At 32.1% G+C, this 72,089-nt stretch overlaps 2 protein-coding genes and 1 long non-coding RNA gene across 4 annotated transcripts in view; 1 reads left to right on the top strand and 2 right to left on the bottom strand.

The window, feature by feature from the left end:
• LOC139517713 (protein SPEC3-like) overlaps positions 1-124 on the bottom strand; it is a 10,023-nt gene extending 9,899 nt beyond the window's left edge. Inside the window, exon 1 of the mRNA XM_071309073.1 lies at positions 1-124. This exon is cut by the window's left edge and continues 29 nt beyond it. The gene's annotated coding sequence lies outside the window, so the exon portion shown is untranslated.
• Positions 125-33,820: 33,696 nt separating this feature from the next.
• Positions 33,821-42,326, top strand: LOC139514619 (uncharacterized). Its single transcript, XR_011662644.1, has 4 exons — positions 33,821-33,958; positions 36,160-36,253; positions 40,622-40,672; positions 41,398-42,326. It is a non-coding gene; the product is annotated as an uncharacterized lncRNA (long non-coding RNA).
• A 495-nt stretch (positions 42,327-42,821) lies between these two features.
• On the bottom strand, positions 42,822-67,135 carry LOC139514618 (proline-rich protein HaeIII subfamily 1-like). Of its 2 annotated transcripts, XM_071304040.1 has the most exons (7): positions 67,025-67,071; positions 62,836-62,942; positions 58,504-58,519; positions 57,068-57,336; positions 55,535-55,628; positions 54,916-54,953; positions 42,822-43,145 (listed from the first exon to the last, which is right to left on the bottom strand). In XM_071304040.1, the coding sequence occupies exons 3-7, from the start codon at positions 58,510-58,512 to the stop codon at positions 43,142-43,144; spliced, it is 414 nt and encodes a 137-aa protein (XP_071160141.1). In that variant the 5' UTR covers positions 58,513-58,519; positions 62,836-62,942; positions 67,025-67,071; the 3' UTR covers positions 42,822-43,141. The 2 variants fall into 2 exon arrangements, with proteins under 2 accessions (XP_071160141.1, XP_071160142.1); XM_071304041.1 differs by lacking the exon at positions 62,836-62,942 and having other exon boundaries at positions 67,025-67,135.
• Between the last annotated feature and the right edge of the window lie 4,954 nt (positions 67,136-72,089).

Here is a 72,089-nt window from a genome sequence, read left to right as displayed (position 1 = left end):
CCAATATCCTGTTCATCAATGAAATTGCAATTTAATAGGAGTAGATAATGAAAAAATACACTAAATAAATCTCTCCTTTACATGAATGATACTATTTATAGAAAAGAACCAATGTCACGTTTAACGTATAGTTTTAAAGTTCTTACTTAGTCCACCTTTGTAGTGCAACCACGGATATAACCAATACAAATAATAAATCCTATTGAATTTAAATGAAAATTGTTCAATTATTTAGACTAAGATTTAACCTCATACATGTAAATATATATACATGTAGTGACTGTCACTGATATTTGACCCTTTAGATAATATATGTTTTAAAAGTTTTAAAGCTATTTTTTTTAGTTATATGTATCAACTTTACTATATGTATACATCAATGGAGTCTGATGCAACGGTTTGAGTAATAAAAAAATACGATATGTAGTGAACTACTTTTGTTTCGCATAGCGCTTATATGATATTCATACAATGCTTCCACTCTAAATGAAATTATTATTTTTTTGAAAGTAAGTCAGCGTATATATTATAATTATGATGCCTGTTTTTACGTATACGACTTTATTATGCATGGAAAATAAACTTAAGTTTGAGTAACGCTGTTTATAGCCTTAATGATCATGAATCATCACTTGGTGAATCTATCCTTTACTGCATACAGAGTAGATATTTTTCTACTAATTTAGCTAGAGTTACGATTTCTTTTCTTCTTTTTTTAATCTACCAAATATGTATGTGTATAAATGATCGATTGCAATATCGTTTTTTAGTTTCATAATTTCTCTATTTGTCGATTCTACTGTTACATAAAAGATGCAAATGTAAACTATCATAACAATAAAAAAAAAAATATCAGGTACAATGTAGCAAAATATATTTGATTTTTTTTAAACTAGATCAAAGGGAAGCAACTTGTGTTTATTTGATTTTCAATTTATTTTTCATGGTTTGTTTTTTTTGATGATCTGGCTCGACCCATAATGACAGTGTACTATTGTCGTCATTTGTCTTTATTGTCTTTTAACTTTAATATTAAATTGTTATGATTTTTTTTTATAAAATCAGGGATGATACTAAGAGAGAAATAAAACATAAACCCAAGAGAGACAACCAACGTCAGGACCCCCCCCCCCCCCCCCCCCCCCAAAAAAAAAAATTAAGACTAGAAGACAAAAGTCAATATTTACCACATATAAAAGTAAAGATTGAGTGAAACACGAAACTCAATAAAAACAAGAGGCCATATTATCCAATGTACCAGTGTGTCATTAAGTATTTGCTTCATTAGTGGCACCCTACATGGTAAGCATTCTTCAACATACATTGTAATTAACGGAAGGAGATTGTTGTTTCGGCAAATGCATATTCCTTGTTATCATTGCTTCCGTCCGACAGTAAAACCCTTGCAAATTGGATTTCGTTTGGCTGCGCAAAAGGAACAAGTTCGCAGCCACATCCGGTCAGAATGGGGACGTTAAATCCGATGCTTCGTTTAAAGAGAGTTTAACGATTATTTGTACGTTACGAACCCTTCCAACAACTCTGAGAGGGGTCTGTAGTTACCCTGTTTAAAAAAAAATCTGTTTTTATTTAATATACTCTGACTTTCCAGTTTCTTTTATAATTTCCCCGAACTTCATCCCGGATGGCCTCTTTCAACCGCCTTTTTATTGCATGTATTGTGAATTTGTTCTCGCGAAATATTTTATATTTCGACGTAAAGTAAACAAAAATTAATCAATCAATCGATGAAATCTAAACAGTAAACGCAACGATTGGAATATTTGTATTCATTTGAAAGAAAGAAAGATATAAAATCTCATATATTCACTATTAAACGAAAATCATTGTTATTCCTGCTCATGTTTTTATTCTCAATGGTCAAATATTTTTTGAAACTTAAAGAAATTAAGATTGGTACAGTTTTTAAGCGTATATTGTTGATGAGTTTGTATGAATGAAAGCTATTGTATTCTACAACGATTAACTTCGTATATGTGAGTGTTCTTCATTTAAAAAAAATATATTCAAATTGCATCAGACGCAAAAAATATTGTTGTATATGTTTAATTGCCTAATTCCGATAAGAATGAATTTTGAAACAATTAAATTCAAACCTTTACTAAACCAGTGAAATTTATACATTTGATGTTATTGATATCAAAATTACTGAAACAAAACAAGTCACAAGGAAAAAAAGTGTTAAAATTAATTATAATCTACATCTTTAGCTTAAATGCATATACACAAACTAAGATTCTGAATCCGCGGTTTTACCGGATTAGTATTTATTTACATCCAACGATTTTTTTTTTTGGAAAAGGAACCCCGGGCCTCCATCAAAGTCATTTCACTGCTCTAAACGAGATAATGTTTTTCACGAAACAAAAACAACATCGAAGACTACGACGATTAAATATTCCTTAGGATTTAAATTTTATTTGTCGGACTGAAATTTAATTTGTAAGGTTTAAATCATTACCCATTTCGCAATTTAATAAATAACTTCTTTTTTGCCGGAGAGACAGGAAATCGTGCCTTTTTTATCAAGTCACTGATTTTTCTTCATACCTGTGTAATAAATGAAGAACACTCAATGAAGTCAATAGCTTATGACAATTTTGGTTATTTATACACTGCGTTCAGATGTACCAGCTATCCACGTTTAATTTGGGGATTATTACATGCCCAATACCCCATTACTTCTGGATTTGCATGAAAAGACTAAGATTTTTTCATTAAAATGTACTGTTATAAACATTATAAAATCATCTTGAATTAAGGAATGGATCACTAATATGCATTTTAAATAGCACTGCTTCCTTCGGTTTTTCGTGTGCCGTTTACGGTTATATCAGGTCTTTAAAGTTTGCACTAGGTTTTGGATTTTCACATATATAATTTTGTTTTGCCTTAAGGAGGCTCGAAGGTATAAAAATTTCAGAAAAAAATCATACATTTGTTTTTCATTACAAATTTTATTTTTTTCCTTTTGTAGTTGTTACTTTATCATATGGTACAAAAATCATTCAAAACAATCAATTCGTGTCGGCCCCAGATGACTTTCAAAATGTATACATCATTGAAAAAGTTCCAAATTATCTCCCTTTGGTGGAAAAATGCCATTTTTTGGCTCTAAAATTGAAATATCTTTTTCAACTCATCGGTGACCTATCTTTTTTAATATAATTTCCATATAAGCTGTACTTAAACTAAATTATTGTAAAATTTTAGCGATTTTTGTAATAAATTTCTTTTTTTTATTTCGATATTGCCTTTATTTCTCCTATTACTTCAACAGAAAAAAACCACCTTTACAAAAATGTATGCTTCTTTCGAAGGCAGACTGTGAGCGCAAATGAACGGTGACCCCATTTTTTTTTATAATACTTGATATTTTTTGGTGTCTTGTACTTCATAATCAGCGCCTAATGAATCTTAAAAAAAATGTTCTATTGAATTACCGATATTCTTATAGTTTGGTCACGGCCGACACTCGGCTAACCGAGAGATCGGTCGGTTAATCTATATTGAGTATGCGGCTATATGGAAAATTGGTCTGTTAATCGGGTTGGTTATACGTCTGTTAAGAGTAAAACTCACAATTTAATGTTAAACTGTATCAAATATACAGATTTTTGGCATATTATAAGAACCAAATCAAAAAAAGAAAAGTGTCTGACAAAATGATATCTATCATAGAACATTTTCCACTTGTAAAAACATTTCATAGTCTACGCAGTTTTCAGTAAAATTAAAAGGCGTCGCGCAAGTATGTAGTATTTATGCTTATACGCATAGGAATTTTTTGATAAAAGTCGAAACAAACAATTTTATATATCATATAAAGGACACAAAATAGTACTTTGGGTCTAAAAAAATAAATTTGCATTGGTGAATATTTCATAATTGTAATATAACGTGAATATTACCACGTTTTAGTGAAAATTATGGGAATAAAGTCTGTTAATGGGTTGGACAATTGAAATTGTGTCAGTTAAGAGTTATTTAGCCACAGTTATTTTTGCTACCTTTATATTTTCCCATAGAAAAAGTTAAGAATGAGATGTTCCTAAGTAATAAAAAAAACATGATAATACGGTGCAACAGTATCCTACGGAAGCGAATTAGCACCACACAGTTTTTTTTTTTTTATTTTTCTTCCTATATTTGCGTTATAACGCAAACCTCAAATATCTTGATTGCAATTGTTCATTAAGTTTTGTAAAAAATGTCCGTCTGTCATTCATTTCGGTTTTGATTTACTAGTAAGAGCATTTTTATTTTGACTTTCTTTGCATTTTATTGAAGGGTGTCACTTCAATATAGCGTGATATAAATTGGCCGCCGGAATATGCATGAATTTATTATTAATGTTTTCAATCAGCCTCAATTTTTGTGTCTGTTCAAAGTAGGACGTTCTCAAATCCGACTGAAAGTGTCTTTCTATTATACAACACAGGGTACCGGTAAAATAAATATAAACTGTACATCTGTCCAGTGCATATAACGTGTTGTCATTCTCATATGCACATGATATTTGTCACTGGACGAAAAACCCTAATTCGTAAGCATCCTCCAATTGGTTCTTTATTTCTATTACTTAATCATATGTTGTTTACAAAAAAAAAAGTAAAATCACAAAAATACTGAACTTAGAGGAAAATCAATTCGGAAAGTCCATAATCACATATGGCAAAATCAAATAACAAAACGTATCAAAAACGAATGGACAAGAACTGTCATATTCCTGACTTGGTACAGGCATTTTCAAATGTAGAAAATGGTGGATTAAACCTGGTCCTATAGTGCTAACCCTCTCACTTTAATGACAGTTTCATAAAATTCCGTTATATTTACATTGATGGCGTTAAATAAACAGACACAATGAATAAAATAGTCAAAATATGGGTACATCAGTCATCATCGTATAACAATTTTAAAAGGAACAATTTAACAGAACACAAAAACATCTATCTACGAACACATTCATTGATTTGAGTGTCTGACATTAGAAAATTTTATACGTCACATAAATTTGTCGTTCAATGCATGTGCATACAAACGATTTTAAAATTTTACATAGGCAATGTTAGTCATTCTCAAGAAGTAAATGGAAAGGAGCGAATGCAGCTACATTTGGTCATCTTAAGTTTTAATACATTTTATTCCGTTTAGTTCCTTTCTTCATAAGTGTAGAGGAGAACGGCAGTTGTCCGCATGTAAACTTCTAGCATTTGTCACCAATATGAGTACATCGCAATCCGTTGCTGTTTCAACACCCAGGGGTGTTTCATGTGTGTATTCTTAAACAATTATTATTTTTTCTCTCTTTTTTAGCAATGCATCACTCTCTTCTGTCCTTATCTATTATTCTATATTCTGCTACTCCATCCAGATTATCGTGTATATCATGAGGGTTCGGATTGGGGGTGTTGTTTATTTCTGTATTCTTTAAATTGTTATGTCACGTTTCTTCTGTGACGTTTTTTCCTTTTACCTTTTAAATATCTTACTCATTATTCTTTCTCTATTCTTTATATTTTTAGCATCCCAATATATTTTACTTACTGATGTTTAGTTACATTACGACGTTTATCTCTGATTTATATACTGGTTACCAATGTAGATGACAAGTTGGTGTCATGCATGACAATTAAACAGAATCCACATGACATATGCGACCATTCTTGGATGAAATTAACATTACTTTAATATTACACTTGTTGAAACCGTTTTTATCAATTTTCTATTTCCATTGTTTAAATTGTTCATTGTTCACAGTGGCGGATCCAGCCATTTTAAAAGGGGGGGGGGGTCCCAACCCAAAGTAAAAAGGGGGGTTCTAACTATATGCTCCCATTCAAATGCATTGATCGGCAAAAAAAAGGGGGGTTCCAACCCCCGGAACACCCCCCCCCCCCTGGATCCCTCACTGGTTCATGTGTTGTTTCCGTATATTTTATGTTTCATTGCTCATGTGTTGTTTCCGTATATTTTAGGTTTCATTGCTCATGTGTTGTTTCCGTATATTTTAGGCGGTCGTCTTGAGCCTACCCATTTGATCCGATAACACCCCATATAGCAATAAAATTATACTTTTATCGCATTCATAACTCTTAACAGACCAATTAACAGACCGGGTTTTATACATCCGACCCATTAACAGACCAGGTTTTAATTAAAAATTGATTTATGTCACCAAAATACAGATTTTCGTGAAGATTTTTCACACAATGATTTCAGTATGGTTAACAAACATAATGCCTGTCTTTTTTCGATGTTTAAAATATTGCATGCACGTAAATTCAACCAACGTGTCATTTTGTGTACAGTTTGTGTGTGTAAAATGTGTATAAATTTATTGATGAGTAACCCGCCTTTTCATTTTATAGATCGTACATTGAAGCTAGAAAAATAATAATTACACCACTGGATTCAGTACATTGAATTGTTTTGTTAGACATGAATATTTTTTATGATAAACATATATTTAAAAAGTTATACAGTGAAACATGCTGAACTTTCAATGATTTTCTCGATAACACCTGATTAACAGACTTTAGCCAACCCGATTAACAGACCAACCGCCGATATAGCCGCATACTCAATATAGATTAACCGACCAAACTCTCGGTTAGCCGAGTGTCGGCCGTGTTGGTTGAGCATTGCTTGGTCAAAGCCCGTGTCAATTTCTAAAGTATTTTGTTTTCATGACAAACATGATTATATATGATCATACATGTTGCATGACGGCCATCCGATATAGAATATATGTTTGTCCTACAAATGATGACTTTTAACGTTTAGTTATGGTTGGTTAAGTTGTAAGGGTAGATTATATTAGATAAGATTTAAATAAAAAGCGAATGAATTGCATTCAAGAAAATGAGAAAATGAAATAAAAGGTCGGGAATATCATATCAATTGGGAGATATATACTCCGTATGCAGGCGCTGCTGAAATGTTGCTACATTATTGTTGTTATTTGCAGAGACATATATATTATGTCTCTGTTATTTGTAACCATATAGAGAACTTTCAGTGATCAATACAAGAAACAGGTGGATGATTACAAAGGAAAACTCAAAAATATATAAATCAAGATAAACCTATAACGCCGTGTCAAAACACAAGCAATGACGAAATGTAAACACAACATAGAAATTCAGAAGCGAAGCAACATACACCCAAGAAAAAACATCAGACACGGAGAGCCTGCTCAACTACTGGTGCTGGTCATGTAAATGATGATGCTTGATGTCATAATAGAGCAAGAGAGGACAAGATTCATTATGATAATGTTAACTTATCAGTGGTCATCTGTGACACAGATTTTCCATAAAGTTTTGATTTATATTTAATATAAAACATTTTTCTTTTTCTCATAAGCGATTTCACTGCAATATATTCTGATGTGACATGCGTAATGCGTTATATATCGGCTCTGGTGCTCGTTTGATCGAACAAAGTTAACTCCTATATTTAAGTTTGCCAACCTAGTAAAAGGAATACAAGATAATTTACCCCTATCTGTCAAATTAGCTGTTTAATAAGTATATTAACAAAATGCTTGAAGACAAGTGCTCATATTCCATATCACTTAACAAACAGAAAAAGTAAATGGTTCTTTGAAAGGAAATTTACTCTGATGTGTTGGTGTAAATATTATCATATGTTGTTTTGATGACGATAATCAAAAACCTGCCCCAACAAACATGAAAACAAACAAACAAACATCAATGAATTTCAGCAAAACTATGCAATTCAAACTTTAAATAGGTACGGAACAAACCCGCAAAACGGGGAACTATTCCCCAACTGAATAACAATCTCCAAACTAAGTAATCTATAACTTGGAAGTGCTGATTATGCTATTTTCTTAGCTTTTTCTTTACTATAAAAAATGACAAAAAAATGAAGAAAAAAGAAACAATTGTGAATTTTCACAGGCTCCTAGCATTTTCGTAAATGATTGAGGACTATTCATCCTTTGTAACATTTGCTGCATTTTTATAAGTATGTGCCATGATAAGTATATTAAATTGACAAACATTTTACAACAGTAGAAAAGTATTCTTCTTTATGGGATAGTAATGCATTACGGAAATTATCCCCCTTTTGTGGGTTGTCTCCATCCTGTTGTATAAAAGATCATCAAAATCTGATATAAAATCCTTGAGATCATTAAAATATTGAAATGTTTAACGCCTGAAATGTGTAATTTCACTAGATATATTAAAATAAATAAAGTCGTGATCAATTTGTATACGGTACCGGACATGCTTTTAAATAACCTTCAACATCCATGACAAATTTTAAATTAAACTAAAAGGATATACATATATTTATATCAAAAATTATAAATAATGTTTAAGTTATCGTTTTATTTCATTGATAAGTACAGATAGATGAATACGAAACACACACACACAACACTAGCATTGAAAAAGCAAGTGATAGTCAGGTAAGCTTGAAAAGAGATACTTATATTTTGGTCAAGTATTCAATGACACATAAGTACACTCCATGGTTAACTTTGCTCTTTTAAATTTTTTCACATTCCTTCTGCTTTTTAAAGATTGCTGTTCTCTGTTAATGTTGCTTATTGTTGATAAATATATTCTTGTTTAAATCTTTGTTTTCTCATTGGTAACCATACCAAATCTCTTTATTATACATCAAACTTTAACGCACCATTCTAAACATAGGAACTATGTAAGGACCATGTTTGATTTAATACCAAACTTGACTCTAACGAAAACGTAGAAAGAAAAAAAAGAAAAGAAATATCAAATTTTATGCATTTATTTCTTTAAATAGGAAGTAAAAAGTAAAAGTGCACAAAAGCACGCGACGTTTTGCGCGGTGAATATCCTTTTTCCGCAGGTGAATATGCTTATTTATTCATAATCCCATTTATATAGAAAAACCTACTAATATTTTATCAATATGGAATAATTAAAATGATTAACACTAAGAGTGTATTTTTGAGCTCCGATAAATCTTCGATTTTCTGTTGTAAAACATTCTTGGAGCCAAATTGTTTTTGGATTTTCGTATGCATAGAGGATTTTGCTATGTGTTTCCTGTGTTTATAGACTTTTTTAGTCAGGAGATAGTGAAATTCTATTGACATTTTATCTGTGCGACATCTGATCTCAACTCACCAGTTTTTCAAAATGGCCAATATACAAAGAACACTATCGGTTCATTTCTATACTCGTGGCTTTAAGGGGATAACACACGATGAAATAATAAAAGAACTTGAAAAACAAATAGAACTAGAGAGTGTTAAATCCATCCAATTGACCGAAAAAAGCTGTGTTGTAACTTTAAGTGACATAGATGCCAAAGAAAGGTTAGTACAGTGTGATCTAACAATAAAAAACAGAACCGTCAAATTTATTGAGGTAGACAACACAATAACAAACATAACAATCAAAGACCTTCCTTATGAACTAAATGACTGCTATCTAGCAACACAAATGCTTCAGTATGGCAAAGTAGTCCCGGGTTCAGTAAAGCGGGGATATATTCGAGGAAAAAATATAGAAAATGGTTCAAGATACATTCAAATCATTAATTGTGCTCCGACAATTCCAAACAAAACAACATTTGGTAGATATGATGTCCGAATGTTTGCCGACAATGGTCGAACAGAATGTATTCATTGTAAACAAAGAAACCACCCGTCCTATGCTTGTAAAGACAAACCAGATCATAGTAAGCGCTGCTATAACTGTTCAGAAATTGGGCATTTTGCACGAGACTGTCTTAACGAATCCAAATGTTCCTTCTGCAAAAAAAGCGGTCATGTCCGTAATGATTGCGCTGATTTTAAACATCATACTATGATAAAGTCTTATGGTAATTATGCTAGCGAAATTCTCGAAGGTAGAGAAGCTCAAGAAAACGACAAAAATGAAAGTCAGTCCATCGACCCATTAGTGGCAACAAACCATCTACAAACACCTAACACATACCACACCAAATCAAAGGGAACAAATGTAATGTTAGGAGCTTCAAATTGTTTGAGAGTTGGTAAATTTGAGGACAATCTAATCAATGCCTCTATAAATGGTGCCACTCTAGAAAAAATAGATCAGTGTTTGGGTGCGGCTTTTGAAAATCATCGTGTGAAAAGCAATGGCTCAAATGTAGGCAAGGTCATCATAAGCTTAGGTACTAATGACTTGAGTAAAAACAAGCACGACAGCGATCAGGTGAATGTGTACGCAACACAGGCTATTGTCAAAGTTAAACAAGCATTTCCGAATGCAGATATTGGTGTGTGTGGTATTATTCCGAGAAAAGGTAACAGTAACCACATTCACACAGTAAATGAAACAGCTACACATGTTAATAAATTCTTGGAAAAATTGTGTCTCAAAGATGAAGTGCTGACCTATATTGATGTAGACAATATCTTCATAAAAAATGGTAACGTGGTTAAGGCGTTTTACGAAAAAACAGATGCTAGTGGAGTTCACATCACAATTGAAGGAGCCCAAACAATTCGTGTCAAACTTCGTGAATTTCTTCACCCTAAGATGTCACCAATGCAGAACACTCCTCGTCCTTGTGACACCAAGCGCAAACTGAGTGACATATCGCTGACGCCAATGTCTGCAGAGAAAGACAGTAAACAAAGTAAATCAGGTTCCCCAGATGATTATGAGTAATAATACACAAACCGAAATTTGCTATTTGCTTCTTTTTATGTAAAACAATAAAAACAAATCAATCCAAAATGTTATATGTACATATGTTTTATTCTATTGATTTGCAGCTTTTGAATTATTATTTTAGATTATTTTTCTATCTATTGTACTTCAAACTGTATCGATGTATCTGTATTGTTATTATTTTAGGTGGACAATTTGAAATGTGTTCACCAAATGTGTATTGTTATAATTGGTCAACATGGTCAATGACTCGTAAAATTGCAAGTAAACTTAAAACGGTGGCTTTGACCGTGAACTTTCAATTAAATCAACGAGGCATAGCGGTGTTAAAATGTAAATCAAATCGTGAACTTAAAAAAAAAAAACTACTAAAGAATGTCGATCCAAATCATAACTTTGAATGTAAACGGCTTACGTGATAAAAAGAAACGTAATTTAGTTTTCAATTGGTTAGCTAACAAAAAATATGATTTAATTTGTCTACAAGAAACACATTGCACAGTGAATGATATAGCCCAATGGCAAAATGAATGGAAGTTAAATGGGGGCAATAAAAGTGTTTGGAATTGCGGAACCAGTGATTCTCGTGGTGTCTCTATTTTACAAACAAAAAATTGTCCTGGCGAAATTGTTTTTGATAATAGTAACCCGCAAAACGGTCGAATATTAAAATGTAGCATCAAAACGGAAAGTGCGATTTATCATTTCAAATATATATGCCAACAATAGTGGCGTCGAGAGGAAACGGCTTTTTGAATCATTTCATAATTTTTTTGGTAATTTTACAGACGATAGTGTAGACCATTACAATATTTTGGTAGGGGATTTTAACTGTACTCTTGACAAAACAATTGATAGAAATCCCTCTCATAATCGTGATGACATTGGTACAAAGGAATTACTGTTTTTATTGTCACAATATGATCTAACAGATATTTGGAGGGACAGATATCCAAAAGATAAACGGTATACGTTTCAGAGAGGAAATTCAAAGTCTAGAATAGACTTTATCTTTTGTGATAAAAGTCTGTCAAATAAAGTTTACAATGTTGGTATCGCGCATTGTCCTTTTAGCGATCATGATCTTGTGTCATTCAAATTAAAACTTGATGAAATACAAAGAGGCCCGGGTATATGGATAATGAATATAAATACTATAAAAAGTGCAGAATTTAATAATGCATTTAAAATTTGGTGGGAAACCTGGAAAATTGAAAAAAGTAGGTTCGAAAAAATTCAAGATTGGTGGGATGTAACAAAATCACAAATAAAAAAGTTAACAATGGAAGTAAGTAAAATATTAAACAAAAATTCTCAAAAAAGTTATATTATCAACCTTGAAAAGAAATTAGAAAAGCTCAAATTAAATAGTACTACTTCTGGGGGGATTGAAAATAAGATATCAGAAATAGAATTACTAATTAAAAATTACTATGAGAACAAATCCGAGGCGTCTAAAATAAGGGCGCGTGTAAAATGGGCGGAAGAAGGGGAAAAATCGTCGAGCTACTTTTTCAACCTCGAAAAGCAAAACGGAAAAAATAAATTATGGAGTCGAATTAAAACAGATAATGGACATTTTAAATACAATATAGACGAAATACTAAATGAACAAGTTAAATTCTACTCAAATTTATTTAGCTCCGAGGGATGGAATTTGGAAAGTGCTAAAGATTTAACAAGTCACATCGAAAATAAACTAAACGATGACGACAAAAAATTACTTGACCGTGATATTACAGCGGAGGAAATAATGAAAGTTCTAAAAATTATAAAAACAAATAAATCCCCAGGGGAGGACGGGATCATATCTGAATTTTATGTATTATTTTGGAATATCATACAAGAAGAATTTTGTACGTTATTGCAAGAAATATTTAATGACAAAACATTGTCGGACTCGCAATATAAAGGAGTTTTAACATTATTATTTAAGGGCGGGGAACGGGAAAATATACGAAACTGGCGCCCTCTTACTCTACTGAATTGCGATTATAAAATTATAGCTAAAATACTAGCAGAAAGATTAAAAATAGTCCTTCCTAAGCTTATACATCCCGACCAAAAAGGGTTTGTAAAAGGCAGACATATAACGGAAGCGAATAGAATGATACAGGATATCATAAAATATATTGATGATGAAGATGAAGAGGGTATAATTGTTTTTTTAGACCAACAAAAGGCCTTTGATAGGATGGAATGGGGATGGCTAGATTTCGTTATGAAGGAATTCAATTTTGGGGATAATTTTCGTGGTTGGGTTCAAATGCTATTAAAAAGTGCAAAGACGTGTATTAAAACAAATGGCTACGTCTCAAAATATTTTTCAATTTCTAGATCAGCCAGGCAGGGGTGTCCTATAGCCCCCTTTTTATATATATTACAGGCAGAGCCCTTGGCCTGTGCAATAAGGGCAGAAAAGGAAATTCAAGGCATTATATTGCCTGGGGAAGAAAATGGGGAGCGAATAGAAACCAAATTAAATATGTTTGCAGACGACACGCAATTATTTAATAAAAATGAAAGTTCTGTCAAAAAATCTTTTGAAATATTAGACAAATATGAAAAGGCATCGGGTTCTAAAATTAATTACGAAAAGACTAAGGGAATAAATATTGGCGCAAATAAACGCAGACGACCTACTTTTAAAATGATAAGTTGGACAACAGATAACATAAAAACACTAGGTATTCACCATGGTTATAACATTGACAATGACAAAATTTGGAAATTAATATTAGAAAAAGTACAAAATTGTGTACACGTCTGGAAAAGTCGAAAATTGACTTACTCTGGAAAAGTCCTTATTATTAAAAATTTAATTATATCAGTGTGTGGATATGAGTTAGAAATAAGAGGTATACCCGAAAAATACAAAAAAGAATTGAATAAGATAATATGGAATTTTATTTGGGATGGGAAAGTGAATCAAGTAGACCGGAAGGTTTGTTGTTTAGATGTTAAAAAGGGGGGCATGGGGATGGTAAATTTAGATAGTTGGATAGAAAGTAAATATATCAAATCTTTATATTCGATATTACATAAGCCATTATCTAGTTGGAATGCAATAGGTAAATTTTGGTTAAAAAAATGTGATAAGAAATTTGAGGATGAACTTTTTCTGTGTAAATGTTCTGACCTTTCAGGTCTTGAGATAAAAAACCTACCATATTATTACAAAAGCGCTTTACAATCGTGGTCAAAATTGACAAAGATCACACAGGGTATATTTAACGAAATGGAAGTAAAGAAACAGCGATTATTTGGAAACTCAAATATTTTATTTCAGGGCAAATCTTTATTTTATTCTTCCTTTTCAAAAAGTCATATCAAAACTATTGGTGATATATGGGACGATAATACCAAAGATTTTAAATCGTGCAATGAAATATATAGACAATTAATAGATAAACGTAATTGTATTTCGGAATATTCACGAATTAAAAGTTCCATACCACAAACATTCATGCAGATTTTAAAAAATAACGATGATCAACCTGCTTTAAAAAGCAACAAAATAAAAATGTCTGAAAACCTTGAATTTTTAAATCCAGACAATAAAATTATTAAAATCAAGGATTTGACATTAAAATATGTTCAATTAAACATTAACATAACTGAGACCCCTAAGTGTCAAACAAAATGGGAAAATTTGTATAGGGAGTATATAAATTGGGAAAAAATTTGGCTAAATCTAAGTAAAATGGATATTAATAGAAAAGTTAAAGAATTTCAATGGAAATGTATACACAGGATTATATATACTGAAAACAGACTGAAAATAATGCACATGTCAAATGGAAAATGTCACTTATGTGATGAAATTAATAATATTGAAACTCTTGAGCATTTATTTTATCAATGTATCAATGTTAAACCATTAATAGAAACGGTTGTTAGAAATTTACAACTTTGTAACCTTATAAGCGACGAGGTTCTCGTTGAAAAAGATATTTTATTAGGAACTTGTACAGAGAATTCGAATAATTCCATTGTTAATGCAATAATACTTTATTTCAAATGGGCTATTTGGAAAATACGTAATAAATGCAAATTCGATAAAATTAAACTGAATGTACAGTTTATACAGGCTTTGCTAAAACTGCACATGAAAAACGAATTAAAATTTCTTCTGCTACGCTCGGATATAAAGTATATATGCAAAACGAAAATTAAACTCTTTATCGAAAATTTTTAGGAAGATGTACTTAGTTCTACTGCTCTAAACGAAAGGTGTGTTCGATTCCATATATATATATACTTATCTTATTGTATCTTGTGTATAAAGTAGTGAACAATATGTTATTATAACAGAAAGAAAAAACAATATTTTGTATTGCAATTATTATTTAAATCTATGTCTGTGCATATTAGTTACATTAGTAAATTACCATATATATTATGCTTCGTAATACATTTGTACTCACCACATGTGCTTTATCCTTTTTTTATAATCCATAAATATATATTAAAGAATACTTTCAAATTCTGTTCAATCACATCAAAATTCTTCAAGTCAAACAATAACTTATTTTCGCAATCAAATTTTAAAGTTTTTCCAGTTTAAATCAACACATGTTTGTTCAGTGAACCGGATATACGATAGTGATTTTATACAGTGATGCTTATCAGGTGTGAAAATCAATTGTATTGGTTATTTAAATATAATTATGTATGTAAAACTATTGTATAAACTCATTTGATATTTTCCCTGGTCAAGTGAGGCTGTTAAAATACAGGGGCCCCTAAGTATGCGACCTGGGCTACTTAGGTATTTATATAGCAGGAAATGATTGAATAAAATATTTGTTATCGTTAAAAAAAAAAAAAAAAATGATTAACACTTATTTGATGAAATTATAATATATTCAATTTCGTTTTAACCTAAGAAGTGTAGGTATCATGATATCATGAATGAAATGAAACCATATAAAACTATAAAAACGAGAATTTATTGTATTATTCTATGTAAATCGTTTTTTCTACCAACTGAAATAAATTGCCGTACGTAAAATACATGCTCATCCTGTTACCGGTATTGGATTAACAGTGAAGTATATAAGTTATTTTTCTTAATTCACTCTTTTCAACCGAAAATAAATTATTTATATACATGTACTGTAGGCTCCTTATTTTCTAACGACACCCTAATACCAACGACGAAAAATAATACCCATGTCTCAATTATTTGCAGTGTAATTGTTTCTGTATTAATAAAGAAAAACACCATATAGAGACTGTCAGGTGCGGTGACCATCTTCATAATTTATTAAACACATAAAACACAAGACAAATGTCTTCAAATAGTTTTTCCAACTAATGGTATCAGACAGTTCATTCAAATAATACACAATGGTATCAGTTTTAACATACGATCTGCAAAAGAAAAGCGCATAATTAAAATATGAACTCTTACTACATATATATAAGGCATGCACTGTTATACTGAAGATTAATCTTCCTATACACGTATACACTACATTTTGTACTCGTTAGATGGTCTCCACGCTTGTCGATAACTTTTCTCGTGCACGCACGACTTTAAATACTATCGGAACTTCTTACTCTATTGTTATTACAATTAGCCCGCTTCCTGAACTGGAACATTCATACGCCTGTCGTAAATAAATATATTACATGTATATCCCTGTGAATGTGGAACTATTCTTTGGTGAAGTCAAACTGAATATATCAAATCAATTTAACATTGTGGAAGGTATGGTATGTTTCTGGCATAACAAATTAGAGATTTAAACTCAATTAAGGGTTATACCAACATTCCCATAAGGACCTGGTTGAACATTTCAGTGTTGCTGCCTTTTTTGTAGATCTTTTAGAAATGAACTATGTTGATATCTAACATTTCTCAATCTTTTATAGTTGCTGAAAAAAACAACGCACCTTAAAAGGGCAATGAACCATTCTATGAGCAACACTTAACAATTTCGGTCATTCAAATTTATATGTGGATACATGCGTAGCCGGGCCATGACTGGTTATCTAAGAGTTGAACATTTCATAAGTAAACTATAATAAGAGAACATTTTAGAGTTTATTGTTCTTAATTTTCTATAAATAATGTCATACGACGGAGCCGTCTTTGTTACTATTGCTGTTCAATTAACCTTGAAATAGTGACCACCATTATAATACAAAGTTAGAAGATGGACTGAATATTCAGTTGGTGGGTGAAGGGTGTTGCGAGAGTTCCAGACTTCCAAGCACTCTTTTAATACCTTCGTTGGACATCTTAGTATACAGAGAGGTAATCTAAAACGATACAGGGATTGTTTCAGGTTCGAGAGGGTCCAGGGATTTCTTTTCTTACGACAGTGTGTAGTATTTTGAAATTAGTATTCGTCAAAATTTTAAATTTTAGATTAAAAAATATACCAGTTTAAGCGTAATAGTGTTATTCATTTTTGATGTATAGATACGCAGCCTCTACTGTAATAATTAAGCCTTGAAGGTCGTCAATATTTTGATTATGATACTTTTTTAAAAAGATCTTATCAATAAAATATCGTAAAATCATTTTTTTCCCTTGTATTCGCAATATTTCACTAAGATTTTGTTGTTTTTAAAGGTTGAAAATTAGACTAAATAAATCTTTTTCAAGCATCATTTATTTTTACAATTAGCGACATAGTAGTATTGAATATATTTAATTCGATAAAAAAGAATTTTCTATAAACTTCGAAATCTGACAGAAATCTGGAGGACCAAAATGAACATGACAGTAAGAAAACATATAGGCCCCTGTAGTTTGAACGCATAGAGAAAGACATTGCAAATAATGTTGTTGAAAATATTGCTAAAAAAAAACACTGATACAGTTGAACAATTAGTGAACATGACTGGTTAAAAGAGCCGATAAGGTTTAAATATGATGGTTAAAAAATTATTTTTAGATAACTGTATGCAGATTTTTAACAAGACACTATTTTAGAATTAGAAAATGCGTAAGATCGGCAGCATGCCGTTCACTGGTGGTAAGCGGGTAGTCGTAAAGTTAGTCAGCAGACAATGGGCGACAACTCTAGAGATACATTTACTTTTCTAATTTTCGTGTAATAAAAGGTTTATTTGAGCCAAACCGCTTGTCTCGTACACACTAATCGTGAGTGCCTTGATATAGAAATAAAATTGGATACATAAAATAATTCGAATTTTCGTAAAATAGTCATTCTTAAAACAGTTCCTGTTAAGTTTGGTGGAAAACAAGTCCGTAAAATGTCGCCTTTTTTATTTTTCATCCAGCTCAGTGTATGTAAAGTGCGGATCCTAAAATATCATTTTTACTGTATATGCCATAAATGTCTAATGTAGAATGATAAATAAACAGACGAACTTTTTTTTACCTTCGAAGAAAATTAGTTAAAATGTATATGTTCAGAAATACATAATACTAATAAAACAAAGTAAGAGATGCGAGCGGGGTTTTATCGCGCCTAAAGCCATCCAGCTTTGAAATATATACCAAAATAGGTGAATATTTATGACATTTCACGAACAGATCGTGCAGGTGCTTTATAACTAACAGGTAAGATGTTGTTGCAGTACAAAATATTCATTTTAATACAATTAATAAAGTTGTATAACGTAGAATATGTTTTGTCATTCAGTTTCTTCATATTTAACTAAATTCCACTATGATGATTTCGTAATGCTAGTCATGTTTACTGTCGAATAATGATACTAATATTCTTTCATTTTTACTGTGGAGCGAATCATTAATACTGTATATGCGGTGCATTTTCACTGTATAATTTTTTATTTATTTTTTTATCTATTACAGCTCATTTCTTTAAGCATGTAGAGCAAGACTTTAGTTGACTTGCTTGTTTTTCTTTTATTGGATAATCGTTATGATAACACCCAATTTAATTCAAATATTAAAAATACAGGTTAAACTATCATATGCCTAATCATATTGTTTAAAAATGTCAATCTTATTTACAAAGTTTGTATAAACAATTAAACAAACAAAGCAAGCAAGCCAACCAAAGTTTTGCTTTGCATGCATTATGAAATTAGCTGTAAGGCCTTAATTTAGCCGACTTGCTCAAACAATAGATAAAGTAAGAGAAAGATTTGATAAAATTTAACTTACGGAGGAAAGTTTGGTTTTAAAACACTCTAATAAATTCAATAGAAATAACATTTATTTCAAATGTATTCCATTTAGTTTCTTATAAAGCGTATAGGGATCTTTATCCTTATTTTTTTTTCCATTTCCATGACACTTCACCACTAATTACGTACATCTTGATATAGATTGAATCTTTGTTTTCCCGTTTAAAAGGTTTTACACTGGAGCCATTTATAACTTGCTGTTCGGTGTGAGCCAAGACTCCATGTTGAAGACCGTATGTTTACGTATAATGGTCTACTTTTATAAATTGTGACTCGGATGGAGAGTTGTCTCATTGTCACATACGACATCTATATATGGCTCAAAAACGAAACGAGACGGGATAAAAAGGTATAAAAAAATCCACACTACTTTTTTAATATATGTATAATGGGCTTAATATAATTCAGAATAGAGTAAAATAGTGGGTCGCATTTGGGTATAAGCGTGACGCCGGATTGCCGATTTTTTGCAAGCGTGACAGGTGAAAGTCAAATGATTGTGTTGTGAAAAACGAGAAATGAAGTCTAGCGGGACACAGGAATCTGCCAAAACAATAAGCGGAATACGGGAATCTGCCAAAACAGTAAGCGGGATCCGGAATCAGAACCCCCCCCCCCCCCCCCCCCCAATGAGACCCCTAGAATAAGATATTTGTGTATATCAATCCTATTGTTACAGTCATGCCTTCAATAACAAATGTATCCGATGCATGCATTTTTTTTATATTTTTGGTCCCTTTTTCAATTTTGAGGGGTCCAAATTTAAAGACAAAAGTCCTTTAATATAGATATTTGGGATTCGTTGACATGCTGAATCTAACCGTGTATCTAGTTTGGAGATTTTTTGTCTAGTTGCTGAAACAGCCCACATAGAGTTCCAAAGGGTCTAAAATCAACAAAAATGAATTGTAGCAATCATTTCGTGTACAATAACACAAATGTGTATGGTTTTACCTCTGCGGTAGTATCCATTCGCGGATCTAGAATTTTTCATTTTGAGAATCGCTTTTGTTACAAGTTTGAAAAGCTATATATTTGATGAAGAATGAATGAGGAGTTTGTATTTCAATTTGAAAATACATGCATCATAAATCCTAAAGTCATCAACTAAGTTTTTTCGTTTGTTGCAAGTGCATTTATCACATAATTCTACAATAAAAATTCCTCGCATCTTTGAAAATTCTACATTAATAATGACTGCACTAACAGTGATAATTCATCGCATCTATAGCTAAAATGGATCGCTTTCAATAATCGATATGCTATATTATGATGCTTTTATAACACTTATTTGAACTTTAATGCTATGTTTGTATATTATAAAGACATATCACAATGAAAATATGTTAAAACTTATCTTCAAATCACTTAACTTGATATTTTCAAAACATAAACAAATACAGTTTTCCCATGATCCTTTATTCTACAATAGACATACCCGCATATAACAGTAAAAATGAACTAGCTGGATTCGCACTTTATATACACTGCAACTGAAGACATGCGTGTTCTAATTGCTGATACTGACAATGTTGATATGAATGTTTTAATTTTGCTATATGCCGATGATATTGCGATAATCATGCCAGACGAAATTAGTCTTCAAATGATGTTAATCTGAATTTGTTCTTGGTGTATGACTTTGAAGGTCCAAAACAAAAATTATACATTTTCGTAACGTGTAGCTCCGAGAACAGATTTTATAATTTCAAATGTGGTGATATATCTATTGGCTTTGAAAATGCATACAGATATTTAAATGATTCGAGAGATAACTAAATCCACACGACGGGCGCTTTAGATAGTATACATTTTTTTAAATTCTTATCATGTGGAGGAATATCATTTACACAATAACTAGACAGAAGTTCAAACGATTGAAAACAGGGCATTATGACCCTTCATGGGATTTTCATCAAATGCGTCGAATATAGCGGTTTCAGGTGATATGGTTTTAAAACATCGAACTCAGCCTAACTTTTAGAAATGTACAGTATATATTTGAGTGTGCGATAAACCTGGCACTAGAATGGCATACACGGTACACATGCGGGGAATAAATACCGATCTTGGGACAACAAATCTTATGAGATAGTGCATACACTTGGCATAATTATGATATTAAAATAGACATACAATCTATGACATTAAAACCAATTTATATGAAATTGAAAAACAAGAATGGGCTGAAAAATTGTATGAAGATAGAAATGAACCAAATGGTAACAGTTTACGTACTGATTGACTGTTTAAAAGGAATAAGTGGCATGTCCATATTTGAAAAATGTAAATGATAATAGACATACGTATTTTGTCTAATTTTAGAAGTGTTGTCAATAGAGACAAGTCGTTACATCAAGCCAAACTCTTCACTATTACTAAAAATGTAAAATATCATACAGATGAGTGTGTAGAAAATGAAAAATACCTTGAAATGCATTGTGAATGTTATTCAGGTCTGCGAAATGATTTTTCTTGAAAGCAAGAACAATTTACTCAAACTTTCTGACATCAGACTCGGACACCTCTTTAACTGAATTTTAATGTGCGTATTGTTATGCGTTTACTTTCCTACATTGGCTAGAGGTATTTGGGGGGGGGGGGGGGGTTGATATCTCATACATCTACAGTACGTTTATTTGCAGACGACACAATAGTTTATTTGGCAATAAAATCAAACTCCGATGCATCAACATTACAAAAAGATCTTGACAAACTGGCATCGTGGGAAACTACTTGGAAAATGGCATTCCACCCAGCTGATGATAAGTGTAATGTAATTTCAGTCACCAGAAATAAAAAAACAATCACATTTAACTACACATTACACAATCATTCATTAGAACATGTAACAACAGCAAAATATCTGGGGGTCGCCATCAGTTCCAACCTTAAATGGGATGTGCATATAAACAACATATGCAAGAAAGCTAATAGCACTCTAGGCTTTCTAAGGAGGAACCTGAACATAAGTTCAACATCCATTAAAGAGCAAGAATATAAGTCCCTAGTAAGACCATCACTAGAGTATGCTTGCTCTGTTTGGGATCCATACTTACAACAAGACATAGATAGCATTGAAAAAGTTCAAAAGAGGGCTGCACAATTTGTTACCAACAAATACAGAAACACCTCAAGCGTTGGTAACATGTTACAACATCTTGAATGGCGCAGTCTCGCTGACAGAAGAAAAGACTCCAGATTTGTAATGCTTTACAAAATTGGACACGAAAAGGTTGCAATTCCTAAAAATAATAAATTAATTCCACAAAAAAGACAAACAAGACATTCTAATTCAAACAGCTTCCAAATTCCATCCTGCAAAACACAGTACAGAAAAGAATCATATTTTCCAAAAACTATTACCGACTGGAACAAACTACCGGATATCATTGTAAATTGCACTTCAGTAGACCCTTTTAAATCTTCAATCTCAAAGCATCAATATTAATTCAATTACAACATCTTACGTTTAAGACTTTATTATGTACAAAACATTTTAATTTTTAAATTTTTCGTATTTTTTTTAAAATTGTACATTTTTCAATCTATGTCTTGTTGTAAGTTTCCTCCTGTGACATAATCTTCAATCTGTTGAAGGTGGTCACTATATGGTAGAATAGAACAGAATAGAATAACATGTTTAACCCCGCCGCATTTTTGCGCCTGTCCCAATTCAAAAGCCTCAGGCCTTTGTTAGTCTTGTATCATTTTTAATTTTAGTTTCTTGTGTACAATTTGGAGTTTAGAATGGCATTCATTATTACTGAACTAGTATATATATTTGTTTAGGGGCCAGCTGAAGGACGCCTCAGGGTGCGGGAGTTTCTCGCTGCATTGAAGACCTGTTGGTGACCTTCTGCTGCTGTCTGTTCTATGGTCGGGTTCTTGGCTCTTTGACACATTCCCCATTTCCATTCTCATTTATTAACAATAAAAAATACTACGAGTCTACACCGATATCTTAGATAGACTCTTACAACAAATAACGTCTCTGGATTCATCGATTTATATTAATTTTGTTATTTTGTATATAATGTGGTACATGTTTAATTTGCTAAACTTGACTTTTAATAACGATTATTTCTTTGTAGAATTTTGTATGGAATCAAAGGAAACAAAAGCCCTGCTTGTTTGTGGATTTTTACTTATCTTTTTGTGCATGCTCAATTTGATACCATTGCTGCCTGATAAACAGAATAAGGACCATAAAGAAAGGTGTTACAACGTGATGAACAACAGTAAACAGATAATTCCACGTCATATTCATCAGATTTATTTTGATATGGAGGGAAAAGATATTCTAAATAGATACCAATTTGCACGGAAATCTTGGCTGAATTTATGTCCAGGTTTTAGATACACTCTATGGGATAAACCAATGGTGGATAAATTAGTCCGAGAAAATTTTCCTAGTCTTTATCAGTTATATTCAAGTCAGCCTGAATGGATTAGTAAAACAAACATTGGCCGGTACATCATAATATATAAATTTGGCGGAATATATGCTGACATAGATATGGAATGCATACAAAATGTTGAACCACTGCTGTCAAAAATTTATAACCAGAAAGATAACTTCCTTCTCCATAGGGGAGATAACTTCGATCGTATTGCCATTGATTTTTTCGCTGCAACTGCTAATCATCCTATGTTGGCACACGCACTTTCTGGTTTGCCTGAAGCAAGCACCTACTGGTACCTACTACCTTACCTAAAAAACATGTTCACAACTGGGACACCATTTTTCAACAATTGTTATAAGAGTTTTCAAAACAAATGCCAGTTGTTTGAAATTTCTTACAAAAATGAGTATGTGAATCACCATCGGGCATCGTCGTGGCACAGGTGGGATGGTAAAATAATAAGTACAGTTTGGTTCCAACGCGGATTTTTGCTAAAAATAGTTACTTTTGTTTTTCTTGTTTTAGCGTTCTCTGTGGTTTTCAGAAAACGAAAGTATAAGAGAATGAAGGTTCGTGTATTCCTTAGACTGATTAACCTTACAGAAAGAACTAATTATTAAAATAGAATTGAGAATAGAAAGAATATTCTACATGTTTTAATACATCCTGTTTCCACTTTCGCCATCTGCACTCAAATGCTTGATCCGCCCATGTAAATAGCAATTACTAATGCAATTATTGAAATTTGACATAGTTATATAGGTTATATTTCCACTGATTTTATTGATTTGTTAACTCGGTAGATTTATTCAAAAACGCAATCTCGGACAAATCAAACACAGCATTCAGTTTGTAGGTAAATTGTCCCGTGTTTATACATCCTGTTTGAAATTCTGTAAAAAAAAACCAAACCTGTTTCACTCATATTACTGTTATCTTCTTTAAAAATTAAAGTGACAATTACTGGCATATGCTATGTATACATGTATGTATGAGTGTGGACCATGGATACGTAAATGAGACAGGAAATAAACGCCACAGAAAAAGCACAAAGATATTTATACAGATCGATAAATTGTTGTTATAACACTTGACCCAGTGTATACACCAATATGTTCAAAAAGAAAACATGCAAAATTGTTAACTACAATCATTCAAATATGAATAGAGGTTATAAGTAGGATAAAATGGAATGGTTTTGGCGTAGTTTTCATAAATTACCTGTTTACAAAACTCTGAATTTTTCGAAATACTAAGTATTTTCTTATTACCTTAGCCGTATTTGGCACAATTTTAGGAAATTTTGGGTCCTCAATGCTCTTCATCTTTGTTCTTGTTTAGCTTTATAAATATTTTGACCTGAGCGTCACTGACAAGTCTTGTGTAGAAGAAACGCGTTTCTGGCGTATTAAAGTATAATCCTGGTACCTATAACAACAATTGATTTTACTAATATGTAAAATTCGTTTATCTCCTCAAATGGTATGAGCTACATGTATAACCATGTGTCAATCTATTGAAAAATAAAGGACTTCGAAAGAAGAAGATGATTCGTTTTTCACTAAATGCATATGAAATATAATACATCATTTTTAGTCCGCAACAAAATCGTTAGTAAATTATCAAGTAAGCACACAATGAAAACACAATTTGAACATCTATACTAAATAAACAGCTGCGCCATGAGCGCATGATACGCCCGACGTCTTGTGTGGAAGTTTTATGCAATAATCATAAATAGTTTCTGAGAAAGTTATCTTACAAATATCACTAAAATAAAAGTATACAGATCTTTAGATTAATATAACAAAGAAGTGTGTACAGTTTCAAGCAATAGTCATAAATTGTTTTTGAGATACAGCGCGACATGTAAAAAAAACACTCCCTTTTTTACAAAATACTCAATAACTCAAAAATAAAATTTTGAATCATCACCAAAAAGTATATAGATCTTTAGATTAATATAACAAAGAAGTGTGTAAAGTTTTAAGCAATAATCATAAATCATTTTTGAGATACGGCGCGACAAGTAAAAAACCCTCCCCCTTTTTTACAAAATACTTAATAACTCAAAAATGAAATTTTGAATCATCACCAAAAAGTATACAGATATTAAGATTAATATAACTAAGAAGTGTGTAAAGTTTTAAGCAATAATCAAGAATAGTTTTTGAGATACGGTGCGACATGTGAAAAAAACACACCCCTGTTTTAGTTACAAAGTGCCGTAACTCAAAAAGTTTAATTCTTATTTTTATCAAAAAGTATACAGATCATTTGACCATCATAAAAAACAACTATATTAAGTTTCATGAAATTTAGATAAGTCGTTCTCAAGTTACAGTGCGACATGTTTACGCCGGACAGACAGACGGACGGACAGACAGGCAGCCAGACAGACGGACGGACGGACGGACGGACACCGGACATTTGTATACCATAATACGTCCCGTCAAAATTTTGACGGGCGTATAAAAAGTAAACAAAAATACCGAACTCCAAGGTAAATTCAGAAAAAATGGTATATAGATATCAGAAGATGTGGTATGAGTGCCAAAGAGACATCTCTCCATCCAAGTCACACTTTTTAAAAGAAATTGTCCATAAACACTGACACAATTGAACATAAGGAGTATATAAATAATATACCGTCCATATTTCTGACTTTGAATAGGCACTTTTTAAAGACAATTTCGGGTTAAACCTGGTTTTATATTTAGCTTAACTTCACAGTTGTATGACAGTTGTTCATAGTTTCGTTATATTGACAAAATTGGATGAGCAAATAGAGAAATCAGACATAAAAGCTTAATGTGACTATGATTGGATCCAGCACCAAAATCTGTGTAAACATACATCACAGACATAATACCCAACAGACTAAAACTTAGAGATAAAACATGAATAAATATGAAAAAAACGACGCTAACAAAAACGTTGATATAGTAAATAGTAAATTCGATTAAGACGCCAATAAACAACTTTTTTGTAGTTGATGGTAGATTGACAATGACACACAATTTGGAGTTTATAGAAAAAAATGTTTATAGTCGATCTTTCGAGATTTTGGCATTGTGACAAAGTCATATTTTCCTCTGACATTTAATGACCTCTTTACACTAAATCTTTGGATGTTGGATGTGAACGGAGGTAAAATGACAAAAATACCGAAATCCGCGGAAAATTTAAAACGGAAGCTATTCAAATGACAAAATAAAAAGCTCACACAAATCAAACGAATTTATAACAGCTGTCAGATTCCTGACTTGGATTAATCCTGGTTTAATAGCTAGCTAAACCTCTCACTTCTATAACAGTGGCATTACATTTCAATATATTGACAACGATGTGTGAACAAAACAAGCAGACATAGTAAATAAAGATGCCAATAATAGGGGTACTGCAGTCAACGAACGTTGTATTATATTCTTAATCCCTATAATAAAATAAACAAATGTGTCAACATAGAAAACAAAAAGGCATTTACTTTTTCAACTGATTTTTATAGTTCGTTCTTATGTTGTACTGTTATACCAGTATACCAGGTTAGGGGGATGTGTGGGATCCCGCAAACATGTTTAACCCCGCCACATTATTTATGTATGTGCCTGTCCTAAGTCAGGAGCCTGTAATTCAGTGGTTGTCGTTTGTTTATGTGTTAAATATTTGTTTTTCGTTCATTTTTTTTACAAAAATAAGGCCGTTAGTTTTCTCGTTTGAATTGTTTTACATTGTCTTATCGCTGACTATGCGGTATGAGCTTTGCTCATTGTTAAAGGCCGTACGGTGACCTATAGTTGTTAATGTCTGTGTCATTTTGGTCTGTTGTGGATAGTTGTCTCATTGGCAATCCTACCACATCTTCTTTTTTATATATAGACACAGCAAATTTAAAACAAAATACAAAAATACAAAAATTTACCATAGCACCATAGCACAATGATACAATAACGGTATGTAAAAGTAACGAGCAAGTTCAAATGGATAATACCAATAATAATATAATTAATAGTAAAAGTAATGTTTACAGTAACATTTACGATAAATAATTATCACAATGACGGGAGTGAGTTGGGAAATGTAATCCCATATGCTGGTTAAGTCAATATATTGCTATTTAGGTGGTGGAAATGGATAATTTCAATATTAAAATCGTCTCGTTTGTCATAGATTCTGGTAATGAGATTACAGCTTATGTCGAATTCGGATTGATGATTTAGTCTTAGATAAAATTGAGAATGGAAATGGGGAATGTGTCAAAGAGACAACAACCCGACCAAATAAAAAACAACAGCAGAGGGTCACCAACAGGTCTTCAATGTAGCGAGAAATTCCCAGTTTTTTATAAATTAATTATAATACGCTGACAGCCGCTCTGTGTTTTTGCTAGATGTTTTTTTCGGATTTGTCTAAGGGAAAAGGGATGGGTCATTTACAGATGTTTAAACCCCAATACATTCTATATGTGCATTTCGAGAACCTGTAATTAAATGGTTGTCGTTGGTTTATGTCTGTCATATTTGTTATTCGTAAATTGTTTTGTTATGAATTAGACTGTAAGTTTTCTTAATTGAATTGTTTCAGATTTTAGTTTTCTAAATTCTTTCTCATTTTCCATGCGGGGGCCTATTATACTCGACTATATAATAACAATAATATACAATTACAGTCAAAAAGATGGACGCTGTCCACTATTCTAATGTTTAAAATGAACATAGTTCTTGACCTGCATATAACATCCAAAAAGATTTTGTCAAGTGTTGCATTTCACTACTATTTATTTTTAAGGTATAAAACCACTTATTCATAGCCCTATTGCTTTCTATGTAAAATTCTGCAATTTCAAACGTTAATGCGCATGGCTACTATGTCTTAAGTTCAAATAAAGTGACAGTTATTTCATGTCAAAACTGTACTTTATCCTAACTTGTGCTGAAAAAATCAACATATTACCTTTACTGCATATTAGAACATAATTATTATCTGTTGAACAGTAAATAACTAAAACGTAAACATCGAATTTGGCACATATTGCTTTGTGCATGACATTTGTTTTTAAATTTCTAAATATTTTGGAATTAAATAAGCTCTCGGAAAACTAAAATAAAAGCAGACGGACGGACGAACATAATTATGCATCGAAATAATGTTGTTATTTTTTCAAGACAATATCATGTTGTTTATATATTTTTGTTATTATGGTTTTCAATTCCTTGAGATGTATGTAATTCATATTTTAGATATCTGTCCGTGGTGACCATATTCATCGATAATTTTTAGTATTATTCGCGAGGTTTTAAGACCCCGATATGAGTACATTTTGTCATCAAGTGAAGCTTAGTTTATATTGATTCTGGCGTTTTATCGAAGATTATCTTCAAAAAGTGAAGACAAATTCTCATATAACGTAGTGAACTTACGGTTCAGGATATCTTCAAAACAAAATTATCTGTTTTATATATTTTTTTCAAAACCGACATACATGGACGTCTACAAATTAGAAACTATGATAAACGTGTAGATTCAACTTTCAAAGTTATTTATTTTTGTTTTGATAGTAATATCATACCCTCTGATCTACCGTATGGCGTTTTAATATAAATATCTTAGTTAATATGTTTCGATTGTGCATGTTCACTCCATACAGACTTCATTAACCGATATAACGTGTTTCATATCACTATCTAGATTTTTCACCGTCTTTTGGAGTTCAATGTTTTTGTTGTTTTACATTTATTATCAAATAAGTAACCCAGGTATATATAATGAGTGTATATACATTTTTTACAAAATATTTCGATTATAGATAAACGATACAACTGTTATTTAGTACCTATAATGTATATTGTTAGATGTCCCGATAGACGTTACGCACCTTTAGCCCTTTTGTTTTTTAAAGTTTTTGTAACTGTTTATTGTGTAAAGACTTCCTTGTTGGACTACATAATTATGCTATTAACCGTCATTTATGACCTAGTAACTGTAACGTTGGTTTATCGTAATTATTATATGATCGATTAGTCATTTTGATATTTTGGAGTATAAAGAAAACCGACAGAGGTATTGCTTTTTTTCTTAATTATTTTATTTTTTTGTTCGTCTGAAACCTATTTTTAACATTTAAATATAATAAAATACTGAATAATTGATTTCCTACGTACTATTGATTATTTTAAAATTCAAAATTACTTTTCGTGATTTCAATACACATCTTAAAATGCATTCGCAATTTTTCATTAAATCCTAAGAGAGTTAAATATCTAAAAAAATTGTACAGTTAGGTTTAATATTCAACAGGGTTTGGTTGTAACATCTATCTCTATATAAATATATATATGTATGTATGACATACAATAATCCTGATATTTTACAAGCTGCATCAAACTTATAATTACCATAGAAACAGTTGCAAATAATCCATAAATGCTTATTTGCCCATTTTTTCAATTCTAACAAGCGTTCTATTTCCAAATAGCAATTGCAACACGGAGATGAATGCAGTTATATTTTAACTTTGTTTTTGGCAGCCTTTTTACTAGTTTTTGGTTGTCAATCAATCCTTTAAGAGGGATTGAAAAACATTTAAAACATAATTACAAACTCTAAGGCAAATTAAAAAAAATAACTCTATTAATTAAAAGCACAAGTAAAAACAGAAACACAAATGTTAAATATGACTTAGCACAGGGATTTATGAAGAAAATGGTGGATTAAACCTTGTTTTATAGCTAGCTAAACTTTCCATCTGTATGCCAGTTGGTTCTAGTTCAGTTATGTTAAAAAAATTGGGTGAGCAATTCAAATATTGAAAACGGTCGTCGACATAAATCCAACAAAACATATTTGCAATCCCGATGGATCTAACGAAGGCCTCTGATTGATTTCTATGTGACTTGTTTTTTTAAGACTTTAAAAAGCTTATCTCAACCAGTCATATACATAGTACAAATAAAAACCTGTAATAGAGAAACTAATGTGTTTAAATTGGTCTACACGTTATTAGAACATAAATACAACTCCGGGATCATCTTAATTTATTAAAAAATCTTCTATAGCTTTTTTTCCGTATTTATTTTTTTTGGGGGGAGGGAGATTGTGAGGGGGATGGCGATTGTTCGCAAGTATCGTGTGTGGTTTATAGATCAAATGAGATGATAATATCTAATCGGTATCATGCTTATGATAACAAAAATCCGTTGTAAGTTTTATGCAAAAATACTGTAATTTATTGGTTTTCTGTTCATACATTGCAGGCTAATTTTTTTATATGTGAGGACATATCAGTAGAGACAAAACGGCTTGACAAAGAAATTGTGTTTGATTTAAACAATTGTATAGCATAATGAAGTTTGTTGGAAGGCGTCATGAAAGTCTTCAAACTGAATTTTAATTTGTTTAAAATTAGTAAAAAGGTTTTACATATATTTGAAAAAAAACCAGATAAACGTTAAAAGTCTGCAAGGTCATAACATGTGTTTTACACAGGGAATAGGCGACCATTTTGAATTTTCTGTGACACTCGCAGGAAAATTTAATCAAAACATATGTTTTCATCGTGTTGTTTCTAATGATTTTAAAACTTAAAATATTTTTTTGGAAAAATTTATCATGCTGTCACTAAAATCTAGATAAAAGAGTTATAATGCCCTGAAGACATCCAAATCATTCATATATCTGCTATCTTAATAAAATACTCGACATAATTTTAGATATAATCCAACATAACAGATATACAGAGACCAAGACTCTCAAATTATGGCAAGTATTCTGTCAGATACGAGACAACATTTTAATTTTAATATAAAAAGAAGATGGGGTATGATTGACAATGAGACAACTGTCCACAACAGACCAAAATGACACAGACATTAACAATTATAGGTCACCGTACGGCCTTCAACAATGAGCGAAGCCCATACCGCTTAGTCAGCTATAACAGGCCCCGATATGACAATGTAAAACAATTCAAACCAGAAAACTAACGGCCTTATCTAAATAAATATTAAAATAAAATAAAAAAATAAATAAAAAACGAACGAACGAACGAACGAACGAACGAACGAAAAACAATTATGTTACACATAAACAAACAACAACCACTGAATTACAGGCTCCTGAATTTTGACAGGCACATACATAAATAATGTGGCGGGAGTAAACATGTTAGCGGGATCCCAACCCTCCCCATAACATGGGACAGTGGTATAACAGTACAACATAAGAACGAACTATAAAAATCAGTTGAAAAAGGCTTAACTCATCAGATGGACAAAAATAAAGTGGACGTCCCGACTACAAAAAGACACTAGGAACAGATCTGAGAGTACTCGCAGTTATCTGACAGCTAGTTCAAAGCCACTATCAACTAATAAAAAAAATCATACATCTTAGACTAAACTATCAATCCGTACACATCCAACATCCAATGGATTTTGTGTAAAGACGTCATAAACAGTCAGAGAAAAACATGACATTGTGCAATGCCAGTTACTGATATCGACAGATTGTAGATCCATGAATGTGTATATGTATATAATATACTAGTAATATTTAGTTTGCTTTTAATTTACTGATAACAAAATCAATATTTATACCAATAAAAACAATATTCAATGATCGTATTGCAGTGTTGATTTGGTAACCTTTTAGAATTAGTTTATTTAAAGGAGCGATAAGTTTAAAAGGATCAATTCTAAATTTCCAGGCACAGTTTACAACATCCCGTAAAAATGATGATGTCCTATCCCGTTTGAAATACGTTTTCTACAGGTACAACCAAACTTCAAAACCAAATCTATGGAAAAATGTATACTTTAATGTTGAATATTTATTAATTTAGTGTTATCATCGTTTATATATGCGTTAGTCGGTTGAAAGAGTTTCTAAAGTTCATATCAATTGCAAGGGTAAACTTTATATTTGTGAAGCCTATACAAAAAGTACCGTGAGTTTTATCATACAGTGAATACATTTAATTGAGACTATACAATATTAGTCATTACATAACCTAAATAATACCCCACATCTAAATCAGATCTGCTATAAGTAATTTAATATTATTCTCCATTCAGGAAAAGTTTCGGGGGCTTTAACTTAGAGTCGTAGTTTGTTCGTCCGTTGTTCCGAAACATAGGTCTCCAGTTAAATCAATGAAACATAAAGAAAGGTAAAGACTAAATATTCTTGGTACAAACAGTCACTTTTATTTCATATTGATTTTGTTTAAATGTCTAGAGCGTAGAATCTGATGAAGAGCGATATGACCAAATAAGACATTCAAATAGTGTCAAAGGACGAAAGATACCAGAGGGACAGTCAAACTCATAAAACGAAAATAAACTGACAACACCATGGCTAAAACTGAAAAAGACAAACAGACATACAATAGTCCACATGACACAAAATAGAAAACTAAAGAATAAGCAACACGAACCCCACCAAAATCTAGGGGTGATCTCTGGGGCTCCGGAAGGGTAAGCAGATCCTGCTCCATATGTGGCACCCGTCGTGTTGCTCATGTTAAAGCAAATCCGGTAAATAGTCTTAATTCGGTAGGTTACATTCATGAAAGGAAAGGGGATTGTAGTTACGACGCTAGGAAAATATCCGATATCATTTGTGAAACGGTTATTCCATAAGGTCAACGGTCAAGAATTTTATATTCTTACCATCTTTTATATTATACATTGTATTATCGTGAACCAACAATTTTGCTTTAAAATATGAAATGTATTATTTAATATTTTTTAATATTTTTTATTTTGTAAATGGCTCATTTGCTTCGTTTTCTGTACTTTTAATTTATCATTTTGTTTACCTCTTGATGTAGATTGTCTAAGCTGTATCGAGCACATCTTTTCAGAATTATTAGATTTCGATGCTCGTCATTTATTCTGCTTCTAACTGTTTGGAGTCTCACTGATGAGTCTTATGCAGACAAAACGCTTTTCTGGCGTACCAAATTATAAGCCAAGTATCTGTGATTGAATTTTGCTACGATTAAGTCAGGAAAATATCGTTAAACTCATATCATCATGAGTCATAATAAATAGGGGAGGTTAACATATCTTTAAACTGTTTCGGTTTCATACACATCCTTGGCTTCAAATATTCGGCTATGGGCGATCCTGAAAAAAAGTACATTGGTAAATATATAAAATCGCTTCGAATGCATGAAATTGATAAACGTTGTTTACATTTTTAGCCATGAATACTTACAAAAGTTACCAATTTTACTTTCAAGTATATTCTTGGAAAATCTAAATACTTAGAAATGGCCTGAATCTTTAACAAACAACTGCATCAGAGAGTAATAAAAGAGTATTTAAAATTGTACAAATACAGGATGTAAGCATATAACATCTTTTTTTAAAATAGAGAAAACGATAAAAGCGCATGAACATGTACGTTTAGCCGGTTGAATGGTTTTGTTTTGTTTTAGATGTACTCCTTTTGATCTCAATCATTGAAATACAAAGCATAGACAATCCTAAATTTTAAGTTCTGAAAAGTTTTTTTATTGCTGCATATTTGAATAGTGATATTATCCCTTAAATGATTCTATTTTAATTCTATTTACGTACAGCAAGCGGCTAATGGATCGGATCAAGCTCAGCCACCACCATACGACGCTGGACAGAGATTTGTTTCTGTCAATCCACAAACAGCCGAAGTGTTTGTAGTTCCGGAAAACCAATCCGAACTCGTCACAGTGAAGGAAGACAATGGGTAAAGGTTTCATTTACTATTGGGGTTCAAAAGTACAACAGCTGTTTCGAAAAAATTTGACGAAGACTTCAATGTTGGGTCCATATGTTTAAACAATGTCCTTGTGCAAAAGAAGTTTTAGTAACAAAGTGTAAACGTTTCATTTTTATATAAACAAAATATTAAAAGTTGTATCTAACCAAAACGGTTAAAGTTCTCATCTATCCGATGAGAACTTACTGTGCCCACTTTTCGAATTATTTTATCTCCAGAAACAAGAATAGATTTATATTATCAAGCAAAACATTTGTAGCTTTGATCATTACAATTAATGTTTTAATAGTGTTTCTAAGTTTTTTCCGAAAAACTAAGGATTTTCTTATCGCAGGCATAGATTTCCTTAGCCGTATTTGGCACAACTTTTTAGAATTTTGGATCCTCAAGGCTCTTCAACTTTGTACATGTTTGGCTTTATAAATATTTTGATATGAGCGTCAGTGATGAGTATTATGTAGACGAAACGCGCGTCGGGCGTACTAAATTATAATCCTGGTACCTTTAATAACTATTTACACCACTGGGTTGATGCCACTGCTGGTGGACGTTTCGTCCCCGAGGGTATCACCAGCCCAGTAGTCAACACCTCGGTGTTGACATAAATATCAATAATGTGGTCATTTTGTATTAATTTCCTGTTTACAAAAGTTTAAATTTTTCGAAAAACTAAGGATTTTTTTTTATCCCAGGCATAGATTTCCTTAGCCGTATTTGGCACAACTTTTTGCAATTTTGGATCCTCAATGCTGTTCAACTTTGTACATGTTTGGTTTTATAAATATTTTGATATGAGCGTCACTAATGAGTATTATGTAGACGAAACGCGCGTCTGGCATACTAAATTATAATCCTGGTACCTTTGATAAAGGATATCTTACTGATAAGGGAATTGTAGAGTCTACTACAGATAAAAATGCACTAAGATTTATGTTAAGGCCTTTTTATGGTAATGGAAACACATTAGCGTTTATTATATTGCAATGTTATCTAAAGGATTGACGAAAAATAAGAGTCACTGGAGACAAAAGAGGGACGAAAGATACCAAAGGGACAGTCAAACTCATAAATCTAAAACAAACTGACAACGCCATGGCTAAAAATGAAAAAGACAAATAGAAAAACAATAGTACACATGACACAACATAGAAAACTAAAGAATAAACAACACGAACCCCAACAAAAACTAGGGGTGATCTCAGGTGCTCCGGAAGGGTAAGCAGATCCTGCTCCACATGTGGCACCCGTCGTGTTGCTTATGTGATTACAAATCCGGTAAATAGTCTAATTCGGTAGGTCACATTCATGAAAGGGAAGGGGATTGTAGTTACGACGTTAGGAACATATCCGATATCATTTGTGAAACGGTTATTCCATAACGGTCAACCAACTCGTGATGGCGTCCGTAAAATTTACGAAGGGATGATTTCAACTTCACCACTTGGAGCTCTTGGTTTAATAGCTTCCTTGTGAGCAGTAACCCTCTATCAAGAAAATCATGATAGGAAATGCAAGCACGGGAATATCGTATCAATTGAGAGATACAACCCCGTATGCAGGTGCTGCTGGAATGTTGCTACTTAGAAATGGAAAGTTCACAATTGGAAAGCTAAAATCATCTCTTTTGTCGACAAAGTGCCCGTCAAAGTAAAGTGGCATATCTTTAGTCTTTCATTGGTTTTTAGAGAACTAAACATGTGTAGTTTAAAAATCACTGGATAAAGATAAAAACGAAATGTATAAGCTAATGCATAGTGAGCATCTTATGGTATTAATATCAGTTTTTAATTTAGTTGTTGACGAGTGTTGATTTATGTAGAACATAGTAATCAAGTATTTCATGTGTTCTTCAGTATAGACATTGCTTCAATAAAACGTTTTTTGTTTACTTATTTTCGATGTCTTAACGATATTAAAATGATAGATTTTAAACAAAATGATGATAATGATAACAAATAAATTCAAAATGATCAATATTTAAATCTAAACTTTTACAAATGTAATAAATCAAACTAATCAAACCAAACGATAAACGTTCCCTACAAACATATAACTAATTAACTTGAGAAGGGATACAACTCATCAAGTAAGTCATTTTACATATAGGCAATTAGTATTAGTAGATCCTTTGTGCTAACAACTTTAAGTCGTTAGTTCACTCTTTTCAGATGTTTACCCGATACAGATGAATGGAAATGGTATGATTGGATGCTAGCTATTCTCGTTGGAATAGTTATCGTTCCCTTACTTGTTGCTTGTTGCGTGAGTTTGACATAAGTTTTCACTCGTTCAGTCATTGTTTTGACTTTATGGTATAACATTTTTAAGTATGTCCCTATCTTTTGATCTTATTAATCAAATAAATAGGCCAACATCAAACAACTAATGAATGTTAAGCCTCGGTCACACCTTAACGGATAGCTCCAACGGACGCCTAACGGATAACTTTTTTCCAATCCGTTCATGTCCGTTAGACGTCCGTTCTTATCCGTTAGACGTCCGTCCATATCCGTTGCCTGTCCGTTTAGCGTACGTCTTATCCTTTGACGTCCGTTGTCCGGTGAAAATTTTGAGCATGTTTAAAACTTTAAACGGACGTACAACGGATGAAATGTCCGTTGAAAGTCCGGTAGGCGTCCGTTTTGTACGGTACTTGTCCATTTCGTTTCCGTTTTGTATCCGTTACGTGTCCGTTATGCATCCGTTTGAGGTCTGGCAGATAAATTCACCAACGGACTTCTACCGGACGTTTAACGGATAAAACGGATGTTAAACGAATGTGAAACGGACTTCTACCGGAGGTATAAGGGATAAAACAGATGATGAACGGATCTAAAACGGATAAATGTCAATTGAAATTTCGTTTCAGAAATACCAATTATTGGTATGTCAGATTTCTTGAAGTTCATGAATTCTTATTATTCATAATTGATCTTAGAGTAAGGGCACTTCTTCACAATCAATCAGCTCTTATTCAGGCCAGACACTGCCCTTTTGTGACATTTTGAAGAACAAACAAAAACCGGTTACATAGAAATATTTTGAATATTTATGCGATTTACATGTATTACTATTGTCGCCTTTAATTTTTCCGTGTATCATGTTCATCCTTTTTATCCGGTACGCTTCCGTTAGGTGTCCGTTTTAATCGGTACTCGTCCGTTGGATGTACGTTCGACATCCGTTCTGTCCGGTACGTTTCCGTTTCTCTTACGTTGCATATGCGGTGTGTTTCCGTAATGCATTCGTTACGCGTCCGCTTTATTTGGTCAGTACCTCAACAGACTCCCAACGGATAACAATTTTGTCAACGGACATCTTTTCTTTTCATTCGTATAGCGTACGTTCGAGCTATCCGGTAAATTGTGACCGAGGCTTAAGGTCTTCTCAAGGTATTATTGCTTTGGTTTTTTTTTTCGGAACAATTGTTCGTATCAGAAATAAAACTTAATTTGTGTAAACAGAAGGACTACACGAAGGTCAACATTGCCACTGGTATGTAAACTAGTATAACGATTTCATAGGTTCTCATCAAAAGATAAACAATGAAAGGTTATGATCTACATAAATAAAGGCAACAGTAGTATACCGCTGTTCGAAAGTCATAAATCGATTGAGAAAAAACAAATCCGGGTCACAAACTAAAACCAAGGGAAACATATGAACTATAAGAGGAAAGCAACGAAACAAGAAACACTTTAGTGCAACAAAAACCAAAAGACACACACAGAAACGGACTATAAGATAGCAACTGCCATTTTCCTAATTTGGTAAAGGACATTTTAAGAAAAAATGTTAGATGGGACCTGGTTTTGGTGCTAGATACTAAAATGACTATAAAAAATTATAATACAAATAAATGAAAGATCATTCAGGAAACAGAAATACACAAATAAACAGTACAATAGTACATTTTGACATGTTAATAGTTAGCAAAGGTACTACGCTTATAATTTAAAACGCCAGACGCGCGTTTCATCAACATAAGACTCATCAGTGACCTTCAGATCAAAATAGTAAGAAAGTCATACAAGTACAAAGTTGCATGAATGATTCAAAATTCTCAAAAATTGTGCCATACATAGAAAATCCTTAGTATTTAGAATTACTCATACTTTTGCAAACAGTAAATTTAAAAAAATGACCATATTCATGTCAACACCGAGGTGCTGATTAACCGCGTAATGAAAACGAACATGTAAAAAAAACTAGGACAGCACATTAAAACAGCACAACCGAACCACACATTGTCTGTCACACGACTGGATAGCCGCCACAAAAGTGAATTCAGAGGTAAATTGTTTTTAAATAATATAGTTCACAAAGTTGATGGGTATGCAAAACACTATATCGCATAGATAAATAAAGGCAACAGTAGTATACCGCTGTTCAAACTCATAAATCCATGGACAAAAAACAAAATCGGGGTAACAAACTAAAACTGAGGGAAACGCATAAATATAAGAGGAGAACAACGACACAACACTACAATGTAACACACACAGAAACGGACCAAGTATCAGACAAAATCCCACGAGAATAACAAATATAACATCAAAATCAAATACATGAATTAGGGATAGACAAGTACCGTGACACGTCTTATCGCAATGTCAATTTACACTCAAAAATAAGAGAAAACAAACGACGAAACGTTAAATTGTAACACACACAGAAACGAACTATAATATAACAATGGCCATATTCCTGACTTGGTACAGGACATTTTTAAAGGAAAAAATGGTGGGTTGAACCTGGTTTTGTGGCATGCCAAACCTTGTTGAAAAAGGTTGTGTCAAATACGGCTAAGTTTTTATGCTTGGGATAAGAACATCATTATTATTTAGAACAATTAATGCTATTGCAAACAGTAAATTTTATCAAATGAATATAACAGATATACATAATGAAACTGAAGTATTAACTCATTACATAAAACAAACACGAATACATAATGAAAGACCAACACAGAATAGACACACCCGACTCAGTCCAGGCCTCAACGCAGTAATTTATGTAAATGACGTCACATACAATGGTGAAAAGGCATTAAAAATGACGTCACATTTGAATATATGAAATTTCTGAAACAGCAGAAAAATGACGTCACATATGAAAAACTATATCTCAAAGGTAAGATAGAATTAGGATTGATTAAAGATTAAAATAGAACTAAATACTGCATTTAAACACAATGCATATTGCAATACTTATTAATAGAAATTAACTATATATATATATATATATATATATATATATATATATATATATATATATATATATATATATATATATATATATATATATATATGTGCAGTTTGTTATGAATCCAACTTCAAACGTAAATTATCGTACAGATTACGTTAACCAAAATTAAATTTAATAAATGACGGCGGTGATTAATTTTTCTTTCCATAACACATAAATATAATAGAAAAGACGTCAACACATTTGACAAAATCCGATGAGAATTACAAATATAACATTAAACATTTAAACTAAATACATGAATTTGGGGTAGACAAGTACCGTAACCCGTCTTATAGTAATGCGAATTCACAATCAGCAAAACAGTCACAATCGGGAATAAGTCACGTTTGGTAATTAAAAGATTAGACGACATAATGACAAACCACAATCTACCATGTGGTAAAAATGTCCTTAGCTAGTTTGGTTAAAGACACATCGTATGGATCCACCAATTCGTGATGGTGTCCATAAAATTTACGGAGTGTCAATTTTAATCTGTCCTCCTCATAACTTTGTTGGAGAAGTTTCTGCGTAAGTAGCACACTCCTGTATATGAAGTCCGTATAGTGTGAACAAGCACGTGAATAACGTATCAATTGTGATATGTAAACACCATACGAAGGGGCAGATGGTATGTTACTGCTGAGAACCATTGGTGCATTTTTAAAAGTTATCTTACAACGAAACTTTTACAAATGTGATAGTTTGAACGGAAACGTTTTTGACACAATGTGGGTGGAAAAGACTGTTTCTGGGAGAATTACTCGGTTATTAAAATTTAAATAGACCAAACAAAATAAATATATAACTTAAAAAGCTAAACGCAACATATTCTCTACAGATGACTCTTGGATCAAATGCTTTCATTTAAGCAGTTGCACTCTTTCAAGAAAATCACGATTAATTTAAACTAAATCATATCAACCATCCCGTATAAACGGCAAATGAAGGTGCTGTTGAAATAGTGCTGTCTCAAAATAGCAAATACACAATAAATGATAATCTATATCATCTAATAACGTGCAACACTAAATAACATTTTGTATCGAGTAGTGTGGATATAGAAACATTTCTTGCAGTGTTTTAATGATAACTAAACACCACTTAAATATCATGGGTATCTGAATGACTGCGAGAGAACACGTCCAGACGCATTGGGAACTTAAATCCTATACATCTAGTCTATGTGTTAATTGTTAGGTCCAATTTTAATGAACTCAAATTGTTTCATTGTTACCTAGTTGCATCCTTGATAGGTATAAAGTATTCATCATCGGACGTTAAGCAAACAAAAATCAATAAACCACATAACGTTAGCACTATGTGGAGAGAATTTGATAAACTAAGTCGATTGTGTTTATAAGATGAATATTATTTCAGATATTTTTCGGAATTTGTATATACTGGGTACCAGAGAAAAATTAGAGGAAGGTGATTATGATTGTTATTTTATATCTATTTTGTATCTTATCGTTTTATTTTCATATATTTTTCGGTGATGTTCATTTCAGATTCTTGAGTTCTTTTAAAAGGAAATAATTTAATTTAGGATGAAACGTGTCTTCTGATTGGCTGAAGTCGTTTTGTTTATCAGCCCATAGACATAATTTTGCGATGTGACTGTGACGTCATCAACGTTTTTTCATGATTTACAAACGGTTTAAAATGAAATTAAGAATTAAACTATAAGAAATGACTGTAATATTTTTTTCTGTCTATTCGAAATAACAGAAAAAAATATTACAGTCATTCCTTAAATAAATCATTGTCCATTACTATCTTAAACCTTATGTTTGAATATTTTTTCTCTTTTACATTTACAACAGAATGAATACAAGATGTTCCGTAATCTAATACATCGTCAACACAAAAGTTCGAAAATAAACTGTTTCTTTTCGCAAAATTATAATGCATGTTGAACAGATATTCTTTTATTCACACTGAATACTAAAAGAAAAGTAAATTTCGATCAAGGCAACCGAAAACAATTACTAGTATTGTGGTGTCAAATCAACATGATACATTGAGTCTTTCAGTTGCTTAAGCATTGTAAGAATGTCTAACACTCCAAAACAATACATATACGTGTTTGTTAAATTTATGTTAGACTAGATGTTTATGGTCTTATTGAGATTTGTTATGTTTTCTTTTTTCAGAATAATTATTTGTTCCAGCACAGAGTTTACACTTAACAAACATGTAATTCATAAACAGTATAGTTACCATGAGAGACTCTTAAATATTTATCGATTGTTTAGTGGTTTGGGTTATATTTGACACGTTGACATACTTATTCCTGCCGTTTGACAACACCACTTTTTAATTTGTTAATTTTCGTAACTGCTATGTCGATCTCAACATGACATTCTGTTTGATTGATATACGATAACCATTTGTTCACAGACTGTTTTTGTGTGTTCTCTAATTTCTGATCAGTGAATAGTTAAAAACATCAGAAAAAAGTACAATAACAAAAAATCCAAACTAGGAGGAAAATTCAAAACGAAAAGTCCGTAATCAAATGGCAATATCAAAAGCTCAAACATATCAAACGAATGTAAAACAACTGTCATATTCCAGACTTATTCCAGACATTTTCTTATGTGAACTAAACCTGCTTTTTATAGCTATACCTTTCACTTGTATGACAGTGGCATAAACATTCCATTATATTGATAGCGATGTGTGAACAAACAACTAGACATAATGAGTAACACTATCAAAATTTGGGTACAGCAGTCAACTCTGAGATTTTGTCTTAATCAATATGAACAAAAATAACAATTATGTAACATAGAAACACAAAGAGGCAAAGAGACAAAACACATTAACAAAACTGAAATACAATAAAATAGAAATTTACCAAACACAACAACACAATGACGGGATGTATCAGTACAGCATCACGTCATATGGAACAAAGCAACACAAAAAGGCATATAGACAAAGCACATTAGCAAATCGATGTTTTTACAGCTTATAATTCAATGAGGTTACGCTTATTTTAATGTTTAGTGCTATATTTACATATATACTTGCACACTTTGAATGATGTATACCGTAAAAAAGAATATGATGAACCTACTATTTTGTTACATTATTAAAACATATAATTCTTTACGCAAAATCAATGGAAAGGTATTTGAAGATTTCATGATTTGAAGACAAATTTAAAAATCTCGTCCCCTTTTCCCCGAATGAGACATTTCGAATTCGACTTATGATCAGATTTGTACTAAAATGTGTAACATGACGGGTGCTATATATGGAGTACGATTTGCTTACCCATTCGACGCATCTGCGATAAACCCAAGTTTTCGCTGGTCTCGTCGGGTTAAATCTTTATTTTTCTATGTCGTGTATTTTTTTCTGTTGTTTGTCTTTTCTTTATTCTTTTTTTAGTAAGGAGTGTCGGTTTGGTTTCTTCTTATGAAATTTTATTACGTTCTATACAAATTATTACCCGTTTCGGAAATATTCATTCAGTAATATTTCGGAATTCAAAAAAAAAATGCAATATTTTTTTTTGTCATACAAAATTTAAGTTAAAAGTGTTAGCACATCTTCCAAAGAACACAACTTTTTGAATGAGTCTATGTTTAATTATCAAACAACAAACCATTTTAAATAGATTTCGCTGATTTTACGGACAAAAAGTGCATCGCTATTGACATCCAACATATATGTAATTAATGATGCATATACCTTTATATCACAACAATAAACAAAAATAACCAGTAAACCATATTAATAGAATAAAAATAAATGGATGAAAATCTAAATAATCCATAACAGTATCACAGCACACGTAAGACAGGACGGAAGTAAAGTCTGCATTGAATAATGAATATATCATAACGTTTTTCTGTCATATTTAGAAATACTGTAAAGGCAATCAGGTTATCTAAAAAGAAAAAGAAAACAACAATATTAAGCTGAACTAACTGGTTGAATATACTCACTGAGTGCAAAGGTTCTAAAGGTGTCAGACCACCAATTACTCCCTCCAATTCAGAACGTACATGAAAGTAGGCCTACTCGGACAAAACATAGTGCATTTGATGTCATTGTTTACTTAAAATAACCAACAAATTTGCAGAAATGAAACTTTTGGTGAAAGGGAGATATATTTAGACCATTTTGAGCCAAAATTCGCTTGTCTGTGAGTTTGCATTAAATTCAGGATTAATGCGCTACATAGTACACTATTTCAAGATTTCCAGAAAACCGGGTGTTATTTTGGTAGTACCTGTGTTTTCAAGATCAGAAATTTCTTATAAGACTTTAAACATTGGTTGAAAATTGGCATGTAGAAAGGTGATACATGTACAATTCAGGATATACCTGGTTTCCTTGAAGTTAAACTTTAGGTAAAATATTTAGAAAGCTGTGAAAATTGCAAAATTTGGTTGAACAGATAGGGATTTTTAATTGGTGGTCTGACACCTAAAACAAACAAAAAGGGTTTTTCTTCTTGTTTATTTCAAAACTTCTGGATGTTTGAATTCTCGTATCTCCGATACGAAATTGTTATCAGTTGATTTTGCAATATCAGAAGAAACCCAAAATATGAAGCTATTTGTGGAGTGAGCGTAATGCTTCATATTTTATCGAGAAGTTGATATTAAAAAAAATACGATTCTAGCCATGAACTGTGTTTCGTAACAGTATGGGAACAAGTCTTGTATAAATCGGCAAAATAAGTTCCCAATTACAACTTGTCAAAACACGTTAGTAAAACGTACTTAATTGATAGTTTATTCGAAACTCCCGACGAATATTTTACACTCGAACAGTAAATAATTCTATTATTTTCATATATTTCATTAACAAAATAAACTTTCAGTTATATTTTGCATGTTGAATTTCTTCGGATCCGGTCGTTCAAAGAGAGTTAAAAACCTTGGTAAAATTGCTGATGTGTAAATTTAGTGTCTTGTTAAAAGTTTGATACCTGCGGCATACAGTGCAACATTCAAGTTCCATTAGGTCACATGAGTATACGAAAAAACAATGTATTACAAATCATGTAATTATGATTATGTTTCAAAACTTTACACGTCCGAGTATACATTGTTAAACAACGTGTTGACACAGGTTTCCAGTTTACCAAAAAATCTGATTTGTTTGCTTGTTCCTTGAATTCGTCCGTAATTGATTGATTCAGTAATTCAGTTAAACGTTTCCAGTTGACATTTTTATTAATCATATTTTTTTTCTCTGAATTAAGTTAACATGTTTCTTTCTAAGTTACCGTTGTACCTCTATTCATGGGTATTATTTCGAGCAATTTGTTATTCTTGTTTTTGTATTTCATTAATCATATATATATATGTAAAAAGTAAAATCACAAAAATACTGAACTCCGATGAAAGTTCAATCGGAAATTTCCCTAATCACATGGCAAAATCAAATGATAAAACACATCAAACGAATGGACAACAACTGTCATATTCCTGACTTGTTTACTTTATTTGATTTGCCATCGGCAATACAATATATTTATGTATTTACGCATGCCTTTATATAGAAAAATAAATGAGATATTAGCGTATATGCAATAATATATTTGTATCCATTTTCTTGTACTTAAAATTCCACTACACGTTAAATAAGCACAATCGATCGATCAATCTTATTCTGAGATTGACCACCGAAAACAATTTTCGATTCAGTAAAAAAGTCCAAGAACTACCAAAGGTTTTCGATTGATGACAGCCACCAAACTAATTATAAGTCAACTTGATTTTGTATTTGGATTGTTCGTTAAAAGTACAATCACAAAAATCCTGAACTGAGAGGAAAATAAAATCGGAAAGTCCATAATCACATGTAAGGGGTGGATTTCAATATTTCAGATTGTTTTTATGATGGCATTATAATTATACTGGTCGTTAATCCATGATCCGTTTCAAGATCAGGTGATTCCAATATTAATTTTTGATTTATAAATTACGGAATTATTCTAAGGTTTACCCTAATGTTCAACATTATTGTGTTTTCTTAACTTATTTAATTATCCCAGTAAGATGTGTATGTCGGTTTGACACAATTCATTTTTGCCACATGTTAATGAGACATTGGTATTGTGTATGTTTTTATGATACATAGTAAAAGACTGATCTCAAAGACTTTCAATGGATTAATAGCTTGATCTCAATGCAGAATTATAGTTTCCACCACAGCAACAAGTGTGGTACGATATTTCTCTATTTCTCTACTATTTAAGCGCGAGGCTTACCGATCTTTTTAAATAATTAAAAATAACTATTGAGAGTGGAGAAGTATCATAATATACGGGTTATAGTGGTGGAATCTGTTTCTCCAATGATTTTTATCTTTCCTTTTCAGAGATTTGCAAAATGTCATGTTCTTTATATGTGAAATCATCAGGCATCATCACTTCTTTCGTGAATCCATAATAGGATGTTCAGAAGAAACCAAGAAAATATTAACTAATAATTAAATTTCGTCCAAACTTTATAGCCGAGAACAGATATTTTACTAGTAAATGTGAAAATAACACAAAAAATAGAGACAGTTGTATGCCCTTGTTTGTGTTATATGCCGTCTCTAAATAAAGCTTATTTATTGATTAAACATAATCAATTATTTAAGCAAGACATGTTAACCGTGTCCAGTTATGTTTTGTTACTTTAACTGCCTCGATGTATACAGTATTGTAAAATAACTTTGCTCATTGTTGAAAGCCGTACAGTTCTGTGTCATTTGGTCTCTTGTATATACTGTAAATTCAGAAATTATTGCGATTTTGTCATTTTAGACTGAAATGCGATTGTAATTTTTATGATTTTGAGAAAAATCCTCTTTAATTGATATTATATATTTTAAAATGCGAGTTAAAAATATTCCTATAACATCTCTGTCCCATTTTTCGCAATAATCAAAACCTTGCAATAATTTCAGAATTTACAGTAGTTGTATTAGTGACAATCATACAACATCTTCTATTTATATTGTGTTGTTAAATAGGTAAGTAGAGGATATTTTTAAAAATTATTTACCGCAATGCCAATTTTCAATTTTAGAGATATGGCAGAAAATCGCATGCAAACGCTTAAAAGGTTCCAATACGAAATAATTAAATATTAAAGCTAAAAATAAAAGTCTTCATGAGCAGCTTTGGCTGTCATTAACTTGGACGTTTACGGTTCCTATCAGTTAGTCAATATATGTGTTTTACTCTTCAATAATATATATCCCAGTGAAATAAATAATATACGATATCTTTTATATCACTGGGGTAAAGCTGATGACCGTAACTGCATTCACGGTCATCCCAAGATGTCGGATGAAAAATTAGGTCAGTTTCTGTATTGTCTGTTAAAGTGTTTCTATATCATTTTCTTTACAAATCATACATTGAAACGATGTAAATTTATAAAAGAATCACTCGAAAATCACTAATTACTTCCGAGAAATGTGCATGAAACGGGAAATTCGATTGGTAAAAATCGTTAAGATGACCGTAAATCATTATCAAAATATTTTCAAGATGACCGTAACATAAAACAAGGATGACCGTGTTTGGTAAAAAAGATGACCGTAACTTGTAAAGGATGACCGTAATTTGTAAAGACTGACTGTAATTTATATAAACGACCGTAACTTTTATAGGACGACCATCAATTCTAAGAAATATCCGTATTGTGTTCAAAGCTTTTTTGTTGAGTTTGTCGATCTCAATAGTGGCTCGGTTAGCGGATATAAATATGTTTCATAAATTTCTTTTTTTAAACTATAATATAATTGGCCATATTTAGGATTTATAACAATGATAGTAAATTGCATATTTCTCGTAAACAATGAAATATTTATTGATATCGACGTTAAAATTTTAACACAAATTGACAGCGATACGACGAAAATTTGAAGAAACATGAATGTGTCCCTAGTACACGGATGCCTCATCTACACTATCATTTTCTATGTTTTGTGGACTATGAAAATGGGATAAAACTTTAATTTGGCATTAGAATTAAAAAGATCATATTTTACTAGTAAATGTGAAAATAACACAAAAAATAGAGACAGTTGTATGCCCTTGTTTGTGTTATATGCCGTCTCTAAATAAAGCTTATTTATTGATTAAACATAATCAATTATTTAAGCAAGACATGTTAACCGTGTCCAGTTATGTTTTGTTACTTTAACTGCCTCGATGTATACAGTATTGTAAAATAACTTTGCTCATTGTTGAAAGCCGTACAGTTCTGTGTCATTTGGTCTCTTGTATATACTGTAAATTCAGAAATTATTGCGATTTTGTCATTTTAGACTGAAATGCGATTGTAATTTTTATGATTTTGAGAAAAATCCTCTTTAATTGATATTATATATTTTAAAATGCGAGTTAAAAATATTCCTATAACATCTCTGTCCCATTTTTCGCAATAATCAAAACCTTGCAATAATTTCAGAATTTACAGTAGTTGTATTAGTGACAATCATACAACATCTTCTATTTATATTGTGTTGTTAAATAGGTAAGTAGAGGATATTTTTAAAAATTATTTACCGCAATGCCAATTTTCAATTTTAGAGATATGGCAGAAAATCGCATGCAAACGCTTAAAAGGTTCCAATACGAAATAATTAAATATTAAAGCTAAAAATAAAAGTCTTCATGAGCAGCTTTGGCTGTCATTAACTTGGACGTTTACGGTTCCTATCAGTTAGTCAATATATGTGTTTTACTCTTCAATAATATATATCCCAGTGAAATAAATAATATACGATATCTTTTATATCACTGGGGTAAAGCTGATGACCGTAACTGCATTCACGGTCATCCCAAGATGTCGGATGAAAAATTAGGTCAGTTTCTGTATTGTCTGTTAAAGTGTTTCTATATCATTTTCTTTACAAATCATACATTGAAACGATGTAAATTTATAAAAGAATCACTCGAAAATCACTAATTACTTCCGAGAAATGTGCATGAAACGGGAAATTCGATTGGTAAAAATCGTTAAGATGACCGTAAATCATTATCAAAATATTTTCAAGATGACCGTAACATAAAACAAGGATGACCGTGTTTGGTAAAAAAGATGACCGTAACTTGTAAAGGATGACCGTAATTTGTAAAGACTGACTGTAATTTATATAAACGACCGTAACTTTTATAGGACGACCATCAATTCTAAGAAATATCCGTATTGTGTTCAAAGCTTTTTTGTTGAGTTTGTCGATCTCAATAGTGGCTCGGTTAGCGGATATAAATATGTTTCATAAATTTCTTTTTTTAAACTATAATATAATTGGCCATATTTAGGATTTATAACAATGATAGTAAATTGCATATTTCTCGTAAACAATGAAATATTTATTGATATCGACGTTAAAATTTTAACACAAATTGACAGCGATACGACGAAAATTTGAAGAAACATGAATGTGTCCCTAGTACACGGATGCCTCATCTACACTATCATTTTCTATGTTTTGTGGACTATGAAAATGGGATAAAACTTTAATTTGGCATTAGAATTAAAAAGATCATATTTTACTAGTAAATGTGAAAATAACACAAAAAATAGAGACAGTTGTATGCCCTTGTTTGTGTTATATGCCGTCTCTAAATAAAGCTTATTTATTGATTAAACATAATCAATTATTTAAGCAAGACATGTTAACCGTGTCCAGTTATGTTTTGTTACTTTAACTGCCTCGATGTATACAGTATTGTAAAATAACTTTGCTCATTGTTGAAAGCCGTACAGTTCTGTGTCATTTGGTCTCTTGTATATACTGTAAATTCAGAAATTATTGCGATTTTGTCATTTTAGACTGAAATGCGATTGTAATTTTTATGATTTTGAGAAAAATCCTCTTTAATTGATATTATATATTTTAAAATGCGAGTTAAAAATATTCCTATAACATCTCTGTCCCATTTTTCGCAATAATCAAAACCTTGCAATAATTTCAGAATTTACAGTAGTTGTATTAGTGACAATCATACAACATCTTCTATTTATATTGTGTTGTTAAATAGGTAAGTAGAGGATATTTTTAAAAATTATTTACCGCAATGCCAATTTTCAATTTTAGAGATATGGCAGAAAATCGCATGCAAACGCTTAAAAGGTTCCAATACGAAATAATTAAATATTAAAGCTAAAAATAAAAGTCTTCATGAGCAGCTTTGGCTGTCATTAACTTGGACGTTTACGGTTCCTATCAGTTAGTCAATATATGTGTTTTACTCTTCAATAATATATATCCCAGTGAAATAAATAATATACGATATCTTTTATATCACTGGGGTAAAGCTGATGACCGTAACTGCATTCACGGTCATCCCAAGATGTCGGATGAAAAATTAGGTCAGTTTCTGTATTGTCTGTTAAAGTGTTTCTATATCATTTTCTTTACAAATCATACATTGAAACGATGTAAATTTATAAAAGAATCACTCGAAAATCACTAATTACTTCCGAGAAATGTGCATGAAACGGGAAATTCGATTGGTAAAAATCGTTAAGATGACCGTAAATCATTATCAAAATATTTTCAAGATGACCGTAACATAAAACAAGGATGACCGTGTTTGGTAAAAAGATGACCGTAACTTGTAAAGGATGACCGTAATTTGTAAAGACTGACTGTAATTTATATAAACGACCGTAACTTTTATAGGACGACCATCAATTCTAAGAAATATCCGTATTGTGTTCAAAGCTTTTTTGTTGAGTTTGTCGATCTCAATAGTGGCTCGGTTAGCGGATATAAATATGTTTCATAAATTTCTTTTTTTAAACTATAATATAATTGGCCATATTTAGGATTTATAACAATGATAGTAAATTGCATATTTCTCGTAAACAATGAAATATTTATTGATATCGACGTTAAAATTTTAACACAAATTGACAGCGATACGACGAAAATTTGAAGAAACATGAATGTGTCCCTAGTACACGGATGCCTCATCTACACTATCATTTTCTATGTTTTGTGGACTATGAAAATGGGATAAAACTTTAATTTGGCATTAGAATTAAAAAGATCATACCATAGGGAAAATGTGTACTAAGTTTCATTTTTATTTAACTTGAAGCTGGACAAACGGACAAACAAACAGACGAACGGACGAACGTACGCACAGATCAGAAAAACATAATGCCAATAAATGGAGCATTAAAAACATTAATAATACATACGAATATTTGGTAATCGAGCCCATGTGTAAAATCTTAATTTGTCTGGATATATGCAGGCGGAACACTTTTGAAATAGAACAAAAGAATAGAAGCTCTGTGTTTATCGAGAAAGCGATAAATGTTAACTGTAATGTTTGATATAGTAAGTTTTAAAAAGTTAATAGAAACAAATAAAACGACAATTTTCTTATTTAAAAAACACCTTTTGCATAAGTTTTCAATGTATCTATTACATAGTAATGCAAAACAATAAGATATCAAGTCGACGACATGGTTCTTATCGGGGCCTTTTATAGCTGACTATGCGGTATGGGCTTTGCTCATTGTTGAAGGCCTTACGGTTACCTATAGTTGTTAATGTTTGTGTCATTTTGGTCTTTTCTGGATAGTTGTCTCATTGGCAATAATACCACATCTTCTTTTTTATATATAGTATCTATAAGTTGGATGTAGAAAATGCATAACCTCCGGTTTTTTTTATCACGGACGGAGAACATATCAATCTTTTAGTTCAGAAATTTTCGTGTCTGGCCTTCCATTATGTGAATCAAGAAAAAATTCCCCAAAACAATAACGATTGTATCGAAAAGAGAAAAATCGAGTGCACCTTTTTATGTTAGGGCATGTTTGGGGTGTATATTTGTCTTAAAACGTACAAAGCAGGAGTATTTTATATAGCTTCTCGCTTCAGATTCTATTATTATTATATATCAAAGCTACAGGTTGACTTTATAACGTAAAAAAATGACAGTACGAAAAGATGAAATATATGGGTCAAGTGAGATACCTATCTAATGAATCACAAAAACAGAGTAGGTGTGTTCGAATAGCTATTTTTTCTAAAAGTACTTGACGACAGTGTTTTAATTTGGATGATGAAAATGGATATCTTCGAAAAAATATGATATTCTTGTGTGTGATAACTAGGGTTTATAATCTTCAACCACTGAAAATGTTTATGCCCGCGTCACACTGTCCCGATTTTTACGCCGATGGCAACACGATAATGGAAATTTTCAAAATCGGGACTGATTGTATCCAGATCGGGCTATTCGTAGTGCCATCTTTTACTATCGTAGAATCATCGGCCACTTTTTCTAGCCTTCGGGGACAACTTCGGGAAGGGTTCTAAATTTTTTAACATGTTAAAAAATCCCCGAAGGTGCGTCTGATGTTGAGGGATCGTATTGAGTTCGTATCACCATCCTCACCATCGTAATATCACTGGGAATGCATCTTTGCACATCGTATTGCATTCGTGTTTCCATCGTTTCCATCGGGCAGTTTTGACATTACGATCTCTACACGAATGAATCACGAAGATACCCGAAGGTCTTACGATGGCAACACGACTTCGTGAAGACCTCGTAATCCCGTCGTGTTGCCATCGAATAAAAGTACGAAGGCGACTAGATGGAACTACGACGGCAATAAATCCAGCTAAATGTAAGTTAATTTTCGCGCTAAAATACCTTTATTTAAAGTGCCACTCGATATGCACTAGTCAGTCTAATACGACAGTTAAGAAAGACGTTCACAAAACATGGAGCTCATATCATATGATTCTATGAGAACAAGAAAGGCGACAGCGTTGTTTCTATTAATTCAATTGGAACAAGAAGAGCAGCTATTACAGGCTCAGGATTTACTTTTACAAGTAAAATATTATTTTTTGTCAATTTTTCAAATCAAGTTACATAATGAAAATCATAAACGCGCCTCGTACACCAACACTGCAGGTACATGTATATAGGGAAACCAACTTTTTCGTCATTATTCTGATTTTTTATGTATCGTCTGAGTTGTTGTCACACGAATGTTTACTCCATAACCATTTTGTTTTCTATATGTCATATTTTGCCGCATTTGTTGCTTTCCCCACATCCTTCCTTTTGTCTATATTATTATGATATTCTCCTGGAAAGAGCTCTTTTTGAACAAAAGGGATCAACGAACCCATTACCTTACCTTTAAGATAGACCAGTAAACATAGGCATAATTATGGGTGATTATTCAGACTAGTGCACACATTTTACAGTTCAAACAAGGCAATGCCGAGCGTGGCATCCCCTCGTATGTAACATATTGGGGACAAATATGGACACTATATTTGTATATGACACATGCAGAAAATGGTAAATGGAATATGCATATTTGATACATAAACTATTGTTTTAGAAATCAACCAAAACATTCAGTAACTGGTAATACCTTTAATATTGTTTTTAGAACCAGCAGGTAAAAAAATGAGCAACCAATTTCCTGTGTACTATGCTATTTTAAGGAGAAAAAACAAGTCCATCTGCATGACCTTGACCTTTGGCCTTGAACGTAAAAAATGTCAGATCATTACAAGGAGGAACAATATACTAAATGTGGTTAAAATCTTTTGAAGCATATTGGTTTTAGAGTGTCCACAAGGGTGATATTGCGTTGTATTACAACTGCCACTGTGACCTTGACCTTTGAACTTTAAAGTCAATAGCGCTTAAAAGAGGGACGAAAGATACCAAAGAGACAGTCAAACTCATAAATCTAAAACAAACTGACAACGCCATGGCTAAAAATGAAAAAGACAAACAGAAAAACAATAGTACACATGACACAACATAGAAAACTAAAGAAGAATAAACAACACGAACCCCATTAAGATATTCTTAACGAGTAACACCATACCAAGTTTTGAGCATTTGGATCTAGAGTGTCCATAACCATTTTATCTACACGGAACTTACATGTAGTAGGCGAGGGGGTAATAAACTAAGTTTTATAAGAATTAGACAAAAAGATCGATTTCCCGCCATGCATGGCAGACTTGTACAGAAACGATATGTTGTCGAAATTCTGTTCGTATCTTTTAGACATCGTATGGCCATCGCGCCATCATCGTAATCCATCGTGTAGCCTTCGTAATCCATCGTGTAGCCTTCGTGATCCATCGTGTAGGCTTCGGCTAAGATATGAAGCTTAAATACCCGTCTTCGGTTAACCTTCGTATGTCCATCTTTTGCTATCGTATATAATTTCGGCACCATCGTATAGACTTCGTTATTCATCGTACTTGCTTCGGTCACTTTTTGGTATTTTAACGAGATCGGGACCAGCTTCGTACGAACTTACAATTTTCGCATTCGGGTGTCCATCGTATATAAAAATCGGGACAGTGTGACGCGGGCATTAGTCTGCCCTTCCACGAAATATTTAATTAGAATTTTTTTAAATGCTTAAGAATTTTCAAAAATTCCATCTGACATCCGAACAGACAATATTTTTAAGTTGAATCAATGCAGACAAGATCATTAACTAATGCTCATTAGCTAGTAGATACATTTGTCTTTTAAAATATAACTGACATATAACGATCGATCGTAATGGTGCTATGTGGATCAATTTATCAGTTTTCAAGAGCAAAATTGGCAGAGCGTCATCCCTACAATGGCTTCCATTTCTACGATTGTGAGCATGAACTGACGTGATGGGGAGATAATTTTGAAGAAGTAGAATCCTGACTGTATGAATAACATTTCTGTATATATACAAATTGACAACGTTCCGCCTTGTGATACGCTTTTCGTACAATACTATTTTAAGGATCTACTTTGCTGGAGCTCACCTTCACTAGTTTATTCGAATGATATTTTCAAAATATTTCTGTTATTTTATTTGCACGACAAAATGAAAGACGATATAATATCAATGGGTGTACATGCAATTTTTTGGCATTTTTAAAAATGTGTATTTATTATATGTCATTAAAAAGAATCCCAGAAACAAAACAAAAAATCTTTTGTCGAGCAGTTGAAGGCTGTGCACCGCATTTTTTTTTTCATTATGCTTGTAAGGTGTCATTTTATCGCGCTTTTGTAGCATGTTTTCCCTTCCTGTTCATTTGCATGTCTTTTGGCAAATTCATTTTAAAAATTAAACCCTCTACTGTAAAAAAGATACATATGGTAATCTTTGCATTTGAAGCGCGTCTTATTTTCTTCTACCTATAGGATAAAACTCTTATATTAATATGTGTATACCAACACGATTAATCATTTGATACAAAAAGATAGTTATATAAATACGGATATTTCTTAGAATTGAGGGTCATCCTTTAAAAGTTACGGTCATCATTTAAAAATTACGGTCATCTTAAAAGCAGTTACGGTCAGCCTTGTTATGAATCGCTGATTCTGTTACGGTCATCTCGATTGTGATTTACGGTCATCTTGGCGATTTTTTCAAATCGAATTTCCCGTTTCATGCACATTTCTCAGAAGTAATTAGTGATTTCCGAGTGATTCTTTTATAAATTTACATCGTTTCAATGTATGATTTGTAAAGAAAATGATATAGAAACACTTTAACAGACAATACAGAAACTGACCTAATTTTTCATCCGACATCTTGGGATGACCGTGAATGCAGTTACGGTCATCAGCTTTACCCCAGTGTATATGCCATTAAAACGTTAAAACTTAAATTAGTAGTAGATACCTGTTATCGTCCCCTAGCATTAGACAACAGCAAACAATCTGAAATAATACAAAATCGTTGATTATAATTAATCGTTACGCCTGGAACCATTTCATAAGGGGTAACGCGGGCTATATACAAATAATCTATCAAAGACACCAACAAAAAGATACAGTAGAAATTAAATTTAACAATAACGTTAATAACAGTAATAAAATTGGTGTCTTTGATAGTTCGTCCCATATGCAAGTATAGTAGTATATACTTTCTCGATAATGTAAAAGTTGGGTACATATTAATACAACGGTAAACACAGAAGGTACATACGACTCCGTTATTTACATTATTCGTTGAGCTGTTAATAAGCTCAAAAATGTTGTTTAATAGGATTTACCTCATACATTAATATAGTGAATTCTGGAGATATAATAATCATATTACATAGATTACAGGAAGATGTGGTGTGAGTCCCACCGAGACAACTCTCCATCCAAATAACAATTTATAAAAGTGAACCATTATAGTTCTATGCACGGCCTTCACAACCCATTTGCCAGTGTTCCGTGTAGCAATATAGGAACTTGATTTTGAGGGAGATGTTCCAGTAAGAAATTATTATATAATGATAATGAACACTTACACCAATGGCCAATACGATTGGTCCCAAAATTATAACGGCTATAACTGCCAAAAGCCAATTCCACCATTTCCAGTCAGTAGTATCAGGCATACATCTGTTATATATTCCGAATAAAGATAAATCAGGTATATTGCTTATTTGTAGAAGTCAATATGAGGGGTTTTTTTTACACATCGTAGTGGTTTTTAATCAAACAGTAAAGAACTATTACCTTATTTTCATTTCAGAATACAAAATCAAAACTCAAAATTTACCGTATTTATATAACGTTAGAATAATACCAAACAAAAACTTCTAAATCACGAAAACACAAAAAATATCCTCACAACAAAACATCAAACCTAGCATTTAAAAATGAAAATTATGAATTGAATTCCCATGAAAATTTTGATAAAGTTAGATAAGTTTTAACATGAAAAGTCAAGTCTGACAGACATTTTACGTCAAAATCTTTTAATTTTACAATTGTGTCAATACCCATATCACTTTTCAAGTAGATGTTGTTTACATGATGATTAAAACGTATTTATTCATATATTAAATCTAAAATCATGTGTATACCTACAAATACTGAACTGCACATACTTAAATGCATAACAAGAAGAAAATATGCATTAGAGCTTTAAAAATGAATAAAGTTTAAATGAAATAAAGTTCTTCGAAATTTTAGAAATTATTTTGGTTGCAAATTATAAGGAGTAGGAAAGCAACTCATAGGAAACGTCCGTTGTCATCAGACCAATCAGAAATGATAGCAGGTGAATAACTAGGGGCGATAGAAAAACTGCAAAAATCAACCTATAGAAATAGCGTTTTAATCTGATTATTTATTTTTAATAATTTTTCATGATGTTATTTTAGACGTAGCGTTTTCTCATAAAAGCCGTTGGTTATCTAGGGACATCTTATCTTTTATTTTTTTCTCTGGAAAGAAGGGAGAAATCGCTTATTTTTATATTTGTAAAGGGAATTTCGTTTATTTTTATACTTGATGTTTGCTATGTTAGCAATTTGCTCTTGATTTTGGTTTTCACACAAAGCGGGCAAGAAAACCATCCCTTCATGATGAAAATAAATGAAAGTGTTCGTATCCAAAACTCTATTGCATTGATATTAAATGGAGACTTTACAACTTTAACACATCCTTTATGCATGGCGATAAAATTAAGAGATACGGACTTTAAGTTGATGTGTAAGTTTTGACGAGTAAAAGAAACATTTGCTATCTTAGTATATCTAGATTATTCTGAGCTTCTTTTTTTTACCATGATGGTGCTAAATCAAGGAGAAAAACTTATGTTTGTCTCATCGTAGTTTCATCTGCTGTTGCTGATATGTCACTTGAGAAACTGTTATTGATGTGTATACTAAATAAATCAATCAATTCTATATGAATGTTCATACTGACGTTAAAGTTTCCTGAATGGTGTGACTTTGAATGCAATTTACTCTTTAAACAAGGGTTAGATAAGTATTTAAAACAACTACGTGTATCATGCGTAGATAAAGATGAATAAACTTATTTCTGTTTACCCTTTTTCCTTTACAGTTACAACTTCAGGACGATTCTGGTTAATGACAACTACAGACTGTTGTTGCTGTTGCTGTTGCATCGGTGGTGGACCATACCCTGGATGGGGTGCATAGCCAGCATGAGGATGTGGCGCATATCCAGCGTGAGGAGGGGGCGGATATCCAGCATGTGGATGTTGCGCATATCCACCTTGGGAAGGCGGTGGTGGTTGTTGTCCTGGTTGATAAGGTGGTGGCTGGTCACCTGCCGGCGGATACTGACCTGGAAGCTAATGAGAAACAAAATACATATTTGATAAATCATGTTACGATCTTGTACTCTTTTTACCCAAACGGTATAAAAACTATTCATAATTACTGTTTAAAACACTGTTTAAAGCTTCAATCATATTAACAATCAAGAAATCGGATTAAGCTGATGGCCCAGAACTCTATTCATATAGATGCTTTATAACTCGGATTATAAATACAGTCTGAAATTCGGACTATGTCAAAGTAACGGTAATGAATTTTGATCATACAAATAGATTTGACTCTTACAGTTGATGTGTTTCCCTTGATTTTAGTTTTAGCTAGTAATCCGGATTTCTCTCTCTCGATTTATGACTTTAGAACAGCGGTATACTACTTTTGCCTTTATTACATCCTTGATTAAAGTAACGGTTTTGAATCCTGACCATACCAGAATTCACAACAATTATACAGAAATCCGATTAAAGGGACATTTTAAAATTGTAAAATTCATATATTTCACCGCTTTGAGCCAAATTCACATATCTAATTTTTAACATACTAAATATGTAACCTTTAATGGTTTACCTTTAACAAATTGTGACTTGAATGGAGAGTTGTCTCATTGGCACTCATATCACATCTTTTAAAAATTACAGAAAGTAAAAAATCAAATAATATTCATGGAATCGTTTTAATGTATCAACATTTTGTTAGCATTTTGTTCGCATTTTGAACTAGACGTAATTTGTTTCTAATTATTTGTATATCATCGTTCTTTTTTCTGCTAATAAATGGTCTTGAATTCTGATCATAGTATCAGTCTAGAACTATGGTGATTTTTAAAGCCCCCCCCCCCCTAAACCCGTTAAAGAAATGTATGCTCTAGAGCTCAGACAGTTGTGACGACCAAGAGTTTTTAAGTTTTTGATAATTTTAAGCATTACAGGTTTTATTTACTCTGATAGAGAGTTTTAAAAGAATCCTTTATCGTGAATTTATTTTTTGACTATGTTTTTTCGTAACCTATTATAGCCTTCTTTCTTGCACTAATTCATAAAATTATGACTGACTAATGCACAACTTACAAAGTCGAAAATATAAAATGTTAACGATAATAACTAAATATCATGTATTACCAAATTGCTCTCTCCCACTCTCCAATTTTGATATTGGGTGATTACTAAGAAAAGTATTCAACTTACCTGCGCCATATTTTTCCTGCAACGTAAAAACTAATGTAAAAAATACAATACTAACGGAGTTCGGAGCTAGATACATCTATGTATATGTTTATTACATATTTGTACCTTAAAACAAACGACTGTTCATGTTGTCTTTAATGAAAGAGTCATAAATGTTATTTAGGTGTTTATTTCCCTTTCTTTTTTTTTAAAGTGCTTTCGTTTTTATCTGAAACAATCATGTTGACAAAGATTAAGTAATTAGTACACCAATCAAATGACCCTATTTTTTATTAACTTATATGCTTTTAAATATATAAGACTTGGAGGTGCGATGGGGTGGCTTGAATAGCGGTTATCTCGCCGAAAAACGATGATCTGCTCCGAAGTTTGATGGTCCTTTTGCTGATGTGCGATGGTCTTTCAGAAGTATGATGGCTAGTAAGAAATCTACAGTAATCCAATCATTTTGTGAGACTTTGAATTTTTTTAATTAGTATGTATATAAATAACAAACATTCAAGATTTTTTATAAAAGTTTCAGTTTAAAAATATTGACGGGGATCTATCTTGTTCATTTTTTATATTGACAACAGCGGTATACCTTTTTAGGATTTTGTTCCGTTTTTTTTACTAAAAAGTAGTATTTGTGTATTGAACAACTACAACATTTCTCAGTCGTTGCAATAAGTATTAGCATTAAAGGAAAATAACCCATGTATATGCTAGATACATCTATGTTTATTGTTATTACATTTTTGTACTTATGTATTTTGTAAAATCTAAACAAACTCAAATAACAAAAATACTGAACTCCGAGGAAATCCGTAATCAAAGGGCAAACACAAAAGCTCAAAGACATCAAAGAATGAATACCAACTGTCATTTTTTCACTTGATTAAGGCGTTTACTGTCATGCGTCTAGAGTGGTCAATATCTGATAAGTTTGAAATAAATGTAAATTATATTATTTGAGGTAATTTCGTTGAAAATTTTTTTTTCAACAGAACATCACAATGCCCTAAAGTAAGATTGTATAAATGGGACAAACAAAATTGCACAACATTAAATATGTCATGAGCCAAATTAACATCTCTGGTGATGCACTCTGTAAAGAAAAGATATTAAGTTCTACTTATGGTATCCTTTGTTACTGTTTATATATGATATGACTATTTCAATCTTCTATCGTTCCAGATTATTGAGACTTAGATCTTTAAGAGACGAAAAAAAACGTACTTTTTACTTGTATTACTTACTTTTAACCAAATTATTTTTGCCGATTTTTACTTTTCAGACTTATAAGATTTTCATCTATACAAAATAAGCAATTTCCTACTCAGTTCGAATTATGAATAAGTCAGCTTATAAAAAAATTTCCCTTTTGTCGGTCGAGAATAATTATACTTTGATCTTCGAAAAATAAAAATTTCTAATGTCGTGCATTTACTGAAGCATGAGTTAATTTTAAATTATTTAGAAATAACGTCTGACTGGGTTTTGTTTGTTTTTTTATGTTAAGACGATTCTCACTTTTGTCGTTCCAGAGCAATTTCCGATGTTAAAGGATAAAATTATATCAATATGATTATTTTTCGTAGCTAAAAGACTCATTATTCTGGACGGAGTTAAATATTAAAGGGAAAAACCAAACACGCAATATTTTACTCAGTATGTATTAACTGGTATATGCATTGTGCTTTTACTTGAATCAAAAATATCAAGAATGGTGTTTGAAGTCTGCCTACTTTTTTCGATATTCAGTTTTGTATTTCCAGAATAATGAATTCAAATCTCTAAACAAATAAGGAATTAATAATTAAAATAAAAATGCTAAACAAACTCGAAAAAAACCTCAAAGAAAAATTCAAAAAAGAATCCCATAGATCAAACAAATATAATGTATGCCTTTATCAACCTTGATAATACCACAGTACTATGTAATGTGAATGATAATACCACAGTACTATGTGATGTGACTTATCATTTCGTGCATTAATTACGCCAATTAAACCCAAAACGGAGAGAGTCGAACAAATGTATATTGGATTTGTAGTTAAACATACTACCTTATTGGAATATTGAACAATCAAAATTCTTAACGATACAAAAAGACCGGGTAAACAACTCACAGAGACACTCCTCTTTCTATACGTTTAAAGTGTCACGTATTCTATGTACATGTAAAAATATAATTATGTCTATTTATGTCCTGACTTATGATTTTATAGACTTGTAACCGTTAATCGCCAAATAGTTGATTTGAAACCCGACATGAACAACCCGAACAAACATAAAAAATCTCGGTACAGAGAAGTCACGCTAATATCTAAACTATCTAGTTATTTTTTTCAAAGATATAATGTGAAATATAGAAATAGAATGTTCATGAACAGGTAAAAGATATATTTTTCCAAAAGGGATAAAGAGACCGATAAAACTATTTGAAAAACCACGAAATAGGACAATAACACAAACAATAGTCTACAAAACACTATACGATAATAATTTCTTTTAAAGGTAAACACAATCCACTCCCCATATATAAGAAATACGTTATTTTAATTTTAAATTTTTTTTTAAATTTTTTTTTTATTGGGGGGGGGGGGGTTAAGACCGATTTTTGTATTCTCCTTTATTCTGGAGTAACGATACAGTTACATTGAAGGTACTGACATTTAATTCTTTGCGACATAAATATGTGACATATTAGAAAATAACATGTTTCGACTGATTTAGATCATTGAATTAAATCATTAGAAAGAATACAAATACCGTGGGTCCTCTTTTACAATAACATTTGACTATATAAAGTAACAAGAGTATTTGTTTCAAGTATCATGAACAAATCACCAATGATTTTCTTTTTAAATAGATAAATATATGTAGCACAAAATACCGGGCTTTTTTGTAAACCGAGAAAATTCAATATAAATAAATATACTCAAAGAATTGTCACAGCAATTTAGAGCATGCTAACGTTAAGAATTTTTTTTAAATTATCTTATCAAAGCAAATCCGCTCGTATTTATCATTGAAACAAACGAGTAAGATATGTCTGTCAAAAAGATTAATTGTAACAAAAAACGAAATTTTGAGGTAAATGCTATAATTGCGACCCCATTTATCTAAAAAAAAAAAAGTAGCCCATGAAAGTATTTTTTTATAACTTATTTGAACTAGCTTGGTGAAAAATCGCTGAATTGTATTATTCTATATAGTTGCATAAAAATACTTTGTAACAATGCTTAAGATTTTAAATAGAGAAATTTATATATTACTTAAAAATTATTACACCAGGGTTTTCTATATCACAAACTAGTCAAAACATTAACTAAGTTTTATCATCGGTATAAGGACATCATTCGTAAATATAGCTCAATATTTAGACTCTTATACGTTCAGGTATTTCACATCCGTTTTATTCTTTATAAAGCACAAAAATGTCAGTATTCACCTCAGAAGCTAACAAAACCTTTAAATAGACTTATGACTTATTAAGAAGGGATATAGTTACGATACTGTTGTCAGGTCATGAAAGATTGCGTAATATTGATTCACTTATAGGGTCTTTGCATCGGAACTAAATCCCTAAAGAGAGGGATTGTGCCTGATATTCATATGATGAAGACATGATCATTAATCAGTTTAATTAAAGTCTGGAGTCTGGAGCTGGCATGTCAGTTAACTGCTAGTAGTCTGTTGTTATTTATGTATTATTGTCATTTTGTTTATTTTCTTTGGTTACATCTTCTGACATCAGACATTTGCTTACATTGGATCTTTAGTAAGCCAATTAAGAGAATCAAACTGAAACATGCAACTTAATGCAATTTTCCAAAATATCAGATGCATAAGTTCAATATATCAAATTTCTAAAAGCACTGTTTTGGCAGTTCATAACGGAAACTCTATTCTAGATCAAAATGAAATGTACGATGAACTCCTGGGTTGTTGTTTTTTGACTAGCACCTTATTTTAATTAATTTATTTACGAGTTAGTTTACGATTTCAAATGAAAAAAAATCATTTCTAATTTGGATTAATATTCACCACATAGCGTTAAATTCGTATAGCTTGCTTAGCCTGATAATTATTTTTTTCCATACTTTTTATCATAAAACATTTTAAATGTTTGCTAATATATGGTGAACATACACTTCTGCTCGGTCAGAAATGGAAGTTTATTTATCGTTTGGGCTTAATTTCTTCAACAGTATTCTCTGCAGAAATGTATAATATGAAAGCAGTCTTTTAATTAAAAATTAAAATTCTCGTGGATGAAAATTAAAGGATATAAAATAGAAATAAATTAAAATTAAAAAAGATTTAAGAGAAAAATTAAATTCCTACCGGTTAGAAATTTCCTGTCGACGGCCTTACTTCCTTCTTGATTTCGCGGAACTGGGGTTTATTTCAACCCGTAACGGTTACTTTGTTTTTTAATAACCGATATATAGCTGAATAACAATAAACAAGAACATATAAATAATACAAATAAATAAGGATTTAAACATTTTGTTTTTTGCATATATTTTCTCTAAACTACTTGTTCATATAGTTAACATAGGTATAATTGCAAGGTAACGTATTTTGAGACGTTGACGATTACTCGATTTAGTAAGTTGCAACCAAAATCAGTTCTTAAATATCATATTTTTCATTATTCACTTGCCTGATCTTCAGGTTCACAGTCTGGTTTGTTTTAATTTTTGAGAAATATCACCACAAATTTAAAGATAAATTTAAAAGGGAAAAACATGACAATTTAAATTCGTTTTTATTTTTTGCATGCGTCATTATAAAACGGTAGCGATTCATGCAATAATCGAACTAGGCATTTAAAGGTCAGAATATAGTTTTCAATAAAGGGATAGTGACAGCACAGTTCGACAAGTTGTAACTCGTTCCCGAATATAGACGTTAGTTAATATTATTATACTATACTATAGTGACCACTGATATAATTTTTTTACATATATTACAACAAAGTTTCCTCGATTTGATAAAATTGTATATTAATTTTGTTGACAGCAATAGTTGTATATGATGAGGATGTAAACATATAATTACTATACCAATTCTCAGTTCAGAAACAACACTACAAGAAAGCGACTTCGCCGTGCTAGAACCAATGGGGGCAATCTTTTTTTGTGATAACTAAACCCTCTCTTTATTATTGCGATCCTTGAAAATAAAAACTCTTGAATAAAATTGTTCTGAAATATTTACTGAATTGAATTATTATCGTATTACAAAACAAAGAAATACATTGATGCGACTGTCATACAAGTTAGAGGTTTAGCTAGGGTTAATCCACAATTTTCTACATAAGAAAAGTGCCTGTACCAAGTCGGGAATATGGCAGCTGTTAACCATTCGTTTGATGTATTTGAGCTTCTGATTTTGTCATTTGATTAGGTACTTTCTTTTTGAATTTTCATCGGAGTTCAGTATATTTGTGATTTTACCTTATACCGGTATTTTACAATAGTCAATGTATTTATGATATTTGAACATCGGTATACTTCTGTCGCCTTAATATTGCACGAAATAAAGATTACTTCTAAAAATACTTTTTATTAATTTAATTTATGGTAATTTCAAATATGGGAAAAAGTATCAATCACAAAATCTCTGATTTGAAAGTGTTTTATAAATATAAAAGTCATGTTTCTGAATACTTTTATGTTTTGTATTAAAATAAGACAATGGTATATGATTGTCAATAAGACAACTATACGCCAAATATTTATTGAAGAAAGATATTAAGAACTTCAGTTCACGGAACGACCTTCGTCAAATAACAATATCGATACAGTAAAGTAAGGTAAATCATGGCAATTTTATCTTTCAAATGAAAGAAGAACAAGAATGTGTCCCTACTACACGGATACCCCATCTGTACTAACATTTTCTATATTAAGTGGCCCGTGAAAATGGGGTAAAACCTCTATTTAGCATTAAAATTAGAAAGATCATATCATAGGCAACATGTGTACTAAGTTTCAAGTTGATTGGACTTTAATTTCATCAAAAACTACCTCGACCAAAAACTTTAACCTGAAGCGGGACAGACGGACGAACGGACGAACGGACGGACGAACGAGTGGACGGACGGACGAACGAAACAACGGACACACAGACAAGAAAACATAATGCCCATAAATAGTGCACAAAAACAACCAGATTTAAATTGATGTACAATAATGGTGTTCAGTAACCAACGTCTGTTTCTGGACTACAAACGTCTGGCTGTCAACATTTCCAATTAGAAATGTTATCTGTTTCAATGTGCTGTGCTTTACAGCTTTGTTTTTCTGATGAGTTTTCAAATTATGCGGACTATATAAACAGGAATGTCTTACTGACACAAAAAAATGTCTAGCAGGGTTTTTGAAAAAGAACGACTGATATGGACATGAACTGATTTACCACAACGAAATGTCTTAACTCACAAGAGACATCTTTTCATGGTCAGATCTTTAGATACCAGAATAATCTACTGATCTATGAGTTAACCGTGTGTGTTCTTTTCACTATAATATCATTTTGACTGAATTTGGATTCTCTTGTCGGATGATCAATGTAAAGCCGGGTACGCTTATCCTGTCGACATAGCAAGTTTCCGGGTACGTTTGGAGTTCAAGCGATTCCCTTGGGTAGACTTTTACTTTTGCTTGTTATTTCAAATATATTTACAAAATTTAGGCATCGGTAATCTACTGCTGTTTGTAATCAACAACAATAAGTAAAAAAAATTAATAAAACAATTATTGCATCATTGATAAAAATAGGGCGGTATGGAATGGATGTTCAGAATTAACCAGTCACAAAATTAGGAGGTAATCATCTTAATACCTGAATAGTATCGAGGCCTTCACAACATAATGAAAGGCCCAAACTATACAAAGGGTAATATTTCTAGTAATTAAAACATACATATATATTTAATGAACCAATCATTCAAACTGTATCTGAAAAATAATTTATAGCATTTCCTCTTGAAGAATGCTCATTGTGGTTAAGAATATTATTTATTTATTTTTGTCCTATACTCACCAAAAAGTAATAAATGCATATTTAAGCCATATTGAAGAATTTATAAGTTGAATTATGTTAAGAAATACAGCATACTTTATGCATTTCCTATCATGATTTTCTTGACAGAGGGTTGCTGCTCACAAGGAAGCTATTAAACCAAGAGTTCCAAATGGTGAAGTTGAAATCATCCCTTCGTAAATTTAACGGACACCATCCCGAGTTGGTTGACCGTTATGGAATAACCGTTTAACAAAATATATCGGATATGTTCCTTACGTCGTAACTATAATCCCCTCCCCTTCATGAATGTGACCTACCGAATTAGACTATTTACCGGATTTGTTATAACATAAGCAACACGACGGCAGGATCTGCTTACCCTTCCGGAGCACCTGAGATCACCCCTAGTTTTTGGTGGGGTTCGTGTTGCTTATTCTTTAGTCTTCTATGTTGTGTCATGTGTTCTATTGTTTGTCTGTTTGTCTTTTTTTCATTTTTAGCCTTTTATTTTTTATTTATGAGTTTATTAACTGTCCCTCTGATATCTTTCGTCCCTTCTTAAGTGACAACAATATCTACACATTGGAAGCTAATTTCAGGGGAAATTATTCCTAAAGATAATTCTGATTTTGAGATATATATTAAAAAAAAAATTCAAAGATTGATAAAAAAAAAATATGAGAAAAAGAATAATTCAGAATATGGGAAGATTTTCATATAATAAAAATGTTGGAAAATGTGTGTACTTATTTTTTGTTAGAAATATAATTTTCGTGTTTCTGTCTGAAACATATGTACTTCAAAGACGCTGAGGTATGCTGTAATATTCATGACCAATTAAATTTACTCATCATAGATACTAGAATTGAAATTTTGTAATTGCGCCAGACGCGCTTTTCGTCTTAAAATACTCATCAGTGACGCTCGAATCTAACATAAGCCAAATAAAGTACGAAGATGAAGAGCATCGAGGATCAAAAAGTCCTAAAAAGTTTTGCCAAATACAACTATTTAGGTAACCTGTTCCTGAGGTAGAAAAGCCTTATTATTTCAAAAATTTGAAGTTTTGTAAACAGTTAATTTATTATAATTATGACCATAATTGTCAATGATAATTCGAGGTACTGACTACTGGGCTAGTGATACCTTCGGGGAATAAAAACTCCACGAGCAATGGCTAAATTTATATTAAACACAAAAAAAATTTTTTTAAAAAAGCTCTGCGACAACCGGGTTAGTGTATTTTGTTAATTATGACCTGACATTTTTTTCACCTTGGCAAGTATTGAACAAAATCGGCGTTTTTTAGAAAGAGCGACGAATAAATGGCAAAAAAAAAATCCTGCAGTGTTATTTTAAATCATTAATTTTATTTATTGCTATTTATTAATACAAGTTGATTTTGTCGAAGTATTTTTTGTTTTGCTGCTTTAAATTTCAGATTTTTCATATATACATTTTGTACGGGTCTTTCTTTTTAATAGGTAGTTTGCCTTACCTTATTTTATTTTCCAAAATTAAGACCTACTTCCTCAATAGTTTCACCGAACTGATTAAATGTCAATGACAAGCCTTTGTTTGATATATCGATATTGTCATGCACCCTGGTAAACCTACCGCATTTACCCCCAATAAAAGCGTAACCACAGTGTTGAAATAAAAATCTATATAAACGATGGTTTTGATTGGTTCATGGTCCCAGAATCTTCGCATAGCACACAAAATTGACAAAGAAAAGAAAATAAGATTTCACTCAATCTATATGAAATAGGGAAATCGGTGGATATCATAGAGAATAATTTAGATTTTAAATTGCGTTTTACTGTTAATGGTAAAGATTATATATCACCATTCCTGGGGTCAAGTCAACAAATGTGTCTTAGGACTAGGACATGATGTTCTTAATTTATGTTTTAGTTCTTAGTCACTTTAGCCTTTTAAGATAACACATGGTCATAGTTACAAAAATTATTATAAAAAAGAAAAACATTTCTCTGGTTTTGTTACTTAGGCCTTTCCATTCCAAAAATTTGAATCAACTCCTTCCCTTACCCTTTCTGGTCCAACAATTAAAATCACTGCTCTGACCTATACATTTATCGTAGTATCTTTTTCTCGAATCAACGCTTCTTTAAAAGAGGGACGAAAGATACCAAAGGGACAGTCAAACTCATAAATCTAAAACGAACTGACAACGCCATGGCTAAAAATTAAAAAGAAAAACAAACAACAGCACACACGACACAACATAGAAAACTAAAGAATAAACAACACGAACCCCACCAAAAAACTAGGGGTGATCTCAGGTGCTCCGGAAGAGTAAGCAGATCCTGCTCCAGATGCGGCACCCGTCGTGTTGCTTATGTGATAACAAATCCGGTAAATAGTCTAATTTGGTAGGTCACATTCATGAAAGGGAAGGGGATTGTAGTTACGACGTAAGGAACATATCCGATATATTTTGTGATACGGCTATTCCATAACGGTCAACCAACTCGTGATGGCGTCCGTAAAATTTACGAAGGGATGATTTCAACTTCACCATTTAGAACTCTTGGTTTAATAGCTTCCTTGTGAGCAGCAACCCTCTATCAAGAAAATCATGATAGGAAATGCAAGCACGGGAATATCGTATCAATTGGGAGATATATACCCCGTATGCAGGTGCTGCTGGAATGTTGCTACTTAGAAATGGAAAGTTCACAATTGGAAAGCTGAAATCATCTCTTTTGTCGTAAAGTTTTGTTTTCAACCGACCCTCATTGTCAATTTCTAGATGTAAGTCAAGATATGAGGCCGACGTAACTGTATCTGTAGTATCCTTTATCTCTAGCTCATACCAATATTCAAACGAGCAAAATAATTCCCGTTACCTTGATAGATTTTGCTTTGAATGATGAAGAATTTGTTAATTTTGCTTCGTGAATTTGACTCAAGTGAATATTTTCTTTTTAATCAATCTATTACAGACAGCAATAATTTTCTTGTTCCAGATTTTGATATTACATTTTTGCAAAGAAAACTATATACAAGAATTTGCAACAAATAAGACGATTTTTCATTCCTTTTAATTAATTTTAACAATTTTGGAACGGGTTGTTCCTTATGTCCGTTTTACTGTGTTTATATTTCACAACTTGTTTGCTACGCCGGTGTCTTTAGTCGCGTTTTAAGTTGTTCAGATGTTCGGTGGTACCTTTTCTCCTTCATGTTGATTATTCTTTTTAGTGCGGCGGCTACAAGCATATTTCAGAAGAATTGTGCACATCCTGCTACAAGCATGAAATTTGGCATAGACCTTCCTCAACTATTTCTCCTGTATTTCAGATAGGGAGGCATTTAAAAAAAAATGTCTCACTTCCGGTAAAATCCAAAATGGCGGACATCATACTTGAATCAGCACAATATCGAAAGCTAGTATGAGAAATGGTGTTATCATCATGCTACTTTCACAATATTTGGTAAAAACCTTTGTTATGTACTACTTTTGAATATATTATATAAATAAGTTGTCTTCAAAAACCCTACTACCGGTAAAATCCAACATGGCGGACAATGTACTTAAATAAGCTTATTTTTTAGGGAGGGTAATTGAAATGTGTTTTAACGTATTGCTACTATCATTACATTGCGCAGGAACCTTTCTTTTGTGCTTCTCATGGATATAATGTATAAGACATATGTCTTTAAACCGCTTACTTCCGGTTATATTCAAAATGGCGGACATAAAAATATCAATTTCTTATTTTAATATTCAACTTTTTTCAAAATGTAAGAAAATTTTGTTTTTTTGTGCTGGTCATTAAATTTTTGGCTTAAAGTTATCCTCAAAACCACTCATTCTATAGTGTTGTAAATGTTTAAATACAAAGTTAACACTTCCGGTAAAAAAACCCAATATGGCATAAATTTCAAAGATGAGTCCTCAATCCATGTTTGGATAGATTGATTAAAACTAAATAAAATCACTAAAGTACTTAAACATTTTAAAATTACTACTATTCGGCCAAAAAAACATGTTTATTCACGGTTACCACCACATGCACACAAGGCAGTGCACGGGAGACTCGATTTTCCACATTAACAACGATCGCGGCATCCTTTCTTACATCCACAATGTACAATCTACTGAAAAAGTGATGTGGCCTCAGAAAGATTTTTTTTTAAAAGGAACCTCTTTGTTCCTTCGCCATCCATTAGCGCCTGGACTGGGAAGCATAAGAGCCAATTCTAAGCTCATCCCCCTAAACACCTGCCTTAGTATATTGCACGTCTTACATGCTTGAAAAAACTAGACCAGGTTGATGGAATAGCCTCAATTAGCCTTCCTTTTTGCGCAAATTTATAGTTATTTTTCTTGCTTGTTAACCATGTTAACCCAATCTGTTCAATTTGTGCGATCTTACAGTAAAACCTCGGTGATTTAGGTTGATCAATCATAATTCCTTATGTTAAAGTCACATCTTCAAATGCCATCAAGTCTCCAACGGAATCTTTTTTTCCTTTTCAAGCAAACAGAGAACCGTATCACAACCGGTAAAGGCATGGATCCCAATAAGTGTGTGTGATCATTCATTGTATAGTGCATTGAAAGGCCATTGATAGATAGTAATCCAAAGCTTTTTGCCTTCCCAAACACAATCCATAGTTCGTCTACCCTATGTCACGGAATAGCGAAACAGTAATGACAGCATCATCAGTAACGACTGTTTGAATCATGACGTTTCACTGCATCAGACACATGCACCAGGATTCTAGTGTCTGTCTCTTAATATGAACATGGTGCTAAACTTGAAATACATCACGTGGTGGATAAGATAGAATATCCTGAGCATTTGTTGCTTCAACTACCATACGCATCCAAGACGTCATCCACTCGTGTTACAGTTTCCAGGCATATTTTTTTAAGGTAAGGACATAATACCCAATCAGCATACTCGTTAGGCCGCAAATACATGTTTATTTACAATCGGAGAGCTGATTTTCCACTTTTACAAAGACTGTTATATTATTTCTTACATCCATAATGTACAAGCTCCTAATAAGAAGACAAATGCCTCACAAAGAGTTGTCCAAAAGGGTTCCCATGGATCATATTTGTTCCTTCGCCATTCATAAGCTTCTGGACTAGTTAGCATATGAACCAATTCCAAGCATGTTACTCATTCACACATGCCATGGTATATTGCACACTTTATATGCTGAACAATAGACTAGACCGAGTCGTTGGAATAGCCTCAATAAGTCTTTCCTCTTCCAAAAACACATGTTTTCTTGTTTTTTACCCCATCTGATAAGTTTTTTTTTCCATCTTACATCAAAACCACGTATCTTTTTATCAATGACATTATCAAGTCCATATCTGGTGATGTTGGCTGATCAATCATCATTCTAAATGCTATAAAGTCACATCTTCAGACGCCAGCCATGTCACAAACGCAGTTCCTTTTCCAGCAAACGTGTAGTCTCTTAATGCCTAGTGCATATAAATATAGATATACAAATGTATATCTAAAGCTTTTCCCACTTCCAAATGCAAACCAAAGTTCGTCTGCCCCTATGTCACGGAATAGCGAAACAGCAATAACATCAGTATCGACAGTTCGAGTCGTGACTCAGTTAAGTCTGTGTTTCACTGCATCAGACACATCCATCTTGATTCTAGTGTAAGTCTCTTCATGTAAACATGGTGCTAAACTTGAAACACCATCAAGTGGTAGATAACACTGACCACCCTGAACATTTGTTGCTACAACTACCTTTTCCTCAAAATTTTATTGAGCAAGCTGCTGTGAATGAAAACTAAATGATTTTTTCTTATTGTCGTCATCTCTCAGAAAACTTTTGCCATTTTTGAGGAATTTGTTTTGACCCTGGTTTCGTCTGTGTATTCCCTTTCCTCTAAATGTAGCTCTTGCTTCTTGTAGCAGCCTCCACACTACCAGTATTGTATATGTACGCATCCGAGACTACATCCATTGTTGTAACGGTTTCAAGGTGTTTCCTAACGAGTATGCTGATTCGGTATAATGTCCTTATCTTAATAATATACCTGGTATTTTATGCGTAAGGTTTTTGTAGCAACAAATGCTCAGGATATTCTATCTTATCCACCACGTGATGTATTTCAAGTTTAGCACCAAGTTCGCATTAAGAGGCAGACATTAGAATCATGAGGCATGTGTCTGATGCAGTGAAACACGAACTTAAACGAGTCAAAGAAGGCAAAAAGCTTTGGATTAATATCTATCAATTCCCTTTAAAATGAACTATACAATGAGTGATCACACACTTATTGTGATCCATGCCTTTACCGGTTGTGATACTGTTTTCTATTTGCTTGAAAGGGAACAAAATACTACGTTGGAGAAATTTGAAGATGTGATTTTAACATAAAGAATGATGATTGATCAACCTGAATCATCGTGGTTTTACTGTTAGATCGAAAAAAAACTTAACATTACTATTTGCGCAAAAGGGAAGCTAATTGAGGCTATTCCCTGAACTTCGTCTAGTCTTTTGCAGCATGTTAAATGTGCAATATACTAAGGCAGGTGTTTAGG

The sequence above is a fragment of the Mytilus edulis genome, chromosome 3, assembly GCF_963676685.1.
Source record: "Mytilus edulis chromosome 3, xbMytEdul2.2, whole genome shotgun sequence".
Classification (NCBI taxonomy): domain Eukaryota; kingdom Metazoa; phylum Mollusca; class Bivalvia; order Mytilida; family Mytilidae; genus Mytilus; species Mytilus edulis.
Note: the sequence above shows the minus strand (reverse complement) of the source record. Positions and strands in the feature narration are given on the sequence as shown.

Coding starts and splice junctions, on each gene's coding strand:
- LOC139514618 (XM_071304041.1), bottom strand. Junction 55,629..57,067: donor GTAACTGTAAAGGAAAAAGG/GTAAACAGAAAT, acceptor AATATATAACAG/ATGTATGCCTGATACTACTG. Junction 54,954..55,534: donor CAATCGTATTGGCCATTGGT/GTAAGTGTTCAT, acceptor GTATTATTTCAG/ATTGTTTGCTGTTGTCTAAT.